At 40.0% G+C, this 57,500-nt stretch overlaps 2 protein-coding genes across 2 annotated transcripts in view; one reads left to right on the forward strand and one right to left on the reverse strand.

Annotated features, from left to right (window-relative positions):
* Positions 1–10,028, forward strand: part of tspan17 (tetraspanin 17) — a 31,966-nt gene extending 21,938 nt beyond the window's left edge. The window contains exons 7-8 of the mRNA XM_027163489.2: positions 3,372–3,488; positions 4,529–10,028. Of these exons, the coding sequence (XP_027019290.2) occupies positions 3,372–3,488; positions 4,529–4,594 (183 nt within the window). The 3' untranslated portion in view covers positions 4,595–10,028. The remainder of the gene's footprint in view (positions 1–3,371; positions 3,489–4,528) is intronic.
* An 18,320-nt stretch (positions 10,029–28,348) lies between these two features.
* On the reverse strand, positions 28,349–39,920 carry LOC113653710 (melanin-concentrating hormone receptor 2). The gene is made up of 2 exons (XM_027163488.2): positions 39,221–39,920; positions 28,349–29,816 (listed from the first exon to the last, which is right to left on the reverse strand). The coding sequence occupies exons 1-2, from the start codon at positions 39,613–39,615 to the stop codon at positions 29,183–29,185; spliced, it is 1,029 nt and encodes a 342-aa protein (XP_027019289.1). The 5' UTR covers positions 39,616–39,920; the 3' UTR covers positions 28,349–29,182.
* Positions 39,921–57,500: the final 17,580 nt, after the last annotated feature.

Raw genomic sequence — 57,500 nt, forward strand, 5'->3', positions numbered from 1 at the left:
AATGTGACCCAGGTGCAAAGCGGTGTAATGAAATTCAGCCACCTAAGTGGAGTACACGTTCTTTGTGTGTATGTGTGTGTGTGTGTGTGTGTGTGTATGTATGTGTGTGTTTGTTTGTTTGTTTGTTTATTTATTTATTTATTCATTTTGTTGGGGGGGGGTGTTTAGTCTCAGTAAATTGTGTACGTGTTTCCGGCGCCGGAGCTCCATATGATGAGCAGAGGATAATGATACATGCTGTTTATAGAAGACATTGTACAGGGATGTGTTTAAAACACTTTCTCTCTCTCTCACTCACACACACACACACACACAGACACAGAGTGAGCATTGACCCCACCCTCAGGGGGTTAAGTGCAATAATTGAGCGCTTTAGCTCATGGAGCAGAGCCTGTAATAACAGTTTGAGTCGGTCAGGGTGATAATTAGCTTCCCGTTTTAGGCAGAGAGAAGCGGCGCTCTGTAATCGGGGACACAGAGAGCTAAGCCAAGCCTCGCTGCTCTCCGTCAGCGCGGGCGTGGTAAGTCACAGCACCCTGCCGGCTCTGTTGCCATGGCTACGCTGTCAGAGTGTGTGATTTAGGAGCGCACTGTACTCCGATTCAACTCGTGGGTTTCATTGGAATTAAAAAGGCACAAAGTGAGACGACGTAGCGTTAAATAAACACAAACAAACGTTTATGGAAGGAGTCTCCAGTGTCAGCACTGTCGTCAGGGTAGTTAGTAACTTTAAACGTTCTCCGTGTTTCATTTCGGTTCAGCCAATCAGGACACGGGAGGAATCTCTACTCACCTGTCAGTTTAGAAAAGCTCCGCCTCCTGCATTTCTAACCCGGTTATCTACATATACTCTCCCAGAACAGTCACTCACTCCCTCACTCATTTACTAACGCTTATCCGAACTTCTCGGGTCACGGGGAGCCTGTGCCTATCTCAGGCGCCATCGGGCATCGAGGCAGGATACACCCTGGACGGAGTGCCAACCCATCACAGGGCACACACACACACACTCTCATTCACTCACACACTCACACACTACGGACAATTTTACAGAGATGCCAATCAACCTACCATGCATGTCTTTGGACCGGGGGAGGAAACCGGAGTACCCGGAGGAAACCCCCGAGGCACGGGGAGAACATGCAAACTCCACACACACAAGGTGGAGGCGGGAATCGAACCCCCAACCCTGGAGGTGTGAGGCAAATGTGCTAACCACTACCCCCCCCCCCCCCTCCTTCAGAACAGTCAGTTTCATTAAATCTAAAAATATTTCCGATGTAATCAGCCAAGTAGCTGAAACATCAGGGTTTCACAAACAACAGGAAACGCTTCGGTATTTAAACAGAAACGGCGAATCAGCTACAATACGATTCATCAAACCGTCACATACAGGATCGTCGAAAGGAACCAGATTGTTCGCGTAACGTCTTCGTGTATTTAACCCATCACTTGTTGCTGTAGTTTTGTCTTTACTGTAAAGAGCGCAGGCAGATAGATACAGTTCACTGGTTTTCCATGTCAGAAGAACCAGCTTAGTTCCTTTGAATCTTTTGTATCTTGTCAGTCAAAAGTGTTCGTGCTTCTTCCTGTTTTGTATGGAAGGGTGTGGACAGGAAGTGAGACACAAAGCGCACACACAAAGAGACTCCCAGAATGAGATTTTATTTCATTAGGTGTAACTACGTAGCACACAGAGGCATTTATTTCCCCAACACCGCCGACTGAATCGTGCAGAGTTTAGGATTAGGACTGTCAGGAAATCAAAACTTTTTTTCTCTAAAGCTTTTTTGTGCAGTTTTTCAGAAGCCGTGTCAGTTCTCAGCACCGTGCCCCGAGGCCGACCGCGGCGTGGGAGAGGAAATAAGAGACGGATAAAAAAGCCACCGTGTTTAAAAGAGACCTGAACCGAATTGAGCCCCAGGGGAAATCACTTCCCTGTCGTCTCATTGGTCCTCCAGCACATCCTCTCCACTTCTCATTGGCCCGAACGTCCGCGTTGAAGGTCCTTTATGTCATGTGTCTAAAGAGAGAAACCCGGGGCTGGGCCGCTGCGGCTCTGCGGGGAACCGGCCGCGACTCATACGCAGCTTTTACATCCTCTTTAACTCTTATTTCTTAACAACTGGCTTTAAAATGTCCGTCTAGATTTCTTTGTTACCTCCTTTGTGATCCGCGTGTGCTCAGAGGGACAGGCGCTGAAGTCAGTAGCCTTGATCTGACCGCTGCCTGCTGTAAAGATGTTCACAGAGATTCCAGAACCACGCAGAACATAATCAAATAAATACTAAGATGTTTTAATCACCTCGGTTCTGTAATGATCTGTTAGTATATGGAGCCAGTGTGTGTGTGACTCATGAGTTTTGTTCACGCCGGCTGTGTTTAAAGGCTTTAATCTCTTGTTCTCTGCATGGAAGCGCTTCAGTCTGCTCAGTGTGGCAGGGAAGCTGTGTCGTCACACCCATTATCAGTCAACCTGCTGAAGGAAACATGATACACACACACGCTTACACACACACACACTTGCATACACTTACACACACACGCTTACACACACGCTTGTATGTTTGTTAAATAGAAGCTACAGTAATTTTTCTGTTATCAGCCAACCTGAAGGAAACATAATACACACGCACACACACGCACACACACACATTGTCACGCACTCACGCACACACACCACACACAAACACACACCACACACACTCTCTCTCTCTCTCTCTCTCTCTCTCTCACACCCACACCCACACACACAAACACACACCACACACACTCTCTCTCTCTCACACCCACACACACACTCACTTACATTAACTCTTACACTCTCACTCTCTCTCTCTCTCTCTCTCTCACACACACTCACTCACTCATTCACACACACTCACTCTCTCTCTCTCTTTCTCTCACACTCACTCACTCACTCTTACACTCTCTCTCTCTCTCTCACACACACACACTCACTCACTCATTCACACACACTCACTCTCTCTCTCTTTCTCTCCCACACACACAGTGGGGGAAGTCATGACCTAATGGTTAGAGAGTTTGACTCCTAACCCTAAGGTTGTGGGTTCGAGTCTCGGGCCGGCAATACCACGACTGAGGTGCCCTCAGCCGAACCCCCCAACTGCTCCCCGGGCACCGCAGCATAAATGGCTGCCCACTGCTCCGGGTGTGTGTTCACGGTGTGTGTGTGTGTGTTCACTGCTGTGTGTGTGTGTGTGCACTTTGGATGGGTTAAATGCAGAGAACGAATTCTGAGTATGGGTCACCGTACTTAGCCGAATGTCACGTCACTTTTACACACACTTGCTCTCACACACTGCTGTTGACACCGATCGCTCATCCGCGTTAATGTATTTTTTCCTCAGGAGCTTGATCGACAGCGGTACATCTACACAAAGGGGTGTGTGGGGCAGTTTGAGAAGTGGCTGCAGGACAATCTGATCGTCGTGGCTGGCATCTTCGTCGGTATTGCACTACTACAAGTAAGAATCCTGCACCGTTTAGATCTCTGTATTTATAGGGAAGTGACATTTAATCTGATCCACAGTTACATGTGGGAACAGAGCAAGGTTTAGTGTCAACGTCGCCATAGCAACCGGGAGTCTGATCACCAGCATCTTTTTAAATCACGCCATTCGTGTTGATAACCAGTTTCACACGAGCCTCGTCTCAACCACAACACTCAAGCTGTCTCCTGTAACGAGAGGGCAGATAAGATGAGAGAGGAAACCGTGAATCCACAGAATTTCCAGACAGTAGTTAAAAAACAAACAAACAAATAAATAAATAAATATTTGTTTCACGTATCATACAATCGACCCGAGAATCATTCATTTTGGATCGGAGTTCGATTCACCGCGTTATGTTTTAATTTGCATGAAATAAAGAACAAGTCTGTTGTCGCTGTTCCTGAAATCGAGTCTCTCACGTTCACACACGAGGGAGAAGGTCTTGCATTACAGCAGAGTGATATTGTGTTCTTTACATATTATATGGGTCAAAGTGCCTCGATTCGGCTTCCCTGCAGCAGGCAGGGTTAACGTCCTCACTTCTGCCCTAAAGTCAGGGTTAATATATAAACAGTTCAGTAACTCACACAGACCTGGCAGTTTTCACTGTTTGACTAATATCTGGTCTATAAAAGTAAAAAAAAATAAATAAATAAAAAGGTCCAATACTTTTACAGGGCAAAGTGGCAGGTTTTTCTTGGTAAATGAGTCACTGAAAGCAGCTACAAGGCAGGTACTAGAGTTCTGCAGGAACCCTACCAAAGTAAAAGTCTCTGTCGAGTCGTCGTGTGGCAGATAATGATGTTAATGAGATGCTGCCCCCTAATGGACACACCAGTGTATTACACAGACCATGAGACTGCTTTCTTAATGTGTGTCTGTTTCTGTGTGTCTGTGTGTGTGTCTGTCTGTCTGTCTGTCTCTGTGTGTGTCTGTCTGTCTCTCTGTGTGTGTCTGTGTGTGTGTCTGTGTGTCTGTCTGTGTGTGTGTGTGTGTGTGTGTGCCTATTACAGATCTTCGGCATCTGCCTCGCCCAGAATCTGGTGAGTGACATCAAAGCGGTCAAAGCCAACTGGTGACGCACGGTGACCGAGAGGTGAAGCCCAGTGACCTCTGTGTTTTATTTTCATTTTAAAACACCTTGGAGCGGAGATTCACGTTCTCCTGGATCTTTACACGCACACTGACATTCCAGATGAACCGACTCTCCTCGTTTCTTTATTTTAATTACTAATGTGAGAATGCTGTCAAAAACAAACAAACAAAATACAAACAAACAAAAAACACAGGGAGGCGGAGCCTCTCTCTATAAAAACGTGGGCTCATGTGCTTTTCTTCAGCCTGTGGAAGCTTTCTGGCTCATATGCACTTGCAGAGAGAGACGGATCTGTACAAAGCCTTATTACGAGTTTCCCGCTCTTTTCGTTCCGGATTTAAACGTCCTCCACAGAGACATTCAAGACGACACGTTTCTCTCATCCACCGCGGTCAAACGGACGGAGGACGTTTCGTATATCCACGTGATGTCGCTCGACGGGATTCCTCGTAAATATCCAGCTTCCGAGTCTCTTTAAAAAAAATAAATAAACATTTTTTTTTTGTATGTAATTTTTTTTGTTCAGCTATAATATAAATAGTGATATGCTAACGTTAAACAGATCCTGTTACAATATGAACAATGCTGCTTTAACTCGTAGAGGATTATAGAGTATACGCTATACTAACCAAGAAATATTCTTCATTTTATACCAAGAGGGAGATTCCACTGTTCAGTTCAGCTCAAGAGCCAACCACTATGACAGCCTTCACCTCCATCATTTCTGTCTGTCCTTCTTCCTGCTGCCTGCCCTGCTTCTATACGCACAACCGTACATCCTTCCATAGAAACACGTGCACACAATTTGTCCATCTTTAGTAAAGTCACTTCAGTACACTTCAAAATTCCCGACAGGAAATTTCTCTAGCACTCGTTTTCTTAGTACTCGTACACATCTGTTTAAAAAGGCCGACGCTCATGCACAGCATAGCTGGTTAACAATTAACCCCGCCCGTAAAACCCCATAAAAGGAAAGTTCGGCGACTAAACGGTAAAAGAGCTCTTACAAAAACACCGCACAATAACGCAGCACCTCCAGTGCAACACCTCAGCTACTATAGACGCCTCCGACCTTTTATGGGGTGTCGTTACTTTTGTTCACGTCATTACTCTGGAATGACCAGGTTTTCAAAGGGATATGAAAAAATATTTCCAGGAAGAATTTTTGCAAACCTTAACCTTCCTTTGAAGAGTAATGGACGCTAATAGCCACCGGTTTAGCATTGTCTGAATCATCACACACTCACGTAGTAGCCCAAGGTGCGGCCTGAAACCACGTACAGCTTTTAGTTTCTTACAATTCCAAAAGAAACTAACCAGCAATTCCACCCCTTCATGACATGGAGATAACTATGAGCTGCTGTCGAGAATGATTTGCTTATTACAGGTTTAATAAACACCTCACGTAATTAACAGTTTACTAACGTTCTCGCTGCTAGCTATAAAAGAAACCTACATTACCTCCGTCTTGGTCAGGCTCGGGTTAGGGGCGTGGCCCGAGATTTGAAGCGTGCCAGGGATTACGGCTTCCCTACTTGGTGGAAAAGTGTTATAGGTGCCAACATGTAGGATTGTTGATGAGGCAACGCAGGAGAGATCGTCGGTTGTAGCTAACGTGTTCACAGGGATTTATAAAGGTGTATTTGTCTCCTGCGTTGGGAAGCGACAGAACATTATCCTGTTGTTCGGAAACGGAGGTGGGAGGGGCTTACTGGTTCTCCATTGTCACTCACAGCGACAGTAGCCAATCGTAGGCATTTGTACATGCGTGTATGCGGAAGATGGCTGAGTGCCTTACCGTGCCCCTCCCCCACTTAAACAAACAGCAGTGTTGGAAATACAAATATAAAAACATATTTTTCAGTAATCAATAATACACATTTATATATTTAAATATATAGGTTTGATTCTTATACAGTAGCAATGTTGGTGCGTCTATAAGTATTCGTAAGGACAGATTATAAGTGCTGTTAAACCTGTAATAAGCATACGGACGTCTCACATGCCGAGCGCTAGGAGGCGAACCTGGGATGATTTAAACCAGAGGCTTGTGTTAGTATTTATTATGGTATCTAGGGACCATGTATACACACACACACACACACACACACACAGCTCAGGCATTTACGAACACAATCGAGGTCTAAAGTCGTCATACATCAGGGAAAAGTGTGTCATAGGACTTTTGGTAAACATAGCTGCATGTTGCTGGTGTTGGTGAGAGAGGTGAATATTGTGCATGCTCTTTTTATTATTATATTATTATAATTATACATTTTTTTGTTTTGTTTTAAAAACTACTCGTTTTGAGAGCGTGGCGTTCGCCACAGTTCAAGTTCTCAGCGCTCCCGTCTGAGGGACAGATGTTTATGCACACGCAAAGCCAACGCCATTATTCAGACCCGTGTTCACGTTTCTTTTCTTTGTTAAAGCGGAGCGGCCGTTCTCATTCTCATTCTCGCTCTCTGTGGCGTCACATCATGCCATCCCATCGCATATGTACCGCGTTTAATAATCATCACATTTGTAACGTCTTAGTGCATAGAGCTTTAGATGGGTGACTGGTCTAAGCTCCATTCATACTTTCCATAAGTAAGTGCCCCCCTTTACACACATTCTGTTCTATTAGATTTAACATGCTGGGCACATGAGAGGATCAGATGTTGATCTTTTACACAGTGTTTTCTTCACACAGAGTGTTTATTTTACGTTTTGTCTTTTTACGATTTCAATCCATTCAGCTTGAAAAGGGGGAAAAATAAACATATATATAAATTCCACATATTAAATAGGACGAAATAAAACAGATGAACTTGTATAAGAGTGAAAGAGCTGTGATTTATTGTATATATTATATAAAGAGCAAACAGTGACAGACTAGCAGACATCAGGATAGATGAAAGCCGCAGCTTTACTTCTGACTGTTTGATGTCCACGTGTTACTATAGAAACGGTGAAGTATTAGGAATGACTGCTGCAATCTGTTCCCTTTGACCAATCAGAACACAGAATTGAACAGAACTCAACCGCCTCCTGGAGGAAAATCCGATACTACACAGAGCAAGCCGTGGATAGAAACAGGAACCTCTCACTAAGCAACAGTCCTTAACTTTCATGAACAGGTCATAAAACAACACTCTGAAAACATCATTTAAAGCACTTCTACACAGATAAAGATAAACATTTGCATTTCTTGTATCCAGACAGCAGCCTCGTGGCTTCACGGCTCAGTCTACAGGAATCTAGGGCTCTAGTTTGGCTTTCTAGACCAGGTTTAGACTTTTTATCCAGAACGATCCGCAAGACCTTTTAAAGCAGGTTCAAAACAGCGCTGTTAAATTTAAAAACGAAATCAAACGTGCTTTCATTACTTTTGTTTATGCGTCTTGTTTATATGCTCATTCTGAATATTTTTCTTTTCTATCGCTTAACATTAAGCTAAGGACACAACGCTAACGACTCCCTGGTTAGCTTGCGGTCTTCGATAGCCATGTTAGCGGATTTGATTCAGCTACGTTTCATAGTGCGTACGTCAAGACTAGTGATGGGAAGTTCGGTCCTTTTCCGCAAACCGGTTCTTTCGAACAGTTTGTTTTAACGAACCAGTTCAATAATCCAGTTCACCAGTTCTTTTATGTCATGACGTCATGACGTAAATTCCTTCATCCCGCCGCTGCCGGCAGATGTTAATACAATCAATTTAACACATTCGAAAAGTTCTTTGTAATCATAACTTTAGTTGAATACGTTTCTTACGTTTAAGTTTTGCAAATAAAACATGCAGTACAGGCATCGATGGAATCGATGCAAACATGGATGTTTTACGTGTCTTAAAGATATAAAGTTAACAATCTAATCTTCATCGACTTTCAAAAACTTACAGTAAAAGCGTAATTTTGAAATGTTTCTTTCGCTCCATCACTGTTTCAAAAACTAATGTAACTGAGTTAAACACTCATACGTACGTTGATAAGACATTAAATCATAACCACTTCTTTTTGTTGCTGTATCAGTTCAGTGATTCACGCATGCGCAATAACAACAGCTCATCGGCTCTCAGTATGTCGGACGCGTCTGAAACAAACAGTTCTCAGTTCAGTGTACTGATGATTCGCTGTATCAGTTCAGTGATTCACACATGCGCAGTATCAACAGCACAAGCTCACAGTTCTCTCAGCACAACATGTCTCAGTTCAGTGTACAGGAGTTACATATAACTCCGGGATATTAGTTTGTTTAGAGTCGGACCGATTGTCAGGCATGACCGAGAGTGAGTAACTTTAGTAACTTGTGGATCAGCGCTGATTCAAGACGCAAACTGTTTAGAACGAATCAGTGCATCCAGTTCACTAAAAAGAACCGGCCATCACTAGTCAAGACAGAAAGAGTCGACCTCTGCATGTAGCAGCAGCATTTACTGTCGAAGCGTCAACGTCTGCAGGATCTCCAAAACCCTTTCACAATCTGGCTTAAAGGAATAGTTTGTTTTTGTGGGGGAAATAAATCAAAATGGTGATATTATTATTATTATTATTATTATTATTATTATTATTATTATTATTAATCCAAACTATTCCTTTACAACTCAAATCACGACATGATCATCACTGAAACCGAGGAAGCTTCTGTCTCTTAGCAGTCTTCCATTCATCTGTAAATTCAGGGCAGCACACATTCATCACGAGGCCGTGATTTTGTCCCGTGAACTTTTCCACATTGTGACGTTACAACCTGAAACAGGCTTTGTTCAGCGATAATATGTGAATCTACACAAAATAGCTGACTTATGATGATATACAAGTATCAGTACAGTTTACGGAATTATTTACAGCTTTTGAGTGTGTGTGTAAAGTTTGCTTAAAGGTTGCGTAACTACGTTGCTGTAAAAATACTTCTGATGGCAACTAATTGAACAAGAGAAGAGTGCAAACACTTGTGCAGTGTGTTTTTTTTTTTTTTTTTTTTGCTTTGCAAACAGTTTCCGTTTAAATATTCTAACCTATTGTGGTGTAAGATTCACAACATTTATTCGCACCCAAAGCCTATTTCAGTTGAACAACACGTGGAAAAGTTAAATGGGGGGGCAATAATTATGCACGACTTTCTTTGGATTCTTACGTTAAAGCTCTTTATACTAGCGTGTGTGCGATGGCGCTAATCCGAGATGGTCATGTATGTCTTTTACATAAATCGTGTGAGGGAAGCTGTCTTGCTCTCGCTCTTATCAAAGAAGAAGTAACTTCATTGTTGAAATGAACCGATCCATGTCTCTGGGTTGAGAAGAGAGGCACTTTTTTTTTTTTTTTTAAACAAATGTCCGTTTATTGACTTGATTGTGGGACACGGTCTGTTACACTGTATGTTATATAAAATATGCTCCTTTTTCATATTATTCAATAAAAGGATTTATGACCTTTTCCCTTTAGGTTCTTTCTGTTGTCTCCACTAGAGTTATATACTATCATTACTCCTGGAGTTTAGGACCAAGGGTGAACTCTTGCGGTCATTATAAATAAATTTAAGAGGAACCTGACTGAATAATAAAGATTGAGCTTTGCGCTAAGTCTCCACCAGATGGCGACAGATTCACCCGTAGAGTTACTGACTTCGCCAGCAAGACGTTTACCAGTAAATGACCTGAGTATCCAGACAGAGTGTCAGTGAGATCAGAATTACTCTCAAGCCAATTAAAGATTTGTTAGTTTGAGTTTCTTTTGAGATAAATGAGAGAAGGAAGCCGTGCCTTCGGTCAGAAATTTTCTTTAAGAAAATAAGCAAAAGAAAGCCAAAGAAGGCAGAAGGCAAGAGAAAGGGACAAGAAGGTAGACAGAAAGGAAGATATCCACCAACACAGAGAAAAGAAAAAATAGAAATGACAAACAAAAGGACATGTTGAAAGTTAGGAACCAGACATAAAACAAACTGGGAAAAAGAAGAAGACCAGTGGAGATGGAATGAAGTAAATTTAAAATGACAGGATGTAAATAAAGAAAAGATGGAAGAAAAAACGTAACCAAAAAAAAAAACAGCAGATGGAGAAAGGAATGAAAGAAAGGACTGTAGGAGAAATGAAAAAGTCCACAAAGAGAAAGAACTGAAGGAGATGTCGAAAATTAGGCAAAGACGGAAAGACATCAATCAACTTAAAAATATCTGAAAATAGAAGGATAGGAAAAAGATCGATGCAGAAGGAAATGAAAAAGAGAGACAAGAAGAACAGAAGGTTTAACAAGAACAAGAAACTGAAGAAAAGTGTGGAAAACATCCTTTTTTTGCATGTCTGTCCCTAGACAGGTCTGATATGGTGCCTTATTCACACCTTTTATATTTTATATTACATTATTTATTTATTTATTTATTATCTAAAGGTGAGTTTGTTATTCTTGGTCTATTTTGTTGTAGTTTCTGCTTGGACATGCAGACGAGCGCGACATGACTGAGATGTAAATGTCCTGCTGATGATGTTTAATGGTTATTTCCATCTGTTCAGCTTGACTGGATTATGGAAGCGATTTGTGCAGTGTGTACAGTACAGACATTAAGCTGTACATTACGTTATAAAACTTGACATTAACGCCATGTCCCACGCCCATAAAAACCAGAGATTTGATTCTGCTCGGCTGCGCTTGCCTCAGATCCGAAACGAACTCCACATGAGTCTGGATCTGTACATCATTCTGTAAAGCACACAGCATTAAAGTATTTAATGCCCATAAAGGTCCTCAGATTCAATTATACACCGCTCCATTTCCTGCAGGTCCCTTGTGATCAGACACTAGAGATGTTCGACATATCACTGACGACTTCCAGAAGAGACTCGGCTGATAGGATCAGCTGCTCAGGTTGGACTCCGGATCTGTAAAGCTTCCTGAAATCCATGCTGAAAAAATAGGAGCACTGTGAAGAACCTGTCCTGAACCACACAGTGTTCAATGTTCAGGACACAAGAACACCTTTTCCTCACATCACTGTGGGCGTGGCCTAATCCACACAATGTTCAGGACACAAGAACACCTTTACCTCACATGGGTGTGGCCTAATCCATACAATGTTCAAGGTTCAAGACACTAGAACACCTTTTCCTCACATCACTGTGGGCGTGGCCTAATCCACACAATGTTGAAGGTTCAAGACACTAGAAGACCTTTCCCTCACATCACTGTGGGCGTGGCCTAATCCACACAATGTTGAAGGTTCAAGACACTAGAACACCTTTTCCTCACATCACTGTGGGCGTGGCCTAATCCACACAATGTTCAAGACACTAGAACACCTTTACCTCACATCACTGTGGGCGTGGCCTAATCCACACAATGCTCAAGACACTAGAACACCTTTACCTCACATCACTGTGGGCGTGGCCTAATACACACAATGTTCAAGACACTAGAACACCTTTACCTCAACACTGTGGGCATGGCCTAATACACACACTGTTCAAGTCACTAGAACACCTTTACCTCACATCACAGTGGGCGTGGCCTAATCCACACAATGCTCAAGACACTAGAACACCTTTACCTCACATCACTGTGGGCGTGGCCTAATCCACACACTGTTCAAGACACTAGAACACCTTTACCTCATCACTGTGGGCGTGGCCTAATCCACACACTGTAGAAAGAAAGAAAGAAGAAGAATTGTGGAAAAGGTTTAAGAATAAATACCTGTTTACGTTTGCAAGTCACTGTATATAGGCCATATGAACACCTTCTCAGCTGTGGACCACCAGGAGGCCAGGATTTTATTTGCAAATCATTTTTTAATGAATTTTTATTTAGAGAAAAGTCTCAAAGTATACTGTATCCATGGAGCTACAGTGCATCATGTGTATTTTGTCCCCTTCAAGGTAAATTTTTTGGACGTAATTATTGCAGTAATTTGGGGTTTGGAGGTTGGATCATTTCACAGAGCTTTCAGATATGACTCAGACTTCCCTGTAGACGATGACCTTTGACTCTCTGATCTTTGGCTTTTCTTCACTGCTGCAGCTGCCAGACTTTCCACTGTGCCGTGACATTTCAGTAAGAAGCTAAAGATTATCCGGGACATTCTTAATCTCCGGCTTGAAGGAAATGTGTCCAAAACCACAAACCCCTGTTCACTTTTCAGGACACAACACCAACCTTCCTGATTTGATCATGATAGTAAGCTAGCTAAGATAATAAGGTCTGCGTTATAGTCTGTAAAAATCCGGGGATTAGTCATTTATATAACAAACCTGTATGGATATTACTTAAAATTCCTTTCTGAATGATCATTTTGTCTGATCATCCTAACATTCTAGCTAATGGTATTATTGTAGATAAGAGAGATTTATACATTTGAGATAAATTCGTAAATTATCTCAGAGATGTATAAATTTGGGATAAAATTTCTCTCAGAAACTTTCTGAGCAGGATATTAATTCTTTGGGGGGGGGGGGGTACGGTGGCTTAGAGGTTAGCATGTTCGCCTCACACCTCCAGGGTTGGGGGTTCGATTCCCGCCTCCGCCTTGTGTGTGTGGAGTTTGCATGTTCTCCCCGTGCCTCGGGGGTTTCCTCCAGGTACTCCGGTTTCCTCCCCCGGTCCAAAGACATGCATGGTTGATTGGCATCTCTGGGAAATTGTCTGTAGTGTGTGTGTGTGTGTGTGTGTGTGTGTGTGTGTGAGTGAATGAGAGTGTGTGTGCCCTGCGATGGGTTGGCACTCCGTCCAGGGTGTATCCTGCCTCGATGCCTGATGACGCCTGAGGCACAGGCTCCCCGGCTCACAGGCTCCCCGTGACCCGAGAAGTTCAAATAAGCGGTAGAAAATGAATGAAGGAATGAATATTAATTCTTTCAGATAGCAGATTGTTTAGCTACATGTTTACATATGGAAGCCAGGAACTTGTCTTAAATCTAATTGTCTATATATGTATTATAAAACATTATATGTATACACACACAGTCATATGAAAAAGTTAGGACACCCTATTAAATATTTAGTTCTTTATCATGAAATGTCAAAATATCACTTTGTTTTTACTTCTTATACAAAAGAAATCAACAAAAATGAGTATATCAACTGAGGAAAAAAGTTGGGACACCTAATAGCTAGTGCTTCCACCTTTGGCTGAAATAACCTCAGTCAGACGTTTCTCGTAGCCTTCTACCAGTTTGTTACATCGACTGAAAGAAAGTTTCCCCCGCTCTTCGATGCAGAATTCTTTCAGCTGTATGATGTGATCACCACACATTATCTCAGTGGGATTTTGATCTGAGTCCTAGGTGGAATTACTGGTATGTTGTAGGTCATTGTCATGTTTCAAGGTCCAGTTCTACTTTAGCTTCATTTTCCTCAAGCACCTTCTGATACAATGTAGAATTTATAGTGGATTCTATGATGGTGAGCTGGTCAGGTCCTGCTGCAGCAAAGGATCCCAAACCATAACACTTCCACCTCCATGTTTCACAGTTGGTATGGGGTTCTTTTGCTGAAATGCTGTATTCGGTTTACGCCAAAAATGCCCTTAGTCATGGTGTCCAAGTAATTTAATTTTAGACTCATCTGTCCAAAACACATTATTTCAGGGGTCTTGGCCTTTGTCTCAGTCTTTGCCCTCATGTATTTCTTCTAGAGGAGTCCAATCATGTCACATCTGCAAAGCTACAAAAAATAACTGCAGTTGCATAATTACTTAATAGCATCTCGCATCTCGCTGGCAAATTATTTCAGACCAAGTAGAACTAAAACTGAACTGTACATGTCACCCTGGGCCAGTGATGTTTATGTGGCTTTAAATGGAATACAGCATATTCTTTGGGAGATATCCGTAGTGGACTAATGATTGTGAGATGTTTTAGAAGGCTGGTGTTAATGGCCTGAAGAGTCAACAGTGGCTTAGTGGTTAGCATGTTAGCCTCACACCTCCAGGGTTGGGTGTTCGATTCCCGCCTCCGCCTTGTGTGTGTGGAGTTTGCATGTTCTCCCCGTGCCTCGGGGGTTTCCTCCGGGTACTCCGGTTTCCTCCCCCGGTCCAAAGACATGCATGGTAGGTTGATTGGCATCTCTGGAAAATTGTCCGTAGTGTGTGAGTGTATGAGAGTGTGTGTGTGTGCCCTGTGATGGGTTGGCACTCCGTCCAGGGTGTATCCTGCCTCGATGTCCGATGACGCCTGAGATAGGCACAGGCTCCCCGTGACCCGAGAAGTTCGGATAAACGGTAGAAAATGAGTGAGTGAGATGATTTAAGAAAGACTTTTCTTTGGTTTTAGTTGTTTAGTTATATTACTCAAATCTTTCAATATTGTAAGAATTAAGATCAAATGCCCATAAGCCTTTCTATTTAAAAAACCTCACAGGCTTTCATGGGGTGTCCTAATTTTTTCCACATGACTATATATATATAGTATGCAGTGCTTGTGTACTTGTTTTTAGAGAATAAACGGCTCTTTAGGGGTTTTAGTTCAGTGTCTTTTGAGCCGCCGGCGTTGCATAGATCACACTGGCATGTGTATGGAAGTTGCTGTGGTCTTTCATGTGACGGCTCGCTCACTCCCTCCCTCCAGCACAGCTAACGCTGATGTGCTGCCCTGATTGGGATCAATGGAGGCCTTTAATACACGGAAGCATTCATGTTCATAAATCACAGAAAGCCCTTAAAGGGATTTCTTTGTGATCAGTGGCTGAATTTTTGCTGATTTGAAACTTTTTAAAAGAGGAGTACAATCATGTCACATCTGAAAAGCTGCAAAAAATAACTGCGGTTGCATAATTACTTAATAGCATCTCGCATCTCGCTGGCAAATTATTTCAGACCAAGTAGAACTATAACTGAACTGTACATGTCACCCTGGGCCAGTGATGTTTATGTGGCTTTAAATGGAATACAGCATATTCTTTGGGAGATATCCGTAGTGGACTAATGATTGTGAGATGTTTTAGAAGGCTGGTGTTAATGACCTGAAGAGTCGACATGGTTTGTGGTTTGGGACATGACCATAGTGGACCAATCATGGTTAGATATTTTGGATGTTTGTCCTTGTGTCCAAATTCTATGAAGAAAAGAATTCTACTGTGCTGTAATGTATATGTGGTGGAGATAAAGGCTTGCTTTATAGGGAGGAAATCCAGCAGCTAGTGGCATCATGGTGGACTTAAGACATGTTGAGAATTATACTCATGTTTTGGAGCGTGAGGAGGAAAATCCCTTCAGCAAAACGTAGTCTGCAGAGGACAAAAGGTGTTATCAAAGACACTTCTCAACCTAATCATGGACTATTTACCCTCCTCCCGTTAGAAAAATGTTTCCGGTGCCTCATTGACTTCACAAACAAAGTGAAAAATAGTTTCTTCCCTCCAGTAGTTTCCACACTGAACAGCTGATCACACTGCACTGCTGTTTGCCACTCTGCATCTTTGGAATGTTTTGGATAGACTGTAAATATATCCTAAATCTAATCTAATCTAATAGTGGACACATGATGGTGAGATGTTTCAGAAGACTGGTGTTATGTCCTGAAGAGCAAATAGAATTTATATGTATTTGGGACATATCCATAGTAGTCTAATGATGGTCAGATGTTTTAGAAAATTGTTGTGTCCTGAAGAGAGAACAAGCTAGACACACAGATTGTTTTACATAATCTTCAGCCGCATATTGAGCTAAATAGATGCTAACTCGGAGAGGAATTTTAAGTAATATCCACACAGGTTTATAAGTATAAACTTCCAGTATTAGATAGTTATCTGAGAAAAAATAATTTGACATGGTTTCTGTTAAGACTTTTAAGACTTATGCATTATTAATCATAATCCTCACTGCAAATAGCTAAATATATAGTTAGCTAACAGAGATATCTGTATTGCATTAATAATTCATAAGCACTAACACGAGTATAAAGGTCGGTATGTCTTAGCTATGATGGGATTTTGAGAAGATTTTATTCATACTCATTCATACGCAAATGTTCACTAATAACATTAGCTTGTGGGTTAGTACATGCTAACCTGAAATGATTTCTAAGAGGAATTCAATCATAGCCAGAAAAAAACAAATTGCTAGATTAATATTAATAAGCTAGATATCCTGATAGCAGCTAATCTAACAAGAAGTATCATTTTAAAAATGAAAAGTCTTTAAGTGTAATTTGCTCTGCTAATGCTAGAGTAGTAACATGAGCTAAACCGACTAGGCTTCTGAGGGGAATTTTGAAATGAAAGATCGGTAGCAAACTAAAACTAGATTTGTAAAGTTCGTCGCGACAAACTTTGATGTTGGCTTTGACGATGCAAGTATTCGCGACGGATGATGCTTTTTGGAGGCAAGTGGACATAAGGGTTAGTGTTGCTTTTGGAGGCAAGTGGACAGAAAGCTAGGGTGCCAAAACATTTGGAGGTAAGTGGAGACAAGCATGTGGCATCATCCAAATACTCCTGAGGATGTTCCACTCATTGGGCTGATTGTTTTGATATGTCACTTGTCCATGTTGTGCTAATTTTTGATTTTCACCTGACAGACATCACGTGAGAGCAGCGTGCAATTCGAGCAGAATACACGTGAGGCAGTTCCCCTCATTGGGCTGATTGTTTTGTATGTCGCATGTCCATGTTGTGCAATTTATTTTATTTTCACGTGACGTCACGTGACGTCATCAGAATACCCGTGAGGAAGTTCCCCTCATTGTTCTGAGTGTTTTGATATGTCACATGTCCGTGTTGTAAAATGTTTTTTGATTTTGCATATTTTGGGGGCGGAGCTGCGGGACAAACGAAAGGCCAGTCGGTACACCAATTTAAACCTTTGTTCAGAGTATCACCCTAAAGGAGCTGGCCGAGTTTGGTGGAGATAGTTTGAAAGCTTGCCGAGTTATAAACCTCCAAACTTTATAATGGGAGTCTATGGGGAAAAAAGGCCATTTGAGACCCGGTACCGGAAGTACCGGTACTCGAATCGCTTAGAAAACTTCAACATAACCGAATTTGGTGCATGTGGCTCGAAAGCCCTAGGAGGAGTTACTATTTATAAATTTTTGTCTAAGCTTAAATAGTAAAACAGAATGTTGGCTTCTACAAAGCGACATAATGATTTAACCTGACAGGATTTTCACATTTACATTAGCCAGCTAGCTAAAATAATCTAACATGAAAAGATTTTGACAAATATTTAATTAGCTATCTTAATAACATGAGCTAACCTGACAGGATTTTATACATATGTTCGTCTGATATCCAGGTATATTTAATATAATATGACAAATATGTCCGATTTATTCAGATCGCTAACGTGTTAACCTGTTATATGTTTTGAATGTGATGGAAAATGTGTAGAATATTAAATGCTAACATTAGATGGCTAGCTAACATAAGCTAACTGGATATGCGTTTGACAGAGAGTGTGTAGAGACACTCAACATCTACTGTGTGTGTGTGTGTGTGTGTGTGTGTGGACTTAATCTCAAATCTGGATTCAGAGGAAACAGAAACATTGGCTAAGTTAGCTGTAAATCTAGAATTTATCACTATTAGAAATTCTGGCCAAGTTTAAGAAAAGAAATAGAGGTCTATTTAAGCGAAATAAGGCAGTCTTGTAGAACAAAATCCCTGTTAGCCTGTATCTCTTCCTCTTTTGTTCACGTCCCTGTTTCCTCCCTCTACGAAGTCGTTCTCATTAACCGAACTTTTCTTTATCTCTGGCTGTTCTCTGTGAAACTGAAGTCTGGTCCTGCTGTTATCGCAGCCCATGAAAGACTCCAGTGTCTTAAGCAGGTCACATCATTTATTGCTCTTAATCTACTGATTGGATGATGGTGTAATTGGATTGGATTAGATTTCCAGTGGTTGTTTGCGAACTCAAATCAGTTGAATCAGAGAATTCGCTGTCTGTCTTTATTTGATGGGTGAAAGACCGTCCTTTCCCTGAAATACTTAAACCAGAACTCGTTTTACTTTAAAGGATTTGCACTGAATGGCTTTTTAATTTTATTTTATTTTTAAAATGAATTTTCACCAAAACAAAGATATAGCTGACAGCTCCTTCACAGTAGATGCTAGCTGAATGTCGATGGACATTTAATACATTTTATGATGTATTATAAATATTCAGAATTATTTTAATTATACATTTATAATTAATGGCTGTGGGGGGCACGGTGGCTTAGTGGTTAGCACGTTCGCCTCACACCTCCAGGGTTGGGGGTTCGATTCCTGCCTCCGCCTTGTGTGTGTGGAGTTTGCATTTTCTCCCCGTGCCTCAGGGGTTTCCTCCGGGTACTCCGGTTTCCTCCCCCGGTCCAAAGACATGCATGGTAGGTAGATTGGCATCTCTGGAAAATTGTCCGTAGTGTGTGTGTGTGTGTGTGAGTGAATAAGAGTGTGTGTGTGTGTGAGTGTGTGAGTGAATGAGAGAGTGTGTGTGCCCTGTGATGGGTTGGCACTCCGTCCAGGGTGTATCCTGCCTCGATGCCCGATGACACCTGAGTAGTTCGGATAAGTGGTAGAAAGTGAATGAATGAATGAATGAATGAAATAACAATGTGATCTAAAGCAGGTTACCTGTAAGAAATTGGAATTATAGAATTTTCTCACCTTATAAGTCATTAGAATTCTAGTGTTTTCTTCTTGACTTTGAAGTTATGAGAATTCTAAAATGATTTTTTCTTGCCTTTGAAGTCAGTAAAATTCAACAGAACTCTAGAGTTATTTTTCTTACATTTGAGTTCAAAGGAACACAAATTTTGAGAGACTGGAGGAAAGCACTATCTAACCCCTTCTGCATAGTATCAAGGGTGAAGTGGTAGCTCAGTGGTTAAGGTGTTGTACTACTGATTGGAAGGTTGTGAGTTTGATCACCAGCACCACCAAGCTGACACGCCTGGGCAAGGCCCTTAACCCTCTGTTGTAAAGATATAAAAAATATAAGTCCCTCTGGATAAGTGTGTTTGCCAGATGCTGTAAATATAGTTATCAGCTAGTGTCACTCTGATTGGCAGGGGACAGAGTAATAACCACAGCCATTCATGTTCTTATGATTACCCTTCACCCCCCCAACCATTATGTCCCCCTGGCATAATGGCTGTAGTGGTGTCGGGATTCAGTCCTATTCTGTTTTTTGTTCTGTTGAGCCACTCTGGAACCCCATATCTCTGCCGATTTGATAGACAGTGCAGAGAGGAGAGCTGCCTTCCGTCCTGTATTATCTGTGATAGGGAAAATAATTCACAGTTTTTCTTTGATATCACTGAATGTCATCACTTATTTTTTTTTCTTCATCTTGCTAAAGGCTTTTCATATGACACTAACTACAACAACGCCGCATTCTTTTTAAGATTTCTATCTTCTGTGCTCTGAGGGGTTAAAATGTTCAACATAAAATAGATATAGATCAGTACAGATTTTCAGGAGTGCCTTTACCATTTACAGCCAACACTGTAGCATACTGTATGCATGGTGACTTTTAGGCAGATTAGTGACCTAAATATCACTGGGTTCTAGCTTTTTTTTTCTTTTTTCAAAGCATCGATTTGGCTTGACCCAGACCCTATTTGAGTTTCTCAAATGAATTGCACGCTGCTCTCATTTCAGTAATGGAATTGTGCCTATTGACCTGAACGCTATTGATGGCCAGAACCTAACAACACTTCATTGCTTGGAGCTAATTATTTTACTTCCATTTTCTAGCACAGCACACAGACACACTACACAGAACAGCAAGAAAAAAAAAAAGAAAAAAAAAAAAGGCTAAACCAGATAACGTCACTGTGCAAAGTGACTCCTAAATGCATGAGCTTGTAAACCATCATGAGTAGCAGTTGAGGAGGACACAGATAAAGTGGTAATTAAGGACGGTTCAGAACTTATTACTGAGCAGTAAATTTTCCGCTGTGGACGATGTTAGAGAGCATAGAAATATTATTTTTGTACTTGTCTTGAATCACCCTGAGCTTTTTTATTAGCAATTATCTCTGTAGCCCATAATTTTCTAGAAACGACACCTTAAAAGGCATGTGACATTTTGGCAGGGGCATATTACAGGCCTACTGGACACATCTCTTCAACAAGCATTTGATTTGGTGTGAAATAACTATTTATGCTGTCAAACACAGCATGATGCATCAAACAAATAAATGGACTTAAAATCTGAAATAGATCTGAAAATCTTGTAGGTGCCTGGGTCTGAATTTTAACGAGTAGTCGGTTAGGTTAGAACTGTTTTTAGCTCAAGCTAAGATAAACAGTTTAAAAAGCACGGATAACAGTAAACCACACTAGAAAAAACATTTAAAAGGAATCCACAAACTAGAGAAAGTTCATTCATTTCTCAGAGGCCAAAACATTGGAGTTTCTTCCTGTTTAATTGTGTCTATGTTCATGTCTTTCTCATGTCTCATGTCTTCACATTGATGGTTAATGTGAAGCTCATATGAAACTCGGGGTTTCAGGTATTTGCAGTGTTTTATCAGTATTTGTTTTTTCATGACTACTAGGAACGATATGTTCATTGAAAAGTTCCAACAAAACAAAACAATTATTTCTTTTACATACAAATGTTTGTATCTTCAAAGTAAATGTCGATATCAAACCTATTTCTTCTCTATGAGATGCCCCAAGTGCTTGTGAATAAGCATCTAAATTTTGAAGGTGTTTATCTTCATCCACTAAAATTCAGTGTAAGATTATCCACAGAGGTTAAAACGCACTGAAATACAACAAAGTCCTGACTCATTTTAGATCAAAATCACCTTCAGAACATCGTTCGTTTGTTTATACTGAGTGGAAAAGTCCCATGAGTTAATTTCCATTTCACAGGCTGTGACACAGGGAATGTACAGTAACATAAACATAACATAAACTAAATAAATTTATTACTATAGGTGTATGTAAACCGTTGGCCTCCACTGTATGTGCTATTTCATTGTAATTTCTCAGCCCAGAGCCTTCTGTCACGGAGGTTTCCAGTAATGATTCTTGTAATTCCAGCAATTATATATTGAAGAGTTTTATCTGAATGTACATTTTTTTGGTGGTGTAATTTCTCACAGATCTTCAGAAGGTAATCACAGACAGATGTGGGTTTTTTTTCCATGTGATGACTGTAATTAATAATAGATTCAGAGAATTTTTCTCTTGAATGTTTCCTGTCTTGGGACCCCTGTGACTTTTAAGTTGAGTGAAATATGTCCTTCGGAGTTCTATTATATCATGAAGAATTGCGGTCCTTGAATTTCCCAGCAAGTCAGTCTTACATCAAATTCTTCTCAGCGTTCTTTTTCCTCCCACAAAGTCGCTTGACCTCATATTAACTCTGAGCATGATTAATCCTGACAAGCTTTGGCATGGTAACTTGTTTTTTCCAATTTCATTCAGGCATTCTTTAGGGCCTTCAAATAATATATGTCAAATGGGACACTGGTGTTTTATTGAAAAATGTATTTATTTATTTCTGACCATCCTTTGTGGGTTAGTACCCACAAAGGATGTGAATGGAATTTGTCAGTATTATCGTAAATTTTTTTGTTATACCTCATAACTCTTATAAGCAACACTTTTGGAATTCAAAGGTCAAGTCAACATCTTGAACTCTTTGTCATGTTCCTGAAATCATTCCTGAACAAAGTTTGCAGTGTGTTAGGAAGAGTTATCCTGCTGAAAGAGCACACTGCCTCTAAGAAATACTCTTGCCATGAAAGGGTGTTCTTGGTCTGCAACAATGTTTAGGTCATGTCAGGTAACATCCACATGAAACCAGGACTCAAGGTTACCCAGCAGAACATTACCCAGAGTATCAACACTGCTTTGCTGACTTGCCTTCTTCCTATAGTGCATCCTTTCAACTCTTTTATATTATATAATATATATAGTGCTCTACATTCCCCTCAGTTGTATATTCCCCTTAGCTCTATATTCTTCCAACTCTATATTCCCCTCAGCTCTATATTTGCCTCAGCTCTATATTTCTTTGCTCTTTATATCTCAGTTCTATATTTCGCAGCTCTACATTGCCCTCAGCCTTATATTTGCATCAGCTCTACATTCCCCTTAGCCCTATATTTGCCTCAGCTCTACAAGTCGTGGCCTAATGGTTAGAGAGTCTGACTCGTAATCCTAAGGTTGTGGGTTTGAGTCTCGAGCCGGCCATGACTGAGGTGCCCTTGAGCAAGGCACCAAACCCCCCAACTGCTCCCCGGGCGCCGCAGCATAAATGGCTGCCCACTGCTCCGTGTGTGTGTTCACTGCTGTGTGTGTGCACTTTGGATGGATCAAATGCAGAGAACGAATTCTGGGTATGGGTCACCGTACTTAGCTGTATGTCACGTCACTTATACCCCTCATCTCTATATTTCTCCTCTATATTTCTCAGTTCTACATTGCCCTCAGGCCTATATTTGCCTCAGCTCTACATTCCCCTCAGCTCTATATTTGCCTCAGCTCTACATTCCCCTCAGCTCTATATTTGCCTCAGCTCTACATTCCCCTCAGCTCTATATGTCTCAGCTCTACATTGCCCTCAACCCTATATTTGCCTCAGCTCTACATTCCCATATTTGCCTCAGCTCTGCATTCCCCTCATCTATATATTTCTCATCTCTACATTCCCCTCAGTTCTATGTTTCTCAGCTCTACATTCCCCTCAGCTATACATATTTGCCTCAGCTCTACATTCCCCTCAGCTTTATATTTTTCAGCTCTACATTGCCCTCAGTCCTATATTTGCCTCAGCTCTACATTCCCCTCAGCTCTATATTTGCCTCATCTCTACATTCCACTCAGCCCTATACTTGCCTCAGCTCTACATTCCCTTCAGCTCTATATTTGCCCCAGCTCTTTATTTCCCTCAGCTCCGTATTTCACAGCTCAATATTTCGCAGCTCTATATTTGCCACAGCTTTATATTCTCTCAGCTCTATATTGCCCTCCGCTCTATATTTCCCTCCGCTCTATATTCTCTCAGCTCTATATTGCCCTCAATCAAGGTAGTTCTTCCTTTTTAACACACTTCACTGTTGTAAAATAATTTTCAAAATGTAACACATTTTACTGTTGCTGCAATTACTATAATTGTGCTGAAGCATAATAAAGTCAGTGTACTTTAATGACTTTTCTTCCCACCATGGTGCATTCAAGTAAAGCTTTTATTAAAAGTAGAAATAATTGCCCCTATTCAGTTCAGTCTTTCATTTGAACATAAATAATGTATTGCTGTGGATTTGAGACTAAGGCAATGTTGTTTCCTTAACAAGGCCTTCGACCCTTAGGCGCTCTACAGTGATCTTGTGGTCAATCTTAACCTAAACTAACTGCTTGACTGCCTGCTTCTTATGTCAAAAAAAAGGAAAAATATTTGTCAAAAGTAAATGTTATGTTTTTGGATGCTTCCCCCTTTTTGTGTCATTTTTTTCAGTCTCCTCTCAGCTTAGGGAATGTTTCATGCATCTACAAAAGGGCTTTGTTTGTGTTTTCATGCGCCTCTAAGAGCATGTGTATTTGTTTAGTTCTATTAATATACGTCACTAACCCATAACTGTAATCAGAGGAAATGAAACAAGTTCCTTATCTTCCAGTTATAATTAGACAGAAGATTAGTTATGATTAAAGCTCTCTGGAAAATAATAAATTATGAAGAAATTTTTGTCTATTTGTCGTTTAAATCCTTATGATTTATTTATTATTACGCAGCAAAGTTCCACTTCATTTAGATTAATAAAAGAGATTAATAAACTAAGATTAATAGGGAAAACTTTAGACAGGGAATTTAGAAATGTTTCAAATCCAACATACTTAAATAAAAATAATCAAATTCTGGTCATTAAATGACAAAATTTCTGCGTAAACCAATCAGTTTGTTTAACTTAGCAAAGTTTCCTAGACTATAATAAACTCATTTTTTGGCTTCTGGGAAAAGTGAAGTCGCGTGGTTTCTAGTGATTTATGTCTGTTTTTCAGAATTTACCACCATTTTGCCACCAAAGTATGTATAATATAAATCAAATTTTTATGAAAATCCATGTAAAAATCGATTTAAAATGACATTCGCCTAAATTATAAGCTTGATGTGGGTTTGTGTATGTATAAAGAACACAAAGATGAAACCGTTTCAACATTTCCACATTTATTGAAGTTCTTTCAGCATTCTTAAACATCATGAAAAGCTCAGGATCATATTTCATCCATACATCTAAAAAAGCAGCCTTCTTAGCAAGTGATAGTCAGTTTCATAGCTATTAACATAGAGCATCAACATTCTGTGTGACCTGATCAGTTTGTACTGAGCTTCAATCCAGTCATTTGTTTATCTGCTTTACAATGTGCCGATTCAGGGTGTCGAAATTCCGCCGGCTACACATGACCGAAGCTTAACACATTAACGTTGTGAATAGATGTTCTTTGACGCCTTGAGGGAGAACATAACAGAACCAGCAAAAACATGAGACGGTCAAACTTCACATGCGTACACAAGACCCGCGTTTAAAAATGAAATGCAGCATATTTAAATACCAAGAAACATCTGAATTCAAGGCTTTTGAGCATATCACACAAGCCAGGGGTCGACCTTAATCAATCAAATGCCCCTTTTCCACCGAGGCAGTTTGAGTGCTGGTTCGGAGCCAGAGCCTAATTTAGAACCAGTTCTTTCTGTTTCGACCCCCAAAGCTCTGAACCAGGAACAGTGGTTCTTTAGTAGCACCAAAACGTTGCTGGTCTAGACTTAAGAACCGCTTGTGTCCGGGGATGTGGGCGGGACTACTGTTAGCGCATTTGATAATTTGTTAAGTATACTAATATTTAATACACTTTTACTTTACCACAATATAATCACTTATCAGCACACATGATAGTAGGTAGCTACAGGCTAAGGTTAACTTTTTTCTGTGTTAATGATAAAACAACGTTATGTACTTTATCGATTACAACTTCCGTTTATACAGATTACATGGAGCTGCACGTATACGTTTTATTCGCCGCGTTTGGATGCCAATGTAGGTTTGCAAAGCCATGAGCATTAACAGTAAAGCAACATCCTCCATTGTTGTTGTGCTTGTGTTTGTCGCTGCTGCGCTAAAGTTGCTGTGTAACGCGACACGTATACAGTGACGTCAGACTCGGCACTGTGATGACTCTCTAGCCGGTGGAAAGGCAAACCGGTTCTTAGAAGGTTCGCCAGTGGAACCAACTTTGAACCAGCACTAGCGCTAGCTCTGAACCAGCACCCGGTTCTTTTTGGTGGAAAAGAGGCAAAAGAGCCATTAGGACCCGTTTCCCACAGAAAAAAAAACCACAGGGAGCCACAAAACCCTTTTGACATCTAAAATGAAGATAACACTGCATATATCGTTTTTTACCTTTATGGAAAGTGTAGAAAAAACTAGTGTGTTGCATTTATGAAATCAATGAACGAGTAAACAAAATATTTCTGCAGGCAAACAAATATTTTGAACAGTTTGAACCAACCTTAACAAAAAAGATGCTGGGTTGAAGGTTACTTTCAAATAAAATGTTCAATGTCTAATATAGTCCACTTCGTATTCATGGCAGGGCTCTCAGGTTTTGAAGACAGGCAAGCGTGACATCTCCAACCCCACCGCAACCCCAATTTTTTCATTGGTTGTTGCGTTAAATCTTTCCCAGATAGTGCTATTTTCTGATTGGCTATTGTGTAGCCTCTTTTTTTTGATTGGCTGATAAGTGTCAGGCTCGACTAAGAACTAAGACGCGCTTGATTCCTGCCCGGTTCTATAGAGACAGCGGTGCGGACTGATATATTTTGGGCGCTGCGGCTTACTAAATATATGATAAATAGTCAAAAAGTTTTTCTGCGTGAGAAATACAATGTGTGGCAGGAGAGCGTGAAAATAGACCCAGATGCATGACTGTCACTCTCAATGCGTGACACTTGACAGCCCTGCATGACATCAAAATTTTAACTTGCCGGCTGCAGCAAACCAAAAATGCGTCTGCTTCTGTGTGTCGGCAGTTATGGCGCATATTTTGAGCGATAAAAAAAATTAAACACGGTTTATTTTAATGTTACAAGAGCATCACGATAAATTTAAATGAAATATTTATTTTCCAAAACTACAGGGAGCCGCAGCAGAGGGATGAAAGAGCCACTTGCGGCTCCGCCGACCCCTGCACTAGGAGGATAAACCAAACAGTTGTCAGCGGTTACAAACCATTTAGCCCTTTTCCTTCCCTGTAGCCATGAAGTGCAAAGCTAATATATACAACAAGTCTGTGGTGAGTGCACAAAAGAACACAGTACTGAATGAATAAATAAAGAACTGAATAACATCATTTAAAGACCACAATTTGTATAGTAATAACATACTGAAGAATACTTCAAAGACAACTCTACCCTGTGTGTGATGTGTTTAGTGTTAATGATGCTCACAGCGGTCAATACAACATGGCCAAAGGTGAATTTTTGTCTGCTCAGCTAATAGTTCATGATTTTTTTTGTTACTGCTAATACAGAACAATGTAAATGTATGTTAGCAGCATTTAAGATTTTCATTTAATACAATGACTTTAAATGACATAACATTAAGGAAATACTAATACCACGCAACAACAGCGGCATGAACATACACTGTCTCAGCGTTCATTGTCTTCGCAGTCTCTTACACACATTCCATGTCTACGTGGGACACAATTCTCTCCACCCGAATCAATTAAGCTGCCAGACGGCACCTCACTGACTGACCCTAAAAATGCACTTGTATTGAAAACAATTGAACTCTCACCTGAATGTTTCTAAAAGACATTTGCAATGCTGTGTTTATCTCAGCCCAACAATTTTGTCTGTAGCTGGTCTGTAGATTTATTTTTTAACCTCAACAACAACCTGGCTTATCATTTGGGATCTGACTAAGCTTTCTGCCCCGCAAATGCCTTCTACTTTACTTAAGAAGCAAATAGATGTCACAGCAAATGTAAAAATCCGGGGTAGAATAAGCGGAGATGCACTTTTGAGAAAATGCTTGTTTTAAAGTCCCAGAATTCATTGTAGTGACAAGAATCAACTATTTGGAGTTACAGCAGAGACTCTGAGATCTTTTACGCAGAGCCTCTTTTTAGAGATCTGTTAGTTAGTTGACGAGTCGATGGTGACTGATTTTTAGTATAAAAGTTGAAACTTTGGAAGCGGATCTGTTTGAAACGGAGTTCAAAATGAGGAGGTGAAAGAACTGAACAGACTGAAAGGACTAATGAACTGTTGCATTAATAAATAAGAGCTAAGTTTCAATGCACCAATATCAGCAGGTTCTTGAAGGGCATTGTGGGTAATAATGCTATTAAAAGAATTGAAAGCATTCCTTTCGCAAAGTATAGAATTGTGGGTTATCACCTGCTGACTGTACAGTATGTGTATACAACTTCAACCTCCGTAACACATGCCTGAATACCTTGAGTTAATTACCTGCTCACACTTTCTTTTAATCCTGCTTGGCTCTTGCTCTGCCCCAAGATTACAACAAACTTTAGACATCCATAAAAATAATACATTAACAAACACATTGTATTTTCATTCTTTCATTCATTCATTTTCTACTGCTTATTCGAACTACTCGGGTCACTGGGAGCCTGTGCCTATCTCAGGCGTCATCGGGCATCGAGGCAGGATACACCCTGGACGGAGTGCCAACCCATCACAGGGCACACACACTCTCATTCACTCACACACTCACACACTACAGACAATTTTCCAGAGACGCCAATCAACCTACCATGCATGTCTTTGGACCGGGTGAGGAAACCGGAGAACCCGGAGGAAACCCCCGAGGCACGGGGAGAACATGCAAACTCCACACACACAAGGTGGAGGCGGGAATCGAACTCCCAACCCTGGAGGTGTGAGGCGAACGTGCTAACCACTAAGCCACCGTGCCCCCGTGCCCACCCACATTGTATTTTCTTTACAAACAATTATTTGCCATAGCTTACTAGTAGCTCACGAGCAAAGACACAAAGATTCAAGCAATCAGAATAAAAAGTGAAGTTCACCCCTTTGGTCAGAAATCTGGATTGCAGAGTTTGTTTTCTTCAGGTTCATGTGAAGGTTTCGTTCTGCAACCCTAACAACGCTGTTGTCCACATGTTTGTTAAAACCCACTGAAAGACTGCTTGCATTTGACAATGCAATTTCTCAAAATCCTGCCAGAATTCATGGCTTCCTCACTGTAATTTTTTTTTCTTTGCTTTCCGATCGCATCTCACCTTTTTCTCTTTCCATGTATTCAGCAGATACGTCATCATGTCCCGACCACACCCTACTCCGTAATGTTCGATATCATATGTATATCACTTTTAACCATAAACGTGTTACCAGAAAGCAACATTAAAGAAAGCAGCTTGAGAGAAATCTGGATCTATAATGAGCAAAACTAGAGGTGATGCAATGATGAAACCTTAAGAAGGGAAGTTTTAACTGGTTAAGTCTGATCAAGCTCTCCTCAAGGTTTCCTTAAGGGTTCTTTGAACAATGAAGCATTCTCTGCTTTAAGAACAGGTTTCACTTAGAACCCTCACTGTCAGCAAAACACAAATATTATAGATTTCTGCCATTAAGGATTCTCCTTAATTGGCAAACAAGGAAGGCATAGCAGGAATTAGATGATGGTCATGCGGTGGGCGGAATCGGGACTCACGCTGGAGCATCCCTCTGTCTTCACCGTGTTCTTGGACATGTTGTTGCGAGTTTCACGATGATGGCAAAGACGCTCACGGTAGTTCTGTGCAAAGATCAGAAGCATAAGTGGGTTGATGCAGCTGTGCGAGTAGCTCAGGCAGATGCTGATGTTGTAGGCATAGACAAAGGTTATGGTCGGCTTTTGGATACCCAAGTTGATCATCTGTATCACATGATATGGTGTCCAGCACAGCAGGAAGAGTGCAATAACCATCAGAACCATCTTGGTGGCTCTCTTAGCCCACAGGGACTGTTTTCGCTTGACCCGGCGCATTGACTGGAATACGTGGTACAGGGTCAGAGCGTAAAATGTGCTGATGATGATGAGGGGTACGAAGAAGCCCAGTGTAGACTGGTACAGGGTGTACCAGTACATGTCTTGGGGACCATCAAGGTACATCATGCACACACTCGAGTTCTTCTTGGAGATAACTTTGGCATAGATCATGACCGGGATGGTGAGCAGAAAACTGCCGAGCCACACCAGTAGGTTGATGATGATTGTCCACTGGATGGTGCGGTTCTCCGACATGGGATGGACGATGGCGATGTACCTTTGGAACATGAACAGAGGGTGAGTTAGAAATCTGGACACCATAATGTATTTGTTCCATTAAGATATTATCCAAATCTTTTGATGACAACCAATAATTCCTGTGTAGCTAAACATTTAATTCTTTAAACCTTGATAATCCAATGATTATTTCCAAGGAAATCAAGGAAATTGATTTAAAATGTTTAACCCATTTGTTTAATGGAAAATATATCCTCTCACTAATGCTCTCTATAGAGTAGTAAAGGGGTGTCAGTAGGGGCCATAACTACAAACACTACCTTAACCCTGCTGACTTAAAGGATACTTGTAAGAAATTATTAAAAACAATTTATACGATTTGTACTATTCCATCCATTCATCCATTGACGGAGTGCCAACCCATCGCAGGGCACACACACACTCTCATTCACTCACACACTACGGACAATTTTCCAGAGATGCCAATCGACTTACCATGCATGTCTTTGGACTGGGGCGGAATACCCAGAGGAAACCCAGAGGCACGGGGAGAACATGCAAACTACACACACAAGGCGGAGGCGGGAATCGAACCGCCAACCCTGGAGGTGTGAGGCGAACGTGCTAACCACTAAACCACTGTGCTCTCCCTCCGTTCAATTCAATTCAATTCAATTCAATTTGCATAGTGCTTTTTTTTTTTTTTTTTTACAAATTAAGCTTAGATATCCAGATGTAGATCCCTAAATTAGATACTGTTGTTGCTAGGGCAAGAGCAGTGAGAAAAAACCCTCTTACATAACGTAGGATCCTTGAGAGGAATCAGACTGTGAAGGGAACCCATTCTTTTCTGTGTGACATTTGATCATGGGATTATAAATCATTGGAAGAATAAAAAAAAAACACTTATTTAGACAATGAAGGGCTCTTGGTTTGTTGAATAAGTTCTTCTTAATATCTAACAGGGAAACAAATATGTTATAGGTTTCTACACAGAATGTTTAAGTGTTCCACGAATGGAGCTAAAGAGCCAATAGTCCATTGCTGACCTTAAAAAGTGATGTGTGTGCACATGCAGATGTCAAATCTGGGCAGTCAGAAATGCATTTTATAGCTTAAACAATTTTATTTACTCTAACTAAATGTGAAAATCTCAATCACACGCTATGTGAATTTCTCCTGAGGCTGATTTGGCCCTGAACTCAGAATACATAAATCTTAAACACATGAAGAGATAAATAATAAACTTCAGATGAGCCTCGCTTGTGTTAATGTCTTTTCTATGCGGACGCAAACACGGTAGCACAATTTCTCCCTGATACTCTGTAACGATGTCTACTGTTATTAAAGCAAAAATAACACAAATCAACAAATCCAAAGATACAGTAGCAGGAACTTGTAGTAAGTCAGTTCGCCTGCTTCCGTTCTTCTTCGTAAAATGCGTGTGACGGCATGGTGTCTTTGGCAAATCTTGTGCACTGCAGAATCATATGCTTTGGTAAGAGATGATGAAAGGCACATGACCCTTCAAACTTATCAGGCCACATTTTCCTTTGTAGTGGTGCCGTGAACAGAGGGCTTAGGGCTAAGAACTGCCTTGAAAATGTCATCAAATTGTAGCATAAAAGACTTTGCGGGCCCTAATCTCCCAAACCCCTGTGAATATATTAAAGGGCTTCTTTCTTAACACATTCAGGACATCACATGTTCTGCAGCTTTATGTGGAAAAAAAAACCCTCTGTGTTTGTTCTGTACTCATCATCGCATCAGATCTGATCGAAATAAACTTCCAGTGCTACTGCTGATTAGAATTACATGTTAAATTTAACTGTAATGTTGGACATTTGTTTTCTGACTTTTTGTCTTTTAACATTTTTTCCCTAGAGGAAAAAATATATAGTTTGCTCCTTGGAAATTATAGTGGAATTTTCTTGCGTTCATGTACAGTATTATAATATGAAACCCATATGGAAGTAGACACTTGGGGCTTCAAGAATCTGTAGTGTTTTATAAATATTTCTGTTTTTCCCAAGAATAATTGGGGTGATATATTCACAGAAAAGATTTTGTTCATAATCGTCTAAAATTGTCTGGAAAGTAAACATAAAATACATTTTAGACTGAAGGAGATTCCTACATTCCTACATCTACCTATGTTCATGTTTCAAATAAATAACTTCATGTTCTTTAGAATGTTCAAAATCGTATATTTGGTCTTAAAGCTTTACGGTATCTGTTTATTTTCTCATCAATGTGTAAATCCATTTAACACCTGAACACACTCACCCCATGAAAGCCCTACTTGGCATATTTTACAAGTCACATGTTTAACATGTAAATTTCCTGAAGATTACGTGAAGAAGAAAAGCAAGTCATATCATTCTTTGTACTTTACCGTCAAAGTCATTTTGATGTTGACTGATAAGTTTAGGTTGAACCTTAAACCCTCAGAATGAGCTTTTATAAATGATATACTTGAAAATACATAATTAATCAAAATGTTTTATTTTATGCATTGATGCATCATTTTGCGTATTTGCTAATTCTCTGCAATAAAACACAACCCTGTTAGTCATTTTTGCCTGAGTTGGATTAAGTATTTAATTGCTTAAATATAAGATAAGACAAACCTTTATTCATCTCACAGCAGGAGAATTTGTATAGTTACAGCGGCAAATGATAGCAGCTAAAGTAAAAGATATGACGTCTATATTAAGGCAAGATGAATTGAAATAAGAAATAAAACACTACAGAGATATAAGAAGACTTCACATTATATGCTGCATGGAAAAAAAACTGGAAAAAAAAAAAATATATATATATATATATTTTTTCCATGCATATATATATTTTTCGCCCATAATATTTTTTTATATATTATGCGTATATATATATATATATATATATATATATATATATATATATATATATATATATATATATATATATACGTGTAATGTATGTCTTGTTCCCATAGAAACATGTACATTCGCACCACTTTTTTCTTGTCCGGCTGTTGCCATGGTTCTGTCTTGTCTGTGTTTGACTCCGTTATCTACAACATGAGTCACTTAGTAAAGGACACTAATGCATTTTGAGTGCGTTAGTGTAAGTTTTGTGTCTGTTAGTTTTTTGTTTTGTTTTTTTACATAGTTTTTTTTATTTTTTTATCGAATGTTAAAACATTACATTAAATCATGAAGTGATGGACAACCAGACAGCAATATTTCCGACTCATGAAGCAGTTGAACTACATCCAAGTGAATAAATTAATCGAATCCTACCCAACGCTCCATAATGTACATTTTGAAAGTATAAAAAAGCCTAACACAGTCTGAACAAGTTTAGCTTCATGAAATGAATTTGTTTTGTAGACTAATGGTTCGTATGAGAAGACGTTCGGTCATTTTCAGTTTATTAGCTTGCGGTGAGTTTACTGCCTTTTTTTGTCCAGATATGAAATAGAACAGAACAGAATCCTTTATTTTGTCACATCTACTTTACAGCACAGTGAAATTCTTTCTTCACATATCTCAGCTTTGGAGGTTGGGGTCAGAGCACAGGGTCAGCAATGATACAGCACCACTGGAGCAGTGAGGGTTAAGGGCCTTGATCAAGAGCCCAACAGTGGCAGCTTGGCAGTGCTGGGGTTTGAACCTCAAGCCTCTAATCAACAACCCAGAGCCTTAACCACTTGAGCCATCAATGCCCTATGATTGTGATATAATGTTGAAGAAAGATCCACTTTTAAAGGAAAAGAAACAGAAAGGTCCCTTCACAGTTAAGGATCTCACTCGTGCTCTTACGACTGAATCAGCAAACCCATTCAGCCGTGCTCCCAAAATCTCATAAAAAAAGTCACAGCCAATCACATGGAGTTATGTAACTTATTTAGCTGAAGGCAGCTTATTGAACCGGAGACTCACTACAAGGTTCGAGACAGAGAAATGTCGCAGACTTGCAAAGAGTTTTATTTTATTTAACCTTTCGTGTGTGATTAGCAAACTGACAACAAGGCTCACTTCATAACGAGGTGACTCCAAAGCCAAGAACCCCACCAGCGAGAAGTCTAGATCATCTTGTTTTGTACTAATTTGTATAAAAGAAAATAGACTCAAAGGAGGCTGTTGAAGAAAAAAAAAGGATTTGCCATTACTGATCCCTTGGTCCTGTCTGGATCAATTTCATAATGTAATCAGTTCATCTGCTGGTGACAGTCATGACTCCATGTTAATCCTACGAACACTTAAGAGATCGTTCTCGTGATATTGAAGCAATTAATAAAAAGATTATACCCAGAAGGAAGAAGAGCAACATGGTGTGAAAAGTCAATCTAGCTCCTATACATACTCTATACTAGCTAGGTAATTCAGTGCTAGTTAGCTAGCTAATATACATACTCTATATTGTAGCTAGGTAATTCTGCACTAGCTAGCTAGCTAATATACATACTCTATATTAGCTAGGTAATTCAGCGCTAGTTATCTAGCTAATATACATACTCTATATTGTAGCTAGGTGATTCAGTGCTAGACAGAGAGCTACTATACATACTCTATATTGTAGCTAGGTAATTCAGTGCTAGTTAGCTAGCTAATATACATACTCTATATTGTAGCTAGGTGATTCAGTGCTAGTTAGCTAGCTAATATACATACTCTATATTGTAGCTAGGTGATTCAGTGCTAGTTAGCTAGCTAATTTACATAAACTATATTGTAGCTAGGTAATTCAGTGCTACTTAGCTAGCTAATATACATACTCTATATTGTAGCTAGGGTAATTCAGTGCTAGTTAGCTATCACTCAATATCAATATAACAAGCTATCGAAAAACGTCTGTTATGTTGGTAAGAGGTTAAATTCTCTTTATTATCAACAACAACATGATGGTTCACGCTGGAAGTCATGTCACACAGAGAGAGAGAGAGAGAGAGAGAGAGAGAGAGAGAGAGAGAGAGAGAGAGAGAGAGAGAGAGAGAGAGAGAGAGAGAGAGAAAGATGGATTTGATGGATAGCAAATGGAAATTATGTAATAAGACCCAGATTTTTTAACAATTTATTTCTTTTATTAAATTAAATTTTAAATACCTGGACCTTTTCCCCCATTCACACTTCACCCCTCCCCCTTCCCCCAGTGTTCACACCCCTGTCTCAGGTCACAGAGCCACAGCAGATGTAGGAGGAAAAGATAAAGTCATGCTGTAATCTCTGGTGTTATTCATCACACTCTAACTCCTGACCCCTGCAGCACAGACCATCTCCATCATCTCTCAGAGTGCACGTCCACACCTCCATGGTACAGACTGACAGTGGAATGGTGCGAATCTTCTCACAACATAAGGTGGTAGTTTGAGAAAATGTCAAGTCTCTCCACCTCAATCTTGTCAGTGAAATAAGCTGCTTTCACTCTTCCTCCAGCAAAGTCGTTGTGCCTGAGAATTGTGAAGATGTGCGTATTTGTGTGTTTATTAACCAAAAAAACATTGTGATGCAGACACAGCCTTGTGGTCTGGACACCTATTAAAAGTCATATATACTGTAATAAAACATGATGGGTTGCTTTGTCCCTGTTATCAGAAAAATAATCAACACTCGTTCATGTGTGTTTTATTCTCCGATTGTGGAATTGAACCCTTTTTACCAGCTCACTTGTATTCCACACTGCTGGCAAAATGGAAATGAACTTTCTCACTCAGTATAAAAAAAACCAAATGATGTTCTGGCTGTGAGTCTGATCTACAATGAGTCAGGACTAGCTTTCAGTGTGAGACCAGTGTTTTTCCCTTACACACAATTTCAGTGGTTGATGATAACGACTTCAAATTTTAGATGCTTGGGGCAGAACTGGGTTTGAAATCAACATTTACTTTGAGGATAAAAATTGACGTTCAGTACTGATCACGAACACAACAAAAACAGGAGGAAACTTTATTTCTTTGGCCAGTAGTGTTAATGTTGTTGTACGATGTATACTGTAAGTGTGCTGTGCTTTTGTGTTGTTTCTCCTTCCCTCTGTTTTTCTGTCACTGCTCCAGCCTTACTGACAGCTAGTGAATGTTAAACATCAGACACCTGAGTGTTTGGGTTGGTTGACCGAAAGAGAGCATGTGGATAAATCTGAGAAGGAACATCAGCTTGGAGAGACTCTATTATTCTGCCCCAGTGTGTGGTTGTGTTGTATTGTTGTGGGTGCGGTTGTTCTTACATGTAAGCTGTGTTGAAGGAGTTTAATCCAATGTCATTCCTGTAAGCTGCTTTTCTTATTATATGGTTTGTAGAGGCTGTAGAGCTGTGAACTGGGCACCGGACACCATTTTTATTGATCATTCTGTTTCCTCCAGTTTATGAGTGAGTGAGGTTAGTATTTTTTATTTTTGTTGTAGTTTAATACATTTTCTCCTCCCAGGAATTTGGTATTAATCTGTTTGTTATTTTGGCTTCATGAAAATTTGTGCTTCATTTTATGTTCAATTTTCTTTTCTTTTCTTTTTTTTTTGCTTTATCTGATGACAGCAGACATCCTGGTTCTCCTTCTATGTTTTTGTTTGTGACTATTTCATTGTCACTCCATCTGCAACTTTAGAAGAATTGACCTTTACAAAATAAAATACTTGTCTGATCCAAATTACAGATGTCTTTAACGGTTCCCAAAAAAGCAAAAAAAAAAAAAAAACGAGTCATAAAAAAAGTATAAACCCATTGAAGAAAAGATCTTGATTGAAGATGCTCTGGAGTTTCAAGCCATTAGGCTACTGATCAGAAGGATGTGAGATCAAATCCCCGCATCCCCAAGCTGTCATTGATGGGTCCTTGAGCAAGGTCCTTAACCTCAACCGCTCAGTTGAATAAAAAGGTGTTGAGTCTCTGCTTTTGCCATGATTTGATTGAAACGATCACTAAAGAGGCAGGAACATGGAATTAATTGCTTCCCTAGAGAGCTCTGGAAATAGGCAGTGAACGGGGTACATTCATTAGAAAGCTGGGCTCGAGTGATACACTAAGCCATTGTATCAGATCCAGACTGCCAGTGTCCTTGATGCGCCACAGTCATGTCGCTAAATATGTTAAATTAGTTCCTCCATTTTGTAAAGTGGAGTTAAATTCATATTGTATCAAATGTGTTCCTATTACTTAATGTGATCTCTTTGGCAAAGTTAAGGGCCTGTGCTTGACTCTGTAATTATGACAACGTGAAGGCTGCAGATTTGAAAGATCATAAATTAGTGCAGGAGACATGCTGAGAGATCTCTCATTTCTCAAAGAGTCTCTGCAAAGTGAGTCACTAAATCATTCATCTATTTCAAGCAAGAAGTTTAAAACTCGAGGGTTTCCTCCGGGTACTCCGGTTTCCTCCCCCGGTCCAAAGACATGCATGGTAGGTTGATTGGCATCTCTGGAAAATTGTCCGTAGTGTGTGTGTGTGAGTGAATGAGAGAGTGTGTGTGCCCTGTGATGGGTTGGCACTCCGTCCAGGGTGTATCCTGCCTCGATGCCCGATGACGCCTGAGATAGGCACAGGCTCCCCGTGACCCGAGAAGTTCGGATAAAGCGGTAGAAAATGAGTGAGAGAGTGAGTGAGTGAACTTGGAGGACGTCGAGAGTTGTGGAGTAGACAGGCTTGTAGTTTGTATAAATATGCAAAAAGTGTCATTTCTGACATGGGAGTTTTACCCTAGTGCTCACTTATAGAACTGTGTTACTGTCTGGACCTCAAGATGAAAATCAAGATTTAATGGTGAGTCACTGAGGGTTAATGATTTTAAACCTAAATCTAGTATGTTATTGCCTTAACCCTGGCCATCTGATCTCAGACTGCAAAGCAAGGAAACAAAAAACTTTAAACTAGACCTAAACCTAAAATCTACTGTCGGTTCTTGTTTACAGCCCGACCCACTCTCATTGGATCCGTTTTTGATAAGAAGATCGGTAGCTCCTCCCATTGACTCAGACTTTAGACCGATCGTGATGCACAGGCAGTTATTCATTTCAGAGAGAATGCTTTCAGATCTTATCATTGTGTCTTTTGAGTCGGATGTCTCTAAATAGTTTAAAGCTTTTAGCTGTTAAGCAAATAGCAGATAAGTGCAGCTCAAAGAGCAGATCCCCAAAGGTCCTACACGGGGAACGTGGAGTCTATCCTGGGACACTAAGTAGGGGACAAACCCATTCCCACACACTAGACTGTGCCAATCCACCAACAACAATGTCTTTGGACTGGAGAAGCATGGGGAGAACAGGCAAACTCCACACACACAGGAGGTGGGATTCAAACTCTCAAACATGTAGGTGCATGGTAGATGTTCTAGCTACTAGCTGTCGTACCCAAAGTCTGTTTCATTTATACATGTTTATGACAAAATTTTCTCCCCCAATTAGTGAGGAACTTTTTAATTTGTTATTCTGTACTCTTGAAGTTTTATTCTTCCTTTTATGTTGGAAGAACACAAAAGGAACCAAATTCTGTCTTCTATTATTCCAGCTTAGGAAGTGTCGGTCAGAGCACAGGGTCAGGTATGATACAGTGTCCCTGGAACAGAGAGGGTTAAGATCCAGGCTCAAAGACACAACAACAACCACTTGAGCCACCATAACATTTAAGCCTTGATCTTGTGGCTATAAACATTTCAGGAGACTTTTTTTTACTTTTCCTCCCCAAATACTAGACAAGGAGCAAGTGTAACATTCTCATTATTCCACAACAACCTTTAAAACAGCAGCTGTAAACAGTCACTCATGCTGCTTGTTACCATAAACGCACAAACATGAAGGTGTCAGAAAAGGTTAAAGCTTCACCGTGAGAGTAAACTGAAGGAAACCTGTGCATGGATAAGGAATGGTGAACACTGTGGGAGGAAAAATGAGTCCAGATGTAAATGGATTGTAAATCAAAGTGTGCTTCAGGGAAATACAATATCTTTTTGTTAAATGAAGACGTTTTTAGAGACGTCTTTACACGGTGTTCCACAAAGGACATCTTAAAATGAACTGTGTTGTGTTTTAGAAAGCAGGAAAAGCGAACGTAGACATTAAATATAGTTCAACTTTTTTTTTCAGTTACTTTACTTTAGATTAGTTTAATCAGGCTTTCTGCATCTTCTCTTAAAATTACAGACTAAAAATGACTGTAAAGGTTTTATTAGTGGTTAATGTTTGCATGATATTCTTTTTCCTTTTACCCTATAGCAAGCCAAATAATTATATGATTATTGTTGTTATTTTTATTTTTATTATTATTATTATTATTATTATTATTATTATTATTGTTGTTGTTGTTGTTGTTGTTACTAGCTTGTCTACACAATAATGTTTGTTATTCAAATAATAATTATTAACCAACTGACTAAACAAATCCAAACAATAATAATTCCATTTGTTTGTGCTGAAAGTGTTAAGAAAAAAAAGTGGACTTTTTGTGTTTCCAGGCCTCCTGTGTGCTTCTCACCTGTCAATACAGAGTACAGTGACGATGCCTACAGTGGTGAACTGGTTGCTCACGTCCATCACCACCACAGCTTTGCACATGAACGCGCCGAAGACCCACTGACGCTCCCACACGAGCTGGTGTATGTTGAAGGGCATGACGAGCAAGAAGAGCAGGTCTGCCACGGCCAGGTTCAGCACGTACACGTCCGACACCAACTTCTTCTTGCACGTGGCAACAACGTAGATCACCAGCGAGTTGGCGAGGACGCCGACCGCGCACAGGATCGCGTACACAGCGGGGAAGACGTGCGTAAAGGACGTCGCGTCGTAGTCGGGCACAGAGAGGTTCGCGCAGGGCAACGAGCCGTTAAAGAGCTCACCAGAGTGGCACGACGCTCCCGAGTCGTTCATCATCTGTCCGAAATATGACCTGTACGAGAAATGAACGCTTTAAAGCCTAATGAACGCCACCACGTCTCCAAACGCACGCAGCGGAGACATTTCCAGAAGATTTGAGCGAACGTATCCTTATCCTTATCTCTGCGTACCAGCACCAAAGATTCATTAATCTTCCATTGACGCACCAGTGTCTTTCATTTCCACCTTTTTGTTTTGCTTGTGTTGTTTCATCTCATCTTCGGTGTGTGTGTATGTGTGTATGTGTGTGTGAGTTTGCGCACGGCGGTTAGTTCTCCTGCATAACATTCAGCTCTTGTGTTCATAAATGGAAAGCCGAAAGGAGAACTGAAGGCTGGTCCGAGGAACGTCATCGATTGGCTTAAAAGTACACATAGGCGTGGTCTCGAACCACCTTTGTTTAACCATCTCACACTCTTTTTGGCCTGAGAACCTGTAACGCCACAAAGCGCACGCGACATCGCGAAAGCCTTGTGTGATAGAATTAATACGACCAATGAATCGTACCTAACAAACAAATAAAGTTTATGCACGTGATCATGTGAAACTCCCACTAATTAAAAGACTTATATATATATAATATTATTATTATTATTATTATTATTATTATTATTATTATTATTATTATTATTATTATTATTATTATATTTTTCAATAAACCAGAAGTTTCCTCCGGATGAAATTATTTATTTATTTTAATTTACTGATCCCTTAAAAACATTTAGAAGGAAGATCAGTAAATTAGAATAATAACTAAAATGAACAAATATAAAATATGAATGTAAGATAATACTACTACTACTACTACTACTACTACTACTAATAATAATAATAATAATAATAACAACAATAACAATTGTTGTTATTATTATTATTATTATTATTATTATTATTATTATTATTATTATTATTATTATTATTATACTCCTGAAAGTATTTCAGCTTTTCTTTGTACATTATTTCTTCTAGTATTTATACTTCTGTATATAATTTAATTTATTGTTCATGGGGTTGTGGGTGATGTCCACAAGTCCACACTTCTGAAAAACTTCTGATATTAGTAGTTGTACCTTTAGGATACTCATTACAACGTTCTATGATTTGGACACACAAAGTCTAAACACGGCTCAGTTTTTTGTGTATTTTATGGTCCAGTTCTCATGTGAGTTTGTCTAATGTGAATGCTAATGTTTTAGACTCCTGGATTTTTTATTTATTTTATATATATATATATATTTTTTTTGCTTCACTTAAAAATCAATTGATGGTGTGTGCATCCGAGAGGTTATTTCTCATATAATAATTAACGCTGACCTTTTCTACAAAACCTCTGGTCTTTAATAATCTGATAATGTCAGACTTCAGATAATGTCAGATAAATGATATAATCTAAGATAACCCCATGTCATTTAGGCACATTAAGTCACAGTAGCTTTAGGGTAATGCTGAATAAACTGTAAGCAAATGCAATATATCTGAAAACTGGGTTCTGCACAAAACCAACATCATCTTTCAGAATCCTCGTAACCTCAGTCTGACACAGAGACATGCAGGGTCTCTGTTTCAGCACCGATGTCTGCTTTATTGTGGATCAGGAGAAAGGGCACGATGACATGGGCAGAAGAATCAAATCTGTTCAGCAGACGTGAGGGGAGGAAAGTTATAGTACACAGTTATAAAAGGAAAACTAGACGAGGATGGGTTCCGTTTAGATTCAGGTTCCTCTCAATGTTTTGTCTTCAAATTGTCTCCTTTCCTCATTAGGGATAAATTGATCCATTTAAAATGTATATCTTTAACTTTTTCTGTAAAACTGCTTCGTGACAACGTCTGTTGTTAAAATCGCTAAGCAAATAGCGTTCAATTGATCCGAACTCAGGCAGGAGAACACGAGGAGGATGAGGATCACACTAGGAGACAAATTTATCTAGTTTACACCACAGTACTGTTGAAAGCTTTAATCGGCTAATACCTACAGCCTCAGCTCTAATGGTAGTTTATCTCAAATCTGTTTGAAACATTATTTTATTAGCGTACATTTCTTTTCTTTCATTTTAACAGAAGTTGGTCAACTCTGCTATTATACTGTACAACTGTGGAGGGTGAATCTGAGAATTGCATGAGTTCAGTGTAACACACTCAGAGAAGTGATACCTGCACTCATCATTTACATTTACTGCATAGGGTAGATGCCCTTATACAGAATAACTCATGTAGCACTTTTTATACACATGAGCAAATAAGGGTTAAGGGCCTTGCTCAAGGGCCCATCGGTGCAGAACTCACGGCCTTCTGATTGGTAATCCAACACCGTAACCGCTAGAACTCTGGACTTGCACAGCACAGTGCCACTTTATACACTTTATAAACTCCATACACTATTTACACACCGTACTTCACCTGGACATTCTAAGGACACTTTAACTCTGGACTTACACAGCACAGTGAGACTTTATACACTATTTACACACCGTACTTCACCTGGACATTCTAAGGACACTTTAACTCTGGACTTACACAGCACAGTGAGACTTTATACACTATTTACACACCATACTGCACCTGGACACTTTAAGGACAAACTTTAATAACCATACACATTTATGTATATGTATACTGTATATTTATGTATATGTATATACATTATTTCTTCATATTCTCCATATATTTCATATTTTTTATATAGTTTCCTTTTATAGTTTATACTTGCTTATTATTTTATTCTCATTTTATTTTTTTGCTTTTTTTATACTTTTTTTTAATATTCTTTATTCTTATACCGGACAGTTACATAAAGCATCTCACAGCATATCGTACCCTGTATGTATGTGTATGTGACAAATAAAATTTGATTTGATTTGAGGCTATCACAACACCCATGCTAACTAGCTAGTGTAGCTCTGATTGACAGGGAAGAGACAATTCGCGCCTTACAATATCGTCCTCAAGAGCTCTCAGTCATATGATACAAACCTTTTCTCTAATGACATTAGGATGAAAGCTTTCTATCTTTTCCCATTAAGGAAAATAAGAACCTGAAAGTAACAAGCTGAAAGGATCGCTAAGATATTTTAGTTAATTAAACTGCTGCAATTGGCTTCAGGACTTTGTGTGCAAGTTACTGTGCTTTCGAGTCCTCCTGGGAAGTTCGTATTTACGAGTTAAGAAATCGCAATTGAAACGTCAGGTCAGAGTGAGGTGGAGGTTCTCTCAGTTAACTAGAAGTAAATACAGCAAGGTTTGAAACTTTACTTGTAGAAAATTGAAATGTAAAAAGTGCATCAGATTTGCACTGTAATTCATTTACAGTCACTTTGAACATTATGTTTTATCGTAATTTGCTTGTATTTCAGTAACTTTTTGCGTCATAACCGAATTCCGCTTCTGAGACGAATAAAGGTTCAATGTCTACAGACGTTACAGCCATTTATTTCACTATGTTTGTGCACGTCAGAAAGTAAATAGAAGATAGAAATAGAAAATAAAAATAAAAAATCTCCTGATTGTTTTACAAATCTTACAAAAGACTTTGCGATGACGTTCCTGTGTGTTTGATGGGACGTGGTATATTAGTGGTCACGTTTCTGGATGACCAATCAGAAGGTTGTGAGTTTGAACCAAGCTGCCACTGCTGGGCCCCTGAGCAAGGCCCTTAACCCTCAATTACTCAGCTGTATAAAATGAGACTAAATCTAAGTCTCTCTGGATAAGGGCTCAGTGTTTGAGATGCTGTCTAGAGCAAAAACAACTCTTCTTGACACTTTGTTGTTCTTTGATTATAGAAACTGCCAGTGACAAACAAACAAAACTTGTCGTGGAGAGTATTTTGGTGAGTGTCCTGATCCTCTGTGATCAGTATTCAGCACCACAGTTGAGGAAGAGGAGATTCAGAAAAGTCCATCAGTCCTTAAAGCCGTGTATTTGTCTCAGGTTGCTGGAGATTCGCGTACATTGTGTTTGTTCTGTCACTCGTGGACACTTTAATGATTATTGAGGTGATTTATCGAGAACAGCGATGGCCTCAAAGTCAATCATTATTCATGTGGGTGATATTCAGTCACATTAGTCCTTTCCTAAGCTTTTAAATGTTCTTCGTTTACTTGTATCTGTTTACTTATCGAGCCTTTCTTCCTCATTTGCATCTACGAATCATTTGTGTGTTGATTTTCAAAGTGAATTAATCAGGTCCTTGTGTTTGATGAAGCTCTGGTACAGTCTGATTTGTTAAATAACAGCCATTTATATTCATACGCGCTTTTTATTTAATCACAAACCTCTTTGTGTGTGAACCTCATTGAAGCAGTTTCATTTCTCACCTTGATTCTATTTGCTATTCTTTTTTTATCCTTCTTTATTTATTTATTTATTTATTTATTTATTTATTTATTTATTTATTTTTGCTCAAACTGGTTTCTTTCAGAACATTTTATTCATATTCATTTTATTCATATCCATCACACTTGTACTGTATGTGCTTATTGAACATCTCATTACTGTTATAATGAGCTCCACTTTTCTCTTCTGACAAGGTTTAACACCTGAGTGTCTCTGTGGAGATTTGTGTTAAATTCATTCAGCTACAAGAGCATTAGTGAGATCAGACTCTGATTGTGGGATGTTGATCAGAGTCAGAGTCATGACTAGGTGCAGGACACTCGAGATCTTCCAGTCCAACCTTCACCTCTACACCATGTCTTCATGGAGCTCAGGGGCTTTGTGTACAGGAACATTGTCATGTTTAGGAAAATGTAAGATTCTACTTTCTATTCTACTTCATATTCTACATTATGTTCTACATTCTACATTGTTATAAACACGCTACTGTATACTCTACATTTTGAATTTGACATAGTTTCCTAGATTCTACACTACACTCTATTTTATACTCTTTATTATATTCTGGGGGTCACGGTGGCTTCGAGGAAAGCACGTTTGCCTCACACCTCCAGGGATGGGGGTTGAGAGTGTGTGTGCCCTGCGATGGGTTGGCACTCCGTCCAGGGTGTATCCTGCCTCGATGCCCGATGACGCCTGAGCACATGCTCCCCGTGACCCAAGTTCGGATAAGCAATTAAAAAAAATTAATTATTATACTCTACATTCTAATTGTAGTAACAGATTTGGGAAGAACCACCTATGGGGTCTGACCATCACACCGTAGTACTTTATATTACCCTCCATACTTTTACCTTGTTTGCGTAGGATTGTAGAATATCACTGTACACAGAAGCTTAAAGCACACTCATGTGATAAAATCTTAACAAGCCAGCGAGGGGAAAAAAACCCACAGATGGCACGATGAAAAAATCTTAAGACTCTATAAGGAACCAGTAAAGTTCTATACCTAAGGGCAGTCATCAACAACTCAAGATCTGATGTGGATAACAAAAACAAATCATTTATATTGATGGTTTTACAGAACGCCAGCCACACAGGAAGTGCCCTTCCCGTACGGGATAAATATTATTTCACCCTGAAAGACCAAGCTTCCTCTCAGATGTAGATCTTATAAAGCCCATGTAATTTCCACAGTCTTGGACATCCTTTAATTCTCTGAAAATATCTTATAAAAATACCCCACCCAAGCATTTACTGCCAAAAAGAAGGGTGGTTGTGAGATATATTATGGACTGAACATCAGCTTTGCTAATTTATTATATCTACTTCCTGCCATTGTTCGTACTGTACACTCATCCAGTCTAAAAAAAGAGCAATAGGAATGAAAATATCGTTAAGCTACTGCGAATTTAAAGTCATGTCATTTAAGTCCTTTAGTGATGGTGTAGAAGAAAATACAGTTTGCCTCAAATAATATAAATTTAGCAGAGTGAACACACAGAAATCTGAGTCTCATGACATTTGTTTGGATTTGTTGCTCTCTGTCTCTCTCTTTCTCCAGTACACACTTCCTGTTATCCTGAGAAGCCCACAGAAGCAGGTCCCAGCTTCAGGAGAAACCATTCATCAGATCTTATAGACACAACCTCAGCCGTTGTAGGATTAATAGAAAGAAATAGAGAGGAACCCGGTGGGAACAAGTTTAAGAGACTGCCGATGTCCCAAAGCACGCTGGGAAGGATGCTGAAGCGGCTTGTGGAACCCAAACGTGCAGTTTTTTCGCAGGCCTCTTAGTGAACGTAATTCACAGTTTAACAGGCAGTTCACGCACTCTTTAATAACGCGATAAGCTCGCAGACAATTTTCACAGTCCATAGATTAGTGTGCAATTCACACTTGTGTCTGTCGCCCAATAATAATAATAATCTCTCTGTTCTCTCGGTTCAAGTTAATTTGCCAGAAAGTTGTGTGTTATGTGATGCTGTGCGCTGAAGTGAAATATTCAAACTGTGCATAGTGAGGACTGCTCCTTTTTTATCTAGAACCCTTCTTTCTCTATGAGTCAGTGTAAACTTAAATCTGATCCCTCCTCTCTCTCTCTCTCTCTCTCTCTCTCTCTCTCTCTCTCTCCCTCGTTCTCTCCCTCTCTTCCTCTTTCTCGCTGTTAGCATGACTGTAGGGTCCACAATGGAAAGTACAGATTCAGTGTTGTAATGTAACGGAGTACAAATACTTCGTTACCGTACTTAAGTAGAAATGTCACGTATCTGTACTTTACTACGCTATTTAAATTTATGTCAACTTTCACTTTTACTCCACTACATTTCCAGGATAAAATGTATACTTTTACTCCGTTATATTTCCACTAAGCATCTTCGTTACTCGTTACTACAAAATAAAATCAGAAGAAATGTGTGTGACTGTAATAAGGGAGGTTTGGCCAATCACTGCTCCTAGATTACATTACGCATCTCTGCACGCTCTATTTCAGCGTAATAGGAGGCGGAAGCACAACTGAAACCACCATGGGTGGTTTTTACACCTGGTCACTTCATGCGTTTTCTGTGATCCGATAGCTACCCGATGGTAAAAAGACCAGGTGTAAATGCCCTCTGAAACGGTTTCGAGACGGATATAAATCCGGTTGCTCAAACCCCTTCAGGAGGTGGTCTGGGATGTGTTTCAGATGAAACTGGACAGGTGTAAATGAATGTGGTTGTTCAACTAGATTTGCTAAACCTGCGCAAATTTGCGTAAAATATTTCGACCTCACACCTTCTAGCACCTCTACAGCTCCATTGTTCTCCTGCTTTTGTTGTGCAAATGCCCCCATCACCCGTGAGGCCTGGCTCATTTGCATTTGTTCACTCAGAGTAGCTCAGATCCAAGGCAGGCCAAACCTCTGTGTGACATGGAATCCTTCATGGCCTATCTATACAAAATAGTCTGTTTTATTTAAAAAAAATTGTGTGTTAAGGTTTGTCATTGCCATAGTGCATATCATATTTATATAACCCTTGTGCAGACCTGGGGTCTATTTGAGTCATCTGGAAAGTTTAATGTGTCATAAATTGGGTTTCCTTCCACATATTTGCCTGAAATTTACCAAGATTGTTCCAAATTATGAACTTTGCAAGTAAAATTAATCTTGTCCTCCCGGGTCAATTTGACCCAGCCACATTTAGTGGGGCAATAGGTCACACTTTTGCCCTTTTTAGCACAATGAACATACATACAGACACAAAAATGCACACATAAAATGTCCACTAACACATGCACCCAAAACACACACTCACACACCACAGACACACACACACACATACACACACATGAACACACACACACACACAAATTGGGCATTGCATTTCATTATGCCTGTTGATACACTTTTGATATGCCTTTTCCTAGCAGAGGAGTGTGTATGAGACATGAGGAGTGTGTTTGGAACAGTAAGAGTGTATGAGACATGAAGAGGAGTGTTTATGAGACATCCCTTACTTAGGAAAGAATGAAAAGTTGCTAGTACATGAATAAAATGAAAACTTGCTAACACTTCAGTCTCCAACGTATGTTTGTAGACAAATGTCATAAGCTGAGTGAAGTTATGGTCCATGGCTTTTGACATGTTCTCACACATACAGAATAAAATGATGTAATCTCATTTTCATTGGCCATTAATGAATTATAACACCAAAAGTGAATTTTGAGAACAAGAACCTAACATGCCTCCACAGAAGATGCACCATGGTACTGGGAAGCCCTGTCTGAGCCAGACGACAAAAGACGGCACTGTGTGGGTAGAGGAGGACATTGGAATGTCCAGTGCAGTAGCAAATTGCTTGTGCTTCACTGCGCAAGCTGGACCCTGGGCAACTGGGGTACTTTCCCAAGTAAGGAGATGCATTGCAGACATAGTTGGTCTCCAAATCCGTGACCATCCAGAACTTGATCCCAAATTTGTCTGGCTTGGTTGCGATATACTGTGTGAATGGACAACAAACCATGGTAGGGAACAGCTGTTCATCTATGGTCATGTGTTTTCCTGGAGTGAAACTCTCAGCACAGTTCTTGTTGAAGCACGTCCAGATGTCAGAGACCACAGCAAATTTGTCTGTTAGAAGGTGTTGCATAATTGAAATGAATCTATCTCTTGGCATTGTCTCTTTGAAAGCCAGGAGATTGTTTTGAAACCATTTTGACCATTTATAATGTCAGTAAATAATAAAACCTTTTTTTCCAGGTCAAATTGACTTGAATGCTTATAAATTAAAAATTCTACAATGATCACCATTCTGTGCTTACATTTGTGAACATTTTACACTTGTTATGTCTATTTTGCCAACCAGATGCCATCTGATCACCCAAAAACAGGCTACACACACACACACACACACACACACACACACACACACACACACACACCACTCAAAAACTTGGCATAATTTATTGTGAATAAAACAAATATGATTTGAATATGAAAACACAACATCTCTGTGTGTGTTTCGGTAGATCATATTTGTGATCACAGTTTTTTCACTCACACACTACGGACAATTTTCCAGAGATGCCAAACAACCTACCATGCATGTCTTTGGACCGGGGGAGGAAACCGGAGTACCCGGAGGAAACCCCCGAGGCACGGGGAGAACATGCAAACTCCACACACACAAGGCGGAGGCGGGAATCGAACTCCCAACATTGGAGGTGTGAGGCGAATGTGCTAACCACTAAGCCACCGAATATGCCAGGCCATGCTAACTACCTGGCCCACACAAGGCAGTGGAACACTGACCCCAGAGCTGATGCTGAAAAACCACACAGTGTTCACAATGACTTATTACTGACTTATGACTTATACAGTGACACAGTGACGTTAACCTGAACCTTTTACCAGAAGCATTCATTCTTATACAGAAAGGTTGTATAGGTGATATTTAAGGCTCCCAAGAAGATTGATTTATTTATTTATTTATTTATTTACTTACTTACTTACTTACTTACTTACTTACTTACTTACTTACTTACTTACTCATGTTAAAAATTTAAGACATTGCTAATTTGATACTAGAAAGGTAGACATGTCCTGAACAGTTAATAATAAAAGGTGGTTCTTTCTCTCCAGCTGATCTTTATGTTATGAACTCTTTATCTTAGGGCTGTGTTTCCTCTCTCTGAAGAGTTCTCCTCTTCTTCATCCTCCTTCCTCCTCTTCCTCTATTCCATTTACGTCTCCAAGATTTAAAAAGATTACAATCCTGCATCTGTTGAAGTCTGAAATCTGAAATGACTCACATCTCCATCATGTTTGTCTATCTATCTATCTATCTATCTATCTATCTATCTATCTATCTATCTATCTATCTATCTATCTATCTATCTAAAGTATATTCAAATCCAATTCAATTTAATTGTATAGCACTTTTAACAATTCCCATTGTCTCAAAGCAGCTTTACAGAAGTATGGAAACAGAAGAAAAAGAGAAAACAAATAAATAAATAAATAAATAAATAAATAAAGTCTTTATGTCTGTCTATCTCTCTATTTAGTCGGAACATTCCACAAGTCATACGGTTCGCAGGATGTTGCAACATTCGATTTCCCGAAGATTATGGGATGATAAAAGTAAGTTCACTTTTTCTTTCTTCTTTATTGTCACCGATTTTCCGATCCTGATGAAAGCCAAAAGTCAAATTACACAGCAAGAGTAAACAATTCACTTCAAAAATAAATTTCTACTACACCATTAAAATATCCTTAATCATCAGTAGTCGAGCAGTTCTAGCAAATGTTTCAATTCTGCTAAAAATAAAAAAGATTTGAAAAAAGAAAATTGATTTTTTTTCCTTTCGATCCTATGAAAATGGAATATCGATTTGATACTATTTATTTTTTTAACAATTCAATCGTATTTATTTATATTACACCTTTTAAATAAAATTATAATAAAATAACAAAACAAATGAAACAAGACAGAGTATTTATTGATTATTCTAAAAATATAATAAAGTGTAAAAAAATCTTTGTGTTATTCAGAAACCTGCCCGTAAATCATTTAATGCTCAAAAATAAATAAATAAAAAGTCGTCTGTCTAGTCTATTTTCCCATCCTTCCCTAACCACACAACGGTCCCGTCACAGTAGCCTTTGGCCTTTTCCGACAGGAACAGGAGTCATGATGTATGAGGCAGACAAAGAGATGTTAATCAGGTTCGAACAGGATCTCTTGCTCTTGTCACAATCAATGTCATGGCAGATTATAGAGCAGTAAATCCAGCATGTGAGTCCCATCAGTTCAGAGAGAAAGAAAAGTGTGTTCTAGATGTGGCTCTCTGTCCTGCCTGGCAATGACGTCTATATCAGGCTGTGAGTTACTAACAATCCACACTTCAGTCTTTCATTAGTTACTTCTTTAACTGGTGTCTGTTACTGAACTGGAAAATAATTGTGTATCTTTTCCAGATGACACTCCGTCTGTTGATGAAATGAAATCGCAAAAAAATCTAGTACAATAAGTTGCATAAACAAAATTGCATACATTTCATTTCATTGTAAATGTAAATGTAATGAATATTTCAGCACAATGACACGAATTTGCACTCTGAGACGTGTGAAAATAAATTAACTCTATAAAGAAATGACGTAAGAATTACTGTACTTCCGGATAAATGACACATGATAATAAAAGATTTTCAAATGTGAAAATTAGGTGTACAAATTAGTTAAAGTAAAATAATTGTGTTTAAAATCATCTTAACGTAAACAAATCATGTAAAAAATCGTGTTAATGTAAGTGAATTGTTTGTAAAAAATAAATAAATAAATAAATAAATAAATAAATAAATAAATAAATAGAAACCTAATCACTGATCACCATCTGCTGTCACCAACCAATCACATATCACCATCTGCTCTGTACAACCAATCACTGATCACCATCTGCTCTGTACAACCAATCACTGATCACCATCTGCTCTGTACAACCAATCACTGATCACCATCTGCAAAATAGTTTCCAATACACCGTAATAAGGTCATGTGGTTTAAGTCAAAACCATTATCTTTGTCAGTTTTTTGATGTCATTTTGAAGTGCACATGGCCATAATGATTTAATGAATATGCAAATGAGCTCATTGGACTGAAAAGTGCTGAACACTCTGTAGAAAATGATCACAAGGACACACTGTGTAGCATTTCTCTGACTGAGGAATATATAAATGATCATTAATAATCCAGCAGAAGAACAAGCGCTGTTTTTTCATCACACTGATGCAGATCCACATCTGGCCTTCACACTCTTCACGCTTCTGTTCCTCGCTGTCCAGATCGAGGTTAACAAAGAATTAACCCAATCCTGCAGAGGGTGATGACGGGGTAAGAGACGATGTTTAACGTGTTTATTTAAATCAATTCTCTTCTACTGGCCTACAATTACCAGGCCCCTGGCTACAGCCAATCAATTTCCATTACGCTCAGGCTGAACTGAACACAATCAGAGCTTATGATGGAGGTTCACCTCTGGGTTTAGCTGAAGGTTAACATGGAGCAATGGAGAAAACAAGTGCACAATGATGCAGGATTGCCATGAAGGCACGATGTATGAGTTCTGTATGAGAATCAGCTTCAGAATCACTCCTGAATCACGAGTTGTGTTTTATTTCATGAGGCAACACCAGTGATTAAACCATACAGATCAATTCATTCCTTCAGTATTAAGGTAAAGCAGTTACAGTATGGGGGGTACGTTGGCTTAGTGGTTAGCACGTTTGCCTCACACCTCCAGGGTTGGGGGTTCGATTCTCGCCTTCTCCTTGTGTGTGTGGAGTTTGCATGTTCTCCCCGTGCCTCGGGGGTACTCCGGTTTCCTCCCCCGGTTCAAAGACATGCAAGGTAGGTTGATTGGCATCTCTGGAAAATTGTCCATAGTGTGTGTGTGCCCTGCGATGGGTTGGCACTCAGTCCAGGGTGTATCTTGCCTCGATGCCCGATGAAGCCTGATCAGTTCAACAAGCTTTTCCTTTCGGTGTAAAAAAAAGTCACGACGCCAAAGGTTTGCAATTTACAGATCACAAACGGAAACACGCTAATCACGGCCATATGCTTCAGCACATCATTTCTTGTAGCAGTGCTAATCTTTAACAGCTGTTTGACGCACAAAATGCGTGATACAGTATGTAGTGATGGGGATCAGATCCAGTAATGTGTCGTAGTACAGGAAACTATAGTAGGTCACATTTTTCTCATGGTAGCATGAACGGAAATGCCAGTAGGGTCCACTGAGAACAGAAGATTTATCATCCGAGATGCTTTTGCTTGGCATATTTTCTCTTCATCTTTGGTGTGTTTATGGTTTGCTGCAGTCTTATGGTCTGCTTTTGAGCTCTGGTGGTACTTAGTGTTGTAAATATTAAAATGGTACCATAAACCTGACCACTAAACGCATCTGATTTACTGAAGTGGATCATTAAGCGTTTCTCTCTCTCTCTCTCTCTCTCTCTCTCTCTCTCTCTCTCTCTCTCTCTCTCTCTCTCTCTCTCTCTCTCTCTCTCTCTCTCTCTCTCTCTCTCTCTCTCTCTCTCTCTCTCTCTCTCTCTCTCTCTCTCTCTCGGTGCATGCTGGGAGTGTGTGAGCGGAGCGTGTGGAGCGTGAGCGTGCTTGTCGCGTTCATTTCACTTACTTTTTTCTATCTTTTCTTGATAGAATTTTTTCCTACTTTAGTTTGTTTGTTTATTTTTTTTGTTTCTCTTTAGTTTTGTAAACATCTTAGTACCCCGGTTTAAGGGAAAGCTCTGGGCATCAGCGCCGGCTTGTTGCTGGAGAGCATGGCGGCCCAGGGCACCCGGGTGTACGACACACTAACGCGGCGCCACGGAGTTGCTGTCTGGCCACCGGGGATGTGGACGGAGATGAGAATGTCTTGGCCGCGTCCCGTATGAACAGCGCAGTAGTCCTATTTGTGAGCACAGTGGAAAGGGCGAACTTGCTGGCTCAGAAGGGGATTGTAGTCGGAGGCTCACTTACCCGTGTGTTCCCCCTTTCAACCCCTTCTAAGAAAGTTACACTGTCTAACGTCCCCCCCTTTATTAAAGACGAGACGCTGGAGAGGGATCTCTCCTGCTTTGGCAAGCTCGTCTCCCCGATAAAGGTGATCCCTATCGGGAGTAAGTCTGCCCGGGCGAAACATGTGGTACATGTGGAACATCACGTACATGATCCTGAACAGCAACATCACCGAGCTGGAGCGCACGTTAACATACAAAAGAGACGGCGTCGATCACGTAATCTACGTATCGACCAACTCTATGAAGTGCTTCGGCTGCGGTAAAACCGGACACCTGGTGCGCGCGTGTCCCCGGGCAGTGGGGGGAAAGACAGTACATCAGGTGAGAGCAGTGTTCCGACCCAGGACAGGGCTGAGACGGAACACACTACTCAGGCGGACGGGGAGGTCGGGGAGATTGCTCCGGCCTCGGAAGGAGAGGAATCGGCCAGCGCAGCGGCTGCGCTAACTAACACTGTGCAACCTTTGGAGAAAGCAGCTGAAGTGTTAAGCACTGAAACCGACCCAGTACCGACCGAGAGGGTGAGTAATACTGGGTGTACTGAGCTTACCGTGCAGGCTGAGCACAGTTTACAGGTTAATAATGCAGAGCTTAACGCTGATGAAGTTGTAAAAAACACACAGGAAAGCACTAGTGGTGATTTTTCACTGTTGGAGGAGAACACAGACACTGTGATGATGGAAACTGAACAGATCGTTTTTAAAACACCATCAAAAAGAAAAAAGAATGAAAGAGGTGCGTCGATGAAACATGCGAAAAAAGCAGACAGAGAAATTGTACAAAATGAAAGTGATGCAGAAAGCGATGTGTCTGATACCAGTGTTACCAGTGTTCCCATCGCTGCTGTAAACAATGTGACCAACAAAGAGTACAGTGCAGATGAAATTAAGCAGTTCTTAAGAATAACAAAAAACATGAAAATGGTTCCAATTGGTGAGCATTTCCCAAATCTAAAAAGACTGTCAGATGCAATAAGAAGGTTCATGAGTGAAGGCTGCTTTGAAGCCAAAGAAGTTTACCGCTTAAAGAAAATCGTTACCAGGATAAACAACCAGTTAAGCAATGATGGCAGTGAAATGGAGTAACTTTGCTAGTCCTGCTTGGTCTCTCACTCCGCTACTGTTTCTCACTCTCTTCTACATCATGAAAGACATTCACATTGCATCTCTGAACGTCAACGGAGCGAGAGATAGCAGGAAGAGAGTGGAGTTATATGAAATAGCGAGGCAGAAAAAAATAGATACTTTTTTTCTTCAAGAGACCCACAGTGACAGCAAAAATGCTGTCGACTGGACACAAGAATGGGCCGGCGTCTCCTGCCTGAGCCACAGCACCTCCACTAGTGGAGGAGTGGCTATTTTATTTTCAAAAAGTTTTACACCAGTATCATACAGCACAGAGGAGATAATAAAAGGCAGACTTTTAAAAGTCCGAGCCCAGTTCGAGAACCATTTTCTTGTTTTTATCTGTGTTTATGCTCCAACCTCACCTATAGAGAGACTGGGTTTTTTAGATAAATTATGCGAAACCTTAGAGACCTGTAACAGTGAAGAATTTTTATTTGTTGGTGGAGATTTTAATTGCACAACAGACAATAGCGACCGTAACCATGTTGAACCCCACACACCATCACGTACACGGCTAACTCACATCATCAAGAAACATGAGTTAAATGATGTTTGGAGATCTCTCCACCCCTCTACCAGACAGTACACATGGGCTCATGTATGCAATAATTTTATGTCTCTTGCAAGGTTGGACAGATTTTATGTTTTTAAGCATCATTTAAGCACGATTAAGAGCTGTTTTATTAGCCCTGTTGGTCTTTCAGACCACAGTTTGGTTTTATGTAAAGCAGTTTTAAAATCTATTAAACCAAAGAGTGCATATTGGCATTTTAATACAGCTCTTTTAAATGACAAACATTTTACTGACACTTTTAACTTTTTTTGGAAAAATTTTAGAGAAGAAAAAAGTTGTTTTACGTCCTTACAGCAGTGGTGGGACCTGGGCAAAATAAAAACCCAGCAATTGTGTCAGCAGTACACTCTCAATGTCACAAGGGATTTGGCTCAATCTTTAAAGTCAATTGAACATGAAGTCACAGAACTACAATCCCTTATAGGGTCAACACATGCACAAGAGCACATCCAGACCCTCACAGTTAAGAAGAAAAAACTGTCAGACCTCCTAGATTTTAAAGTACAAGGTGCACTGGTAAGATCACGCTTCCGGAACGCAGACCAAATGGATGCACCTTCAAAGTTCTTTTTTAATCGTCGAGATAAAGAATGGTCAAAAACGTTTTATTCACAGTTTGAAATCTGAAAATGGAGACATTTTATCTGAGCCTACAGAAATACGTGAGCGAGCCGTCAGTTTTTATAAGAAACTCTATACCTGTGAATATAAGGAGGACAAAATCACAGAGCAGATCTTCTTCAGAGGACTGCCAAAAGTCCCACAAAACCCAGATAAAGCACTCAGTGGGGCAGTAACCTTAGAGGAGCTTCAGAAAGCTTTGCAGGGCATGAAGGGTGGAAAAGCTCCTGGGATAGATGGACTTCCAGCAGAGTTCTACAAGTTTTTTTGGACCGTATTGGGGGAGGACCTGCTGGAGGTCCTAAATGATAGTTTAAGGAGAGGGCTGCTGCCACTGAGTTGCAGGAGGGCAGTTACTACCACAATACTACTCACATTACTACCAAAAAAAGGAGAGCTAGCTGACATTAAAAACTGGAGACCGGTCTCCCTTTTATGCTGTGACTATAAACTCCTCTCTAAAGTCTTAGCAACCAGACTAGGAAGTGTTCTGGAGACGTCGTTCATCCTGATCAAACCTACTGCGTACCTGGGAGGTCCATTTTTGACAATGTCTCGCTGGTTCGAGACCTTTTATGTGTCTCTCAACTCTTTGGGGTAAAACTGGGATTACTCTCCATTGACCAGGAGAAAGCATTTGACCGAGTAGAACACGAATATTTATGGAAAACTCTTAAGGCTTTTGGTTTTAACCCTGATTTTATCGACAAAATACGTGTTTTATACTGTGACATTGAGAGTGTACTGAAGGTTAATGGCGGCTTATGTGCTCCTTTTAAAGTATGCAGAGGTGTAAGACAAGGTTACTCTCTGTCAGTCATGCTCTACGCCTTAGCCATAGAACCTTTTTAAATAGATTAAGAACTGAACTGAAAGGTCTCTTGATTCCTCAATGTCAGTACACTTTCCGTCTGTCGGCTTATGCTGACGATATAGCGATAATAGTGGACGAACAGAGTGACATCGACACAGTACACAACATCGCAAGAGACTTTGGTTTTATATCTTCAGCGAAAATAAATTGGAATAAAAGTGAGGCCCTTTTAGTAGGGCAGTGGTCCTTGAATGTGCCGAAGCTCCCAGGGGGACTCCTTTGGAAGAAAGGAGGTTTTAAATATTTAGGTGTGTACCTGGGAGACGATTCAATTGTGCAGAAAAACTGGGAAGGAACAGCTGAAAAAATTAAAGGTCGCTTAGATCGATGGAGATGGCTAATACCCAAAATGTCCTACAGAGGTCGCACGCTAATTATCAACAACCTTGTAGCTTCCTCACTTTGGCACAAATTAGCGTGTTTAGACCCGCCTATTGCACTTTAACTAAAATTCAGTCAATTTTACTAGATTTTTTCTGGGACAGGTTACGCTGGGTACCTCAAAGTGTTTTATATTTACCTAAAGAAGAAGGTGGGCAAGGCGTAGTGCACCTACAGAGCAGAACTGCTGCTTTTCCTTTACAGTTTTTACAGAAGTTTTTAACTAGTTCTATGACTTTTAGTTGGAAACCTGTGACCAGTACTATTTTAAAAACTTATGGTAACATGGGACTGGACAAGTCTTTGTTTTTAATGAACCCTCGGAGCTTGACTACCTCCAAACTATCTGTTTTTTATCGCAATCTTTTTAAAGTGTGGAGACATTTTAATATACAGAGAGCCACTACCACAGACTCTTTATACTGGCTGCTGGAAGAACCCCTCACCCACGGAGCTCGCCTACACGTCACAGACAGCACCCTCACGCAGACTCTCATCACATCTGGTGTCTTCACGCTGAGGCACCTGGTGGATCTGGCTGGACCGGACCTCAACAACACTGAGAGAGTAGCTGCACGTCTGAAGCTGAGATCCAAACGCATTATAGCGCGACTACTCCACAGATGGAACTCTGCATGGCATCATTGCTGTCAACGCTTTTATCTCAGTTCTGTGCCCAGAGGCAGGTCAGGAGTGTCCTTTCTGCCTCCAGAGAGAGACAATTTTTCACACTTTTACACAATGCTCCAGATTAAGACCCCTCTTTAACCTCCTGCAGACTGTTTTTAACGTTTTTAATCGACGTTTTTTAGTGAAAACTTTTATTCTTGGAGTAAAATACACACAGAGACGGCAAACAGAATGTCAGCTTTAAATTTCACTGTGGGCCAAGCAAAAATGGCCATT

This window comes from Tachysurus fulvidraco, chromosome 10, assembly GCF_022655615.1.
Source record: "Tachysurus fulvidraco isolate hzauxx_2018 chromosome 10, HZAU_PFXX_2.0, whole genome shotgun sequence".
NCBI classification, from domain to species: domain Eukaryota; kingdom Metazoa; phylum Chordata; class Actinopteri; order Siluriformes; family Bagridae; genus Tachysurus; species Tachysurus fulvidraco.

Bases quoted from the DNA above. Each gene is read 5' to 3' on its own strand.
- LOC113653710 (XM_027163488.2), bottom strand. From the start codon at position 39,615: ATGATGAACGACTCGGGAGCGTCGTGCCACTCTGGTGAGCTCTTTAAC. The intron at 29,817-39,220 runs GTGAGAAGCACA...CATGTTCCAAAG, and splicing joins ACTGTACTCTGTATTGACAG to GTACATCGCCATCGTCCATC.